General features: G+C 40.2%; 2 protein-coding genes across 2 annotated transcripts; one reads left to right on the plus strand and one right to left on the minus strand.

Annotated features, from left to right (window-relative positions):
- The first annotated feature begins 21,135 nt into the window (after positions 1-21,135).
- On the plus strand, positions 21,136-35,492 carry LOC146139888 (fibroblast growth factor 4-like). Its single transcript, XM_083392142.1, has 3 exons — positions 21,136-22,141; positions 32,497-32,603; positions 34,307-35,492. Exons 1-3 carry the CDS (start codon positions 21,412-21,414, stop codon positions 34,508-34,510), a joined length of 1,041 nt encoding a protein of 346 aa, XP_083248268.1. The 5' UTR covers positions 21,136-21,411; the 3' UTR covers positions 34,511-35,492.
- A 395-nt stretch (positions 35,493-35,887) lies between these two features.
- On the minus strand, positions 35,888-49,250 carry LOC146139889 (organic cation transporter protein-like). Its single transcript, XM_083392550.1, has 13 exons — positions 46,731-49,250; positions 46,232-46,344; positions 45,150-45,320; positions 44,713-44,816; positions 44,143-44,297; positions 43,054-43,246; positions 42,223-42,343; positions 41,823-41,911; positions 41,520-41,740; positions 41,353-41,461; positions 40,937-41,036; positions 39,394-39,557; positions 35,888-37,780 (listed from the first exon to the last, which is right to left on the minus strand). The coding sequence occupies exons 1-13, from the start codon at positions 46,879-46,881 to the stop codon at positions 37,720-37,722; spliced, it is 1,752 nt and encodes a 583-aa protein (XP_083248676.1). The 5' UTR covers positions 46,882-49,250; the 3' UTR covers positions 35,888-37,719.
- Between the last annotated feature and the right edge of the window lie 22,839 nt (positions 49,251-72,089).

The following is a 72,089-nucleotide window of genomic DNA, read 5'->3' on the forward strand; positions in this document are numbered from 1 at the left end:
GTGCTGTGTGGCTGCACACATGTTGCGTAGGAAACCGCCTTTAATCAAGACTCACCCCAGGCCGCCTTCTTTTCTCCCTTATCAGTTGCTTGGGGGGCCTGGGGTCGTGGCCCCTGATCAATTTGCAGATTAGCGTCACTTTGAAAAATGCCCCAGGCCCTAGTAAATTGCAGACACGAGTTGCAGATTTTTGGTGTTTTCTTAACGAGGCTGCAAAGCGATTTTTAGAGCAAAGCCTGAGCATTTTATTATTCTTTTTATCATTCTAGCTATATTTTTTATCATTCTAGAAGTATTTCCGCACATTAAGTATAATATTCCTCCTTAACCTTTTCCGCATTACTTGTTTTCATCGCTTAACGACAATATTCTAACTGAAAGCATGTACTAGAATCTAGATTGTGTTTGCATTACTACAATCCAAAACTTCCCATTGCTTCCATAACTCATTTCCTTCTCACCTTGACTTTCAGAAACAGAACCTCTCTGTGTTTACTGTTTTTTCGTGACGTCATATTACGTCACGCGAGACACAGGTTAAGTAATGGCAATCATCAGCTTTAGTAAACGCGAAGATTAAGCGTTAAAGTATTGCGTTACATCCAGCGTAAAAAGCCAAAACAACCAGTTATGGCTGCCGTTCGATTTTTTTCAACAGGCGTGAACGTTTATTTCAGGCAGCCTCCTTAGCTTCCTTAAGCCTGTTGGACCCCCTGCATACCGACACAACTTAACAGCCCCTGTTCTGACTTTATTTGTCCATCATTTAAACAAGTGATGACGTTCGAAGAGTAACCCGATGTTGTCTTGTAAACAGGCGGCGATTGATTATGGCCTTGTGCAATGCCAACCGCTGTTTACAAACGTGTCGCGGTAGATTTTGATTAAATGATTTATGGGAAAACTAAAAGGGCATTGGGATTTGTGATTCGCCAAGGGAGAATAGGTTTGAGGGGTAAAAGCATTCTCGTTAAATGCGTGACGTTTTAACCAATTTTACCAGTTCTTTGCTTATTTTACAAACAATAAAACTCAAAGTTCAAAAACCCGAGTAAAACCAGGGTCAGACATTTTTCAAAAGGAATATATGTTTCGCCTACACGCTGGCATCGTCAGTTCTTATAAGAAAATATCATATACATATCTAAGTAATAATAAAATTAATAAAAAAGTCAAAAACATATGAATTCAGTATAGATTAGGCAAATTTATTTTTATTTTGGGTAGTTTTTCAATATGTTTGATTATATTATCCTGGACCCCTGACTTTATTAGTAAATTTTTTGTAATAATCTAAGGAATTTTAGAACCTTTTTACACTTTTATACCTGACAACGCAAAGGGCGATTTTTATTGTTTTTCGTTTCATCTTGTTAAGGATTGGAATTTGTCACGACGTGTATTGTATAAAAAGTAAACAGAAACTTTGGAATTGTTCTTTCTGTGAATCAGACGATTTTCCGATTGAAAATATGAACAATTTGATTGAAGTTTGTCGAACTCACTTTATCTTTACCTCTGATAAAACGTCAGATTATTTCGCATTGTGTTTATCCGGGATCCACAACCAAGCACAATTTTGTTGCTTACGCAGCGAAATGTGACAAACAAGCAGACACGGGGCATTTCGGCGTGCTGGCCCCCCGAGCCAAATAGACACTGCAGCTTGCTTTCGACATAACAGTATTAGCCGTTAGGAAGTTGCATTTACCGACGAATTACAAACGACCCCATAATTGCGGGGGAGGATACATTCCGGGGGAGCAGTAATCCCACGTTTTACGTTCCCCGCGTCACCCCGTCAATAAATCGGACCCATTCCAGGCGGGGACCCATCACGTCCTGCGTCAAAACATGGGTAATTGTCGGAAGCGCGGGGGCGCAATTGGCGGGTTATGGGGCCCTGGGGATTGCCCCTGTCGTCTCCGGATTCGAAGCAGATTTCCGACTGCGCGCGTGCCGCGTCATCGCTGATGACGTATGACACCTTGGACGTAAGTCAGGCCTTCTTGTGCGCACGCGTTTATTTCTGGTCTGAAATAAACGATCATGATTCATACAGGAATTTGACAGGCTTGTTTGTTTCCGAGCGCTTTCTTCAAAGACAATGAGAGACCTTGTCTTGTTTTCTATATCCAAAATGAATTTCAAACATTTTTTCAACAAATACACCTCTCAATTACAGGGCTATTTTTCCACCTCTATAGCCAGAGTTGCCATGTAAGATATGTGCTTATTTTTTAGATATGTGTCTTAGAAATATATTAATGGACAATACAGCTAGGCCTTAGGTCCGTAAAGACGGACCAGTGACTTGCGGATCACACAGTGGCCTACTACAGCTCTCAGTTACCCACTTTTATTAACAAATAAATACAACCAATTTTTAAAAACGGAAGAAATTTTTCACAAAATATTTGTAATAAGGCACTCATGTAAAAACAACTGTTAACTTACAATCCTCATAGCATGGGACTTCTGACAAATTTGTTTAGGCACCAAGAAAGGACTGCCTGTATAGCTTTGTTCCATTTGTTGGCCTATTTTATTTGTGCTAATTCTATTTTCCGTAAGTGAAATTGAATTGTCCTAATAAACTCATGCATTACAAGAATAATACTATTTGTAGAGAAAATGCATCATCAAAATTAGCAATAATTTTAACTTGAAATTTAATGTATCACCCACGTATGTCTTTTCCATGGACTGAGGTCTCGTTCGTGGCACACGCAAAAAACTGGTTCGCCATGACTGACCTAGTTTGACATTGTACAATTATATTTTTATCTCAGAGCTAATTGTAGATTAAAGGTTTGATTACACTAGGCAGGTTTTGCGCCTGGCGTCAGCGTCAGCCAAATCATATATTTCGCGTTGGCTGCGTTAACTCATCCTAAAACGTTAAAGTTGAAATATTTTTAATTTCTGCGAAAAGTGGTTTTGACGCTTTGGATGCCAAAGTTTTCCGTTAAATCACAACACGTCTAGTGTGTCAATCTTTAGTTTTTTTTTCAGCGTTTCTTTTAAATCCCAATACCATAATCGGCAATGGAATAGGCACACATTCGCACAAACCTAGCACTGTATCACCACAGAGGCAGAAATAGCCGTTACAAACTGTCAATATCCCCCTCACTTCATGCGCCCCCAAAACCCCGTCGTGACGTCAACAGTCTCCCCTGCCCGCCGTTTATCGTCTGACAAGGGGGTGCATCTCGTTTATTAACGTCTAGTTGACGGGTGCGGCGTTTTTTGCAACACAGCCGTCCGTTTAGCGCACATCGCTTTTCACGCGGCACGGCTCACCGACGGCGAACATAACCTCTGTCCTCAAGCTGGCCCTAACCTACGTCACTGGCGGTTTGGCGTTCCCGTTTTGCCAGATGCACGCTGTCAGCCTTCCATCAGCCATAAATCGCGCGGTTTCGGGGCCAATTTGAGCCGCTAAAACAGCTCTTTGCTTGGCCGGGCGCAGCTCAATAGAGGCGCGAGCAACGCCCATCAATGAGAAATTCGTTTGTTGTTTTTTTGCGCCTGCATTTGAAGTACCTTTTTCCAGCCCTCGCGAAATTCACTCCTGAAGTATAACACAAGTCGGATTTTGCACAATTAGGTGAACATAGGTACACTGTCGTTCACGCTCTGGTATAGAAATTTTAATAACAGAGTGCACCTAAAAGAAAAGCATCATCGTTCAACTATAATTCAAACAGTTTTTATTAGTTTTTTTTTATCTAGTACCACAACACAACAAGATGTACAGCGCTTCTGGTCATACAAGGCATTACTCGATTTATAAGTAGTAGAATGCCTTTAGGGCTTGTATAATATGGAATTTAATAGTTGTTACTTTTTTCGGTGGTCTTTAGTCGCAACATGGTGCTGGAGTGCGTAACATCTGGACTTCGTCCTAAACCGGTCTACCAGTTTGCAACATGTTGCAGAAAAACGTCGGAACTGATTAGGCGAATCGGTTGCTCTTCCCTTCGCAACAACATATTTTTCACAGCGCTTTTCAAGCCTCGGCCAATTTTGTTGCCCTGCACAATATAGAAGCCAAAAGCACGTGACCTGTACACTCGCCAAAGATCACAAAACGGGAACCGTGCTCCGATAAGATCCGCTATTTGTTTTTAAGTGCTCGAGCCAAACAGTTTCGGACCTAACGTGCATATAACAGACGAAAACAAGAACAGAGTCTAAATTTGACTTTGCAAGCCGAGCAGAAAAAAAGATCGAGCGAAACGAGCTGGCGCCCAAACGTTCGTTGTTCTTAACTGCCGCACCCTAGATAATCTGACTTGACAGCGGCGACTGGTAAGGGGCAAAGCATGCGGACCACCGAAGCACCGCCAGGCTGCGCCTTGTTGTCGACTGGCCTTGTATGTTTGCCCAAAGACAAGGCGAAGCGAACTCGTTCAGGGACCGTGGGTCAAAGGGGGTAAGGGCTTCACGGCTTGCCTAATTTAAGCGCTGGGAAAACTAGCCTTGTGCTGATTTTCGGAGGAGTCATAAAACACGTCTGAAGTGGACTTGACAGGAGCACAGAATATCTCCGGCATGTTTACCTGTCGTCGTTGACCCGTTCATTTTTACGCTAATCGCTTCGAAATCCACTTATTTATCGATTTTAAAAAGTGAGCATTTTTAGCCGATGTTTGCCATAGTGTTTTCGTTTTTTCTTATCAAAGCAAAGCACCATTTTTTTAGCTGCGATGAAACACAATAAAAATTATACGATCAAAAGATTAATTTTTCTCTCATTTTTTGGTCAAACATTAGAATCAACCTTGGTATTATTATTTTGATCAATTTTCAATTATCTCAACCATCCTGTTGTCATAGAGATATAGAGTGTGCTCTGAAAACCCAAGACTAAATATAGATTGCAAGGTTCGTTTTGTGTATTTAAAGGCGCGAAAGTTTTCCTGGAGTAGACTGCAGACACGCCCCAGTAACTTAGCAGGCTAATGCATAATTAGCTAATTACATTACTTTCTAATTGGATTACGGGCGAACGGCGTTGCACGGTACACATTGAGCGCACTATATGCAAGAGTTTTTTTTATCTAATTTGCAAATAAAATGACAAGCTAACAAATTTCCTTTATGGTAAACATCATTTTAAGGGTGATCATTCTAAAATATCTTAATTTGTCGCAGCTTAAAATTTTTCAGAAGTCAAGTAGCGAAGCATCAAAAACATATTAGAATAATCGAAGTTAGTTTAAGTAAATGTAGTAAAAGTCGGTAAGTTCACGTTCATTAATGGGCAGTTTGGACTTTAATGCTAATTTAAGGTCAAGTTTTTAGTATATAGTTATTTTCCAAACACAGCGTACAGCTTTTATAAAATAATACGGAAATCAACTGTCAAAAAAACGCAGCAAACTAAATAAAGGTAGGCTAAGTAAATTAAGTTAATTAATTCGGTTTGAAACGTGCATCGCCTTCACAAATCTGTTGTGTGGAAAATAACAAAAGACGTGCAAACTTTTGTTCGTTTTGAACAGTGCTCGTCAAACTGTGAGCTGTATGGCCTAAATGTGGGCCGTTGTGTCTCTTTTAGTGGGCCGCGGACTAATTTCTAATATTTGACCTTTATCATATGTATAGGTGTTGGCCACGTAATAACCGTACATTTTTCACACTGTATTTCAATAATGGTGTGGTTAAGAGTTTTTATACGCTCATTTTTGCAAACATTCGTTCAAAAGTACAATGCTTGCTATGGCATGATGCACCGTTTGACCTGTAAACGCTACAAATTTCAGCTCATTCTTAGCGGACAACAGGATTTTTAAGATTAATTGTTTTATGGCGTAATTTTGTGACGTCTTACGAATCATTGTCATGTTCTCATCGTACATTTTTGTGTGGGCCTTCAATAGCTCGTGAAAAATAATTTGGTATGGGCCGCACCAAATAAAGTTTGCCGACTATACGGGTTTCGATTATTTTCCAATTTCTTTGTTTCAGGTTTACCCGCCCAAATGCAATTCCATGACAAACGCACCCAGTTACCCAATCGTCCGATTGCACAGCATCCGGGATTATAACCCAGATTTTGGCTCTACGTCGTTGTCCACTAAACGCGAATTTTCACCCTCACAATGCCGTGTAATGCGCTTTATGCAAGCGATCAATCGGTGCCGGCCCTGAAAGGGGAATTTATCTGAAAACGTATAAAAGTGAGGCACTGGCCATTGGCAAACATCAGTTTGTGCCAGTCGAATAATGGTAAGGAGGCTAATAGGTCGTTTATTTGATGAAGAGCTTTTAACTATTGAGGCACCTGTCGCTTTGAAATTGCTAGAGTAGTAGATGATTATGTATTTATTGTCGTGGTCGAAACAGAAATATCATACTATTGCAGTTAAATTGTTATCCAATTAATTTCGTAGTTTATAGAATATAAATATGTTAAGTTGTGTTTTGATTGTCAGATAGGCCAGTGTTTCTTAAACAGGTGAATGATTCACCCCAGGGTAAATACAATTTTTGCAGGGGTAAACCAACCAAAAGGGATGAATAAGGGTGAACTAAACTGTTTTTTAGTTTTTTTTTTATATATTGTATTAGTAAGTTGATTTGCACTGAGTGTATATGTACAAAAAATTGGTGACTGTGTTTTGTAGCTTTATATCTTCGGACTCGAGAATTGTAGATTTACAATGGTAAAACTTAGCTTGAGTTGATCTTAACAAAAATCGAAACAACCTAAGTCATTTTGTGCTGTTATATATCGACAAGATAGTTTTATCGTATCATGAGACTATAGGGTGAATGAAATCTGGAGATAGATGCTAGGGGTGACCAAAACTAAAAAAGTTTAAGAAGCACTTAGATAGGCTGTACAGTGGTGTCAGCAATGTAGCCTGCGTTTAGCTTTCATGGGTAGCCCTTATTAAAGTTTAGCATTTTTGTTATCAACTTCTTGAAGTTAAAAAAAACGTGGTTCTTCTCTAACCGTAACTTTATGTCACTACGCTGCACGAATATTTGTCATACCAGACTTAAATGCAAGTGTGGGTTTCTATCGGCCTTAGTCAACTAGAATGTGACCTTGGCGTTCACCACGAATTTTCAACCCGAAAGGATTTTACCAACGAGTTAATCCTTTAGATAGGGTAATTATAGGTATTCGTTGTTATGCTTTTTCGGTGGCACTAAACCCAAAGCCACGTTTACTTTTATTTTTATTTAACAATTTACTGTTACCACGCATTTTCAACCTGGGAGGTGTTAAGCAAAGAATCAACAATTTTGAGAGTGTAAACTAGTTATTCGTTTTATGCTCTTCGTTGGCCTTGAACCACGTTCGATACAGGAGCAGCCAACGCGGCCAAACGATTAACGCGAACCGGATTTATAAAGAAAACAAAGAGATATAAATTCGTGTGTAAGCCAAGTTTCTATACTAGACAAACCTTGGATTATTTTGGGATTTTTCTTGACGACTGGCGGAGAAGGGTTGTACATGAATCCTCGATATATATTTGTAAAAACGTTAGTAACATGAGGCAACATCTCGAAACGCTAAACGGCAATACTTTTACTGCTCAAAGTTACCACAAAACGTAAGATAAAAAACAATATAAGGTAATAAATGAATGAAACTGAAACGTGAACAAATGATGTGACAAGGATATCTCCCAGAAAATATAAACAAACTTAGAACTATATACATTCTAGAAATTTAATTTGCCAGTCCTTGTCGCTTTCCTGACTCTATAAAAATAAATGCTGTTTGGCTTTAAAAGTAATGATGGTATTATGCAGCAAATATAAATACTTAAAAATGGCTTGGCTTTTGCCTATATAGTCGGTAAAAAAGACCCAGACGGGACTGTATTCATCGAACTGCTTTCCCCACATATCTAATCCACCTTCAAAGGCAAATTGCCGTCGAAATGAATCACAAATTGTTGGGTCTCTTACTTAGCTTTGATAGCCCGGTCCCAGCGAGCTGGTTGTTTACCCAGAAATTAAGGCGCAAAGCAAAAATCCGAAGCAAAAAACTCAATGCGGGATCAAGTGGCGCTTCCGTGTGGAACGATCAAGCGCCTTAAAGAGCTCGGCAGCCAAACGACGGTAACGTAAACAGGCCGTTTACCGTCCCTTTGATGGGACCATGCCTCTGTGGCTCTGCGCGGATTAAAGGAAAGGCGCCGGGCGATCTAATGTTGTTGCCTTTTTGTTCGTTGTTTTCAAATAGGGGTTAGTGCGGGTCGCATCGAAAGTAGAGAGTCCCTTAGTTGAGGAAGAACCTTTTGTGGCGCACTGTCAGAGTTGTGTTAGGCCTTTATTCCGTTATATTGACGCGGGTGATTATTTTGCAGCTTTTGCATTTAAGAGAACCTTCGTTTGTGATTGACGTCATTTGCTTTGAAGTGCAGCTTAAGGAAAATACGTGTTGCTGTACAGATAGCCAAACTGCAAATAGCAGGAGGAACACCTGGTGCGCTTTCATTCGTCATCGTATAAAACTTTGTCGAAGTTGTCAGCTAGGATCTCGCATGTCAGTTATAGGCAGTTCATCCAACATGGTCGAGTTGCATTGATGGATGAGTATTAGGTGTGCGAAGTGGCGGTTGAGAAGCACACTTTGTTGGAAGACGAGCGGCGTTTTTTCGAGTGGAACAATTAGGCGCAGAGCTAAACATGTACATCTTGTTAGCCTACCGGTTTCTGACGTTCGAAATCTAGTAATATTATGCTGCGTGGAGGCCACATGCGAAGCGTTTATTTACGCTGGCTTACAGAGCGATTTGACCCGGGTCTGCTTATTTGCACATATAACTATCGGATTTGGCTCCTTGGTGTTCCCCGAAAGGGAGTGGCGGGAAAATTGACGCAGCGCACCCCTTCCCACTTCGAAACGAGCCTTCCACGGACGTAATAGGGTAGTATATCAACATTGTGTGCAGTTCGCAACGCTAAATGATTATACAGTTGTTAAGGTGGGGGTGGCAGTGTGTAGGGGGCTTTGCAATGATTAAAAGCGCACACCCTGGCCCGCGTCGATTCTTCTATCGGCGGGTGCAGGGGTGTGGTGGGTAATTGCAGTCGGCAACACGGTACAAACTGCTGCAGAAACAACGAGGTCTGACGCGTTTGCCTGGGAAAAGGTGAGGATAAGCTCCCGAAATCTAAAAATTACCAATCAACGCGAGGGGGTCTCCTTTTTAGGAAAGAACGCGTTAACGACTGCTTTTGGCACTGGAGTGCGTCATCAACTGAAATTTTAATTGACGTTTGAAAAACAAACTAATTTCTTTAGGGCTAACTTTAGACATTCCTGAAATACTATATTCGACAGTCAACCTGATTGTTGAGTTGTACATATATGCCTGCAAACAGCGCCTAGGACCCAGTTAAAAAACAATTGTGTATTTAACAAAGGTAACAAGAGGGAATTGAAATTGTAGTGAGTTAAGTTTGGTGAAACAAAGGGGAGTAGAAGTGAATGAGCATAGCTTTGTTGTGGTAATGTTTTATAACCTAATAATTTCTAATCGTATTTTAAGTAACCGTTTTTGCGCTTTTCGCATAAGCATTCAATCGCCGGCCTCGAGAAAAGTTGCTTACCTGTTGGCTTATCTTGCCACGTAAAACTCAAACTAACTGCTTCCTGTTTGCCTTTTTGCCGACGACCGTATTTGTTGACCCACAGTGTTCGGACTGTCGTCGGCACTGGTCACTGCAGTTCAATTCATTCCCCTTTGTCCACTGTGTGTCCAGCTGCGGGTGCATCCAGTTTTTAGTTTGTATTTCTGCTTGCCGGTAATGCATCGACCCGACGACATTTGGTTAGGTACGAGTTTACTCTGCCGTTCGCTACAGCAACGTTTTATTTATTTCCTTCGGTGTAAAAACACATTGTGCAAACATTTGAGATCCGCATCGGGCTATGAGATATTGCAGTACAAACGCTGTCGTCACAACAGCTATTTAGCGTTTGCGTTTTCCTATACTAGAGTCGTTATAATTTTTGTATATTTCTGTTTTAAATTGTCTTTGGATACACAATAGGTATATAAAACGTGTTTACCCTATTTTATACGACCTACGTGCGATTCGCAGACAACAATGCGGAACAATTAGAATTGGTATGTCATGCAGTACAATAAAATATTTCACAAAGCGTGTTCTACGTAGATTATCGTCCAAACAACATAACTCGCGCACTTTGGCGGTCCAAAGCAGTGGCTTGCAGTAGTGCAAACACCCCTTATTACGTCAATAAACTCGCCCCCAAAGGCCGCATAGAAGCGGCAACAATTGGAAAACATGTATGTCGGCATCGTCTGGCACGTTGCGCCTATTGGCCACTATTTGTTAAGCTAATATTAATCTTGCTTTAAAGTGTGCCTGTGTTCAAGACAAATGCGAATCGACAATTACTTGATCTTTGATCCCGTAAGTTGGTCCATTGGAGAAAGTCATTTACACTGGGCTACATTCGTAAACTGAGATTCCTTAATTTTCTCCTTAGTTCGGATGAACAAAGTGTACTATGGACCAGTGGTTCCCAACCGAGGTGCCGCGTCGCCCTGATCTGCAATTTTTAATGCCTGGTATTTGAGAATTTTTAGGGATCTGATTTTTGCTCAATCGGAAAGCTTTTTGATACAACTATCTGTGTACGATAAGTGACGATTGTATTAAATTACATTTTCCTACATATTTTAAGTTGATTGTGCTGTCCCAGTTCTATTTATTGGATATATCAGTAAATACTCAACGAAAATTCCAGTCGGCCGCAGAATATATATTTATTATTTTTGCGGGATGACGTATGCTATAAAAGTGAGAGAATCACTGCAAATGATTATTGAATAAAGCTAAGAAAGTATAAGGGTTGTTTGGCACCCTGTGATGTATATTGAGTTTTATTGTGTTTGTAATTTGCTTTAAATTCGTGACTTTTTAGCTTTTGCCGAGAACCAATTGACATAGGCTAAGAGCGCCGTTTAAGTGGCAATCGCGAGTGTTTAAAATACCTTTTCGTTGAGAGTTATATAAGCTCTACGAGCGCAAACGCAAAGTTCATCAGGTGGATTTTATAGATAGAATAAATATAATAGCCACAGCAAAAATTACAAGAAAAAATCGCCTTGTAAGTCACAGGCAACTTAGTGAAGAATAAATCTAAAACATAACTCAGGGAAAGCATGGAGTGGCAACCCTGTGATACAATAATGACCAACCCTTACAATACAGAACAATAATATACGGCTATTATGCGGTCAACCAATACATGGTAAAACTGAAATATCATAAATAGCTTGCTGCACATTAACGATTGCTAAAACAGTTATCCGACCAATTGTTTAAAGATTCCCAAATAAGATTTCCCAACGAATGTATCTACTGGAGGTGATGGTTGAGTGGAACTAATTTTGGTACCGTGTTTTAATTTTCATGTTCAAAATGCGCCGCAAGCTAAAAAGTTTGGTAACCATCTCTATAAATGTACGGCCGCAAGAATACCCGCTCTGAACTTAAGGGTAGAATAGGCGGCTACAGTGTTGTTATTTTGGGTGAAAATGGTCGATTCCTGCCAGGGAAATCCTGTCCATTTAGGGTACGCTGTTTACTGTAATAATTTTTCCTCGTTTTCGGTTAACCTAAGTTCATGGCAGGCTTCCAAAAATAATTAATTATCATTGTAAAATAGAAACAAAATTGCTGTGCGTTACTATCCGGCCCATAACCAGTGCTCTATAATTTCGTTACTGTATGATGTATGAACGAGTGATATTAAATTGTACATTGAATTTAGTTACTAATTCACTCAACGTGCGCCTCGTTACGAAACCCCAAAGTTGACTTTTACTTCAATGGCTTAAAATCTGTTTGGAATATTTTTCAAAAAAAGTAAATATGTTTTTTATGGGTTGGAATTTTCCTAAAAAATGTGTGTTTACAAAAACATATAGTTTCAATTCTAATTCCGGATTTATATTACGTTACTAGAAGCACAGACTTCGCATAAACTTACCACTCTTTTTATTCGAAATTGATTTATTCGATGCGTTACGTAAAGTGAAAACCCCAGGCAGGCACAACCGCAAACAGAATGAGTCCTTCTCCTGTGCGGCGCCTCAGATGCCCCGTATATACCGCCTATAAATAGTCCTTCTCGTCAGCAGCATCCCGCCTTGCTATATCCCAGATCTCCGCAAAGGGCCGGCGACGGTCATCGATCATAGTCGTCCAAACCCACGGGCCCGGCCCCGGTTTTGTGCGCGCTGTGTATTTAGCATTGTCGTGGATTAGGGGTCGTCCGCGCGCGATTTGCAAATGTTTCCGAGTCGACTTTGAGCGCTGCCCCGGGCGCGCGGCCACCTCGTTAGCACGTCCGATCTCGGTCGCTCATCGTTTTCTGACACCCACCTCAATGCAGTTGCCCTGTCACCGGGCGTGACTCTTTCTCTCTCTTTCGCACGTGAAGACCGAGTCAGTCAACTTTGGCCGACCGCCGCCGCCGCCGGACTAGCGTGCGTGGGAGACCGACCGACCTTTGTCCTCTTCTTTTTTCTTCTTTTTTTAGGCCTAAAAACGGATCTTTATGGTGGGCGGGATAACGCGCCGAACCTCGCCCGAAAAGCAAAACCGGTAAAACGTGAGGAAAATAAGATGGGAGAAAGGGCGCGTTCGCGGCATCAGCGCCGTTTGCTTTACTTTCATATAATATTTTGTAACACTCACAGGCGGATTTTTGATACACAATTTTAATATCAAGGTAAATCTTGAAACAATTTGAAAAAGCAAACGCAAAAACTGCCGCATATATACAAGCCAATGAACTAAATTGCGAAATGTTACGCATATTTTGTTCACTGCACTTCAGTTTGAAAAGTCTTACGCTATCATATTAGGCCAACGTTTTAAAGTTATCAAACTTATTCTGCTTTAAGTTGCTTGATATACAACATAGATAAAAACAATTATTAAAAAAGAATTACATCGCCTGTTTGACTTTTTTGACGCTCCTTGTAAACCTAAAATTTGCTTTTTCGTTGGCAAGAAAAATTAAAACATTTTAAAAACACATGTGTGACCCAGGATTTATCAATACAACATCAATTGGCAGAGGTTACAATGTACCCCAAAGTCGCTACTGTTTTATCAAGAAAATGTAATACAAATCAACTAAAAACTAAAGTTAGCACGAAGGATTTTGCATTTAACGCCCCCATACAATTTTAAACCCGCCCGAACTTTAATCGCCCAACAAGTATACTTGAGCGGCGATGAGATCTCACCCCAACCTGTTACGAGCTAAACTTGTCCGTTGGGAATACGCAGTTGTACTGATCGCATAACTCTGATGGAGTGCTGGTGTCTATAGCTTACAAACCCCTATTCTGTCGAACGTTGTTATGCAGTCGTACAAAGTTCGTGCGATTTTGCAACCTCTTTTCGCCTGAAATTGTTTGAAGAACAAAGGGGTCTACATGTGGGAGGAAGGTATGTTGTACGGCTTACGTAAATTGCCGCGACAAACCTGGTGGTAATTCTATAGTTATTATTAGATGTATATAATTCTCTTGAGAAGCGAACCACCGAACAACCGTCAATCAGCAAGGTCTAAACTTTTAATATTAAAAAACAAAATTATAGCTTTTATCGTCGACATTATGTGTTCTGTTGGAGGGCAAGATTTCTTGTGGAAACACAGACTAGGTATGTAACTCATTTCACTTTTTAATACTGAAATAGTTTATTAAACAACATGAAAATTCTTAGCGAAAGACATTCTTCTTTTCCTCTATCTTTGGAAATTTGCTTAATTTTCAAAATAGTTTCTCGACATTGTAAAATGTTGAAATAAAGATGTATGCAATGTTTATGAGGTCGACTTTCAACTTCGCAGAGTCAGTGCGTGATATCGCTTAATGTAAAGTTTCAAACTTATTTTTAAAAGTGACAAAAGTGTATTTGTTGTTTTACGCGTTGTTCATCAGTGCTAAAGTGAATGAGGTCCAGGATGTTGTCACTTCTATATTTGTAAACTTAACGCCATATTTGGTTTAAAATCATGGAAATAGACCCCTAACTTACAATGCAAACCATTGTGAACATTATGTCAATTACTCTTAAGTGACGCTGTACGAAAAAGGCCCCCAGTCAATATTGTATTACGTTTTGACCTTTTCTACTTTTTTCTCCAAAATACGGAAATATATTTCTCACGGCTTATGCCGCGTCAAGTGACGTCACAAAGCAGTGATCTTTTGTCGTGATGTTGCGCAATCGCGTCGGTAAACTCCAGAATGAAACGGCTGAATCAGAGCGTAGGAAAAAGGAGTTTGTGTCGTCCAACTGCGCTATATAAATGATTTTTTAACCCAAGGCTGGGCACATGTTGTCAACATATCGAAAACATGCGAGCGGCAAGGCTGTTTTAAAGTTGAGTCAGTTCTGTGCAACAGTACCGAGAGAAAGGGAAACGCGAAACAAAGTGGTGCTCCGTGTTCACTGCGAGGATGCGCAAAGTGCCGTATCACCACCAGAAATTTGCGCAATAAATTGGCTTCTCGCAAACTTGAAAAATTAGCTTTTTATTAGAAATTTTAAGATAAGTATATATACGTTGGAAAAGCCAAATACCAGTAAAGGCCCTGTGAATTTCATGTTTACAATATTTCGTATTTTTGAACTATTTTATACTAATTTAAAAAAATATTTCTTTTAAACTATTTTTTACTAATTTTTGATTTAAAGTTTTATAACTCGTTCATGACACTGCTGATTTGTTTATCCTCAAATATCTGTCGTCACATAAACAAAAAAACGCCTAGTTTGAAAACTTCACAGAAGAAACATTGGTATTGCTTTTGAACGAAACGATCCGAGTAACTTAACGCGTCAACGCCACCATTTCGTCACTGGTTATGCAACATCGTTTCGAAACAGGATGCTCGGTTTGTGCGTGGACCAATGTCTCCGCCTCTCTCCTGCACGACGCATGACGTACGCATGCCAGTTAGCATTAAGACAATAATGGCGAGCGCGCTTAACATAGTGGGGCCTCGGGAGAAGTCGCACTCGGTTCCGAACGGCCCTTGCTGCATCTAAATGTCGCTTCGCATCGAATCGTTGTCGCCAAATGCGGCAAGGTCGCGGTCGCTTGAAGCTCACGCCAGTTGGAACGCGGGCCTGAAAGACCGGGTACGGCTTGCTGTGAAGAACGCCGTCCCTGAATAGAATCTGATGTAAGGCTTGGCCTCCTGAAGTAGGCCGTGGGCCAAGGTGGACATTAATGCGGCCGCGCGCGCTCTTCTCATAAGCAAAACAAAGCCTCCGGCGTTTTGGCTGACGGGGGCCCCGGGAGGTTTTATTGGGGGCCAGAACGTGCTGCCGCCTAGCCGTCGACTAATCCCTTCTATACTTGGCGCCCTCTGGCGCAATCCCACGGGGAGCTACCAAGTCGCTGGTTTGATGTGCTCGAGCGCGCGCCGAAAAGCAATCTAATTTCCTGTGCGCCCATCGCTAGATCGCAGCGAGATCGACAGGCCCATAAAGCCTCTATCAAGCTTCAGGGGTGCAATTGTGGGAGCTGGAGCGACGCTCAGGGTTCCACAAGCAGTCGCGGCAACGGCGACGGTGCCTGCCAGAGGTCACCGCGACACCGCAAAGCGCGAAGAAGAGTTGCTGCCTTATTTGGAAGGTGTTACACTGATTTTAGAGAGGACCAATCGAAGTTTCGTCCTCTTTTTGGCGTTTAGATCGTTTTCTGGTGACTAAAAGAAAAAAGATCAGTGCGAGAACAGTCAGTTCAAGGGGTATGGTTTTCACATGTCATTTAGTAGAGAATCCAGTTAGGCCCCTTTGCAACAATGGATTTGATAGTCACGCTATTCTTGATGAATTAGTGTTTTGTGAAGCGTGCAGGTGTGTTATTTATAATGGATAGAAACGTTTAATTAAAACGGAGGCTGTAGGTTAGGCGTTCATCAGGTCTCGTACAGCAAGCATGCCAAACCGTTGGTGAGACGTGAATTAATTGCGTCTCGTTCGTTGTTGTCTCGCGCTGTATATGTTTACTTGTGCTACGGGACACAGGGGAATCACTGGCGCGCGCGACCCAACAGGCAGGCCACTGTTTTCGCGGCCGTTTAAACACTCTCAACTCTGCCAATGGGCAATTGTGTGCGCTGCAAGTCTATGTACTCAGCCCGGAACTGAAAAACAAACCGTAAAACACACCACCCGGGCCAACACGAGTAATGGATTCGGCCGAAAAACAACCAGCCGGTTTATAGCCCACTGCCGCTGCCGCTTCGACCAAGAGGTGAACGTTATCTTTCGCCGTCTGACGTAGGCGCGTGCTCTTTAAAACTGCGCCGATCGCCGTTTGAACGCCACATAAAAGCCGGATTCGCCGGCGTAAAGCCGCCTTGTGTAAAGCAACGGCATGGAGGCACGTCCACGTGTTTGTGCACCTAATGTATCTCGCGCTGCTGCAACCCACTCGAGCTTTATCGCGGCGTGGCATTGAAGCCGGCCTGAATGGAATGAATTGACTATAGGCGCTCCGGCTTCGCCACCGCCGGATGCCTTATCAAGCCCGGCACTCATCTATCAAGCTGTGTCCGTGTTTATGACGTCATTACGCGCGGTTATGGGCTGATCCGGTGACGTCATGCGGGCCTGAAAGCGGAAGGAGCTTTCTTTGCCTTCTGATCGGAAGGCGTCAAATATTAGCTTTGACTTTCCCGCCTTGTTCTGAACCCGCGCCCTTTTGCTGCCTATGTGTATTCAAAAGCGCCCTTCGTCTATGCTCGCGCCCAGCTAACAAACCTTTGGGATTGCGGTTTTTATCTTGAACCTTGCGTAAATTCGGGGCGTTGCCGCAATACGACAGGTGTGCGTATCCTGTACTGTAGACACACTGTTATTTTCGCGCCGTTTCGCCTATTAATTTCAATTGTAAAACGCCCTTGTTGATTAAACTTTACGATTGCGTATAGCTCCAAACTTGCCATCGCTTTGGAGTTGCTGCTCTCGCGTCTGCGTGAGGAACGTTTCCAGGGAAGGCTGTGGCGTTTTTGTACCGAATCGAACCGTCAAAAGACAAGTATAATAAAACTCTAACGTTTTTACTTGGTTAAAAGGTTTTCCAGTATGGTTAAAAGTAGATTGTAGCGAAAACTTACGAATGATCCACTGCCAATTGGTAAAAACATGCGCATTATACGTTCTACTTGTCTAGGCTATCATCGGTTTTGCTATTTCTCCTACGTGTTTAAATCGTACGACAATGTCAGGGGTGGATTATTATCAATGTAAGCCGTGATCTTAAGCTGAACTTTAAAGAGAGTAGTATTTGGTCGAAATTTGACAGGGAAAAATCTTACCTTCGATTAGCCGCTTAAAACTTCGTTTTTTGACAATTTTTGTTCACCGTAAGCATTCAGTTTTCAGCAGAATGAAGTTTCCGTTGATCTAAATCGGTGTTTCTAAACCAATGGGTCGCGACTCGCGACCCAAAGTCGGGTCGCCGTTTACATTGTTTGGGTCGCTGACTGAAGTAGTTCACAGGGTTAGCCTTATTGGAATTGTTTCTAAGAAAGTTGCTCCAAAAGTTTAGAAAATTGATCATGCAATATAAACAAGTTCCTAATATTAATCAAATTCGAAATTATTTTTGCTAATTTCCTGTGTCTCGATCGCTTATTATCAAAAGTTTGGTGAAGAGAAGAGGCCTTCGCTATTAAAGTTATACGCTTCGTATTTGGGTTGCCGCGTAAAAAGTTAAACACCGATCTAATGATTTTAAAAGTCGATATGGTTTGGACAACATTCAACATACGATTTAGCAAAACTGTAGGGCGTCGAATTTCCATTGAAATTAAAAATTTGGAGACAATCCTTGTCAAATTCGTAAATACTTCCACGATTTTTTCTGATACGGTTTCAGCCCACATCATATTCTATAATTTTCTGCTCCCAAAAGAAAAAAAATATTGCATACCACGCGAAATTCAAAAACAAAACTAAAATCAACATTATAACACTCAGATTTGAAAAGCAAACCTTTCACTCCGACGCCGTAAGCGTTTTAATACGGGGTTATTCACCTACTTCAACCGCACGTCGGCGCCCGTAAAAGCGCAACACGTTGTCAGTAAAATTTAACAGACTTGTGAAAAATTTACACCAAGCGGCATCGTGTGTAAAACACCCTTTAAGCCATCACGCAACCTACAGGCCAGCCGAACGTCCAACACTTGATCTTCGCCGACAACATTGCTCGGCTAATGTGTGTGTTTTCTTATCGGGCCGCGTCGTAAATTCTGCCGCAAACCGACCATTCATTTCCCGTAATCCGGCGCGAATTGAGTATATAAACCTGGCGCGCTCGAAGCAGCCAATTGGCATTTTGTTGGCGCGATGTGTCCCGCGGGCGATTTGCAGTAATTTAAGCGGAGACGATTTAACCAGCAAGTGCAAGGCCAGGCGAACTGTCCGACATATTGATTTTGCTGGACGCCAATCGGCGAGGAAAGCTTAGCGAGGCGTTTTCCTTGTTTTGGAGCGCTTGTTTGGATACGGAAACGTAGTATTGGCAACACTTAAAAGAGCGGAAAATTAAGAAAGGTGGTTTGTGCCTAAAGTGCAAAACGCCAGTCGTAAAAACTCTTTTAAAATCGAGGCATCCAAATATAGTTGTACAACGTACGCTATTGGCTCAAAGGCCGTGTTTTACCATTATTTATCACTCATAGAATTGTAACACCAGCCTCACGCAAGGATTGCATTTGCAGCCTCTAAAAGTCAATTTAAAGGAAATGTCTGAATTTCTGCAAGATTGTTAAAGTGTCTTGGTTGAACTTGAAAAAAAGCGAACTGCAACATTGATAAAGTGCCTTGGCTAACCTTAAAAAAACTTTTTCACCAGCAATCGCCTAAAAGTTACCTTGTCAAGCCTGCGAACTTTTGCTTGCGCGATTGGGTCAGCGTAACAAGTTGAAAGATTAACTTTTTGCGCAGCGAAACCGGCCAAAGTAGGGGGTTCTTCGGCGGCGCTTCATGGGCCGACGGTTTGCGCAATCCGCCGGGCTTTGCCCTATTTACAGGGCCCCGGTATTTACGCAATGCGAAGCATCCGCAACGAGAATAAAGCCAAGAAGAAACGGGAGCCGGGAATAGCCGCAGTGGCCTCTTGCCCGAACCCCCTGAAAAACTCGTCGCGTGCGACCGCCTAAATTCGACTTTTTCTTTTTGCTTACACGACCAGACGGGTACAGGGGTAGGGTCGCCCCTCCCACAACCCCCATCCGCCTACCCCCTTCCCCGATATCGAACAGGGTGCGCCATCGAGCGGAAAGATGGCGATAGATAAAACGAGACACAAGCGGAGGTTACAGCGGTTGAAGGAACGCCCTGCGTTTAGCACGGAATCGCAGAGTTTTTCATGCACGTTTGGCAATAATGCTTTGTTGACACGCAGCAGAGGCCTTTTTTCTCGTGTTTTTGCGCAGGGGAAAAGTAATTACCCTATATAGTTAACTAGATTCTTTGCCGCTGGGCCGTATTGGGAGAAGGGTAGATGATACTTGCTTGTGCAGAACAAATGCTGGGACCCGTCCAAATGCGGGTCTGTTTTGTTGTTGTGTTGTTCTGCCGATAAAAATTCTTGTCAGTGCATTTCGACTCGTTGCAGCGCATTGGACTTTGCTTTGCGAAGTACTTTTAGGGGGAACTATAGAATGACGATTTTTTTTCTTTGTGCGTTTATCAGTGTTACTTCGTTCATTTCTTTGTGGTCGCATGTACTACCAAAAACGTAATCATTGTTTTCAGTTAAATACTCTTTTTCGTTTTTGTCAAATGCTCTTTTCGTTTGAGGGCCAATTTTTAGCTGCAAACTAAAGAGATAAATATTTGAAAGCTGTCACGGTTTTATTTACTTTTCCAAAAAAAAAATTTGGGTGGGGTGGGGTGGGGGGGGGGATTTGCATGGCACGCGAATGCCCCACCAGGTTAAGATTGCAATCAGAAAATCTGTTAAAAACAAGGAGCCGAATCCATCAAAACAGAAAGTGCTTGACCAGCAGAACAGAGCGGCGACAATTGCCGAGTGCGTACAAGAAAAACCGCTCCGCGTTGGCTATTTAAGGGGCAAGGTTGGTCGAATAATATCGTGGGCCGCAGTGGGCGGGTCGCCAGGCCTTTGCGTGACTAGCTGGACCTAATCCGAGCCATCCATCAAAAACCGTTTGGTGTGTTTTATCCTTTTGCGAGCTCGCGCCCACGTGATGTGCGTGAGAGAGAAAGAGAGGCCGACTGACCAGCCACAGCCCTCGGCAGAAAAGAAGAGAGCAATTTTCCTTTCTCTCGCAGGTCTTAGAAGCGGGGGGGAGGCCTCGATTGGCCGCCCGGGGACGCCAAACAATCAGAAGGCCTGGGCTGCGCCGTTGGCGACAATTTGTGCTGACACGGAGGACGGGGTAACAGGGGGATCGGAACGCCGCTTGATTTTGACACATTCACCTGTGGGCAGTTTCGGGCTAGGGGATGATCTGGTGCATTTAGGGTCTTCAAAACAACTCGAGCTGCTTGCAATTGTTGCTACTAGTTTAGACTGCTTATACAATTGTTATTTAGTGTAGGCCAGTTGGTTATTTTACAGGTGGTGGTGGATTTTAGCTTTTGCGTTTTTGCAGTTACGTCAGCACGAGCGATTACGTATCGCTTATTTCGGTCGCGTGTGTTTCTGCTGTTGTAGCAGTGTTTGGTGCGGTTGACATCGCAGCGCCAAGGCGATCAGGTGTCACGCGGTCGATAAGATTTTGCGTTCTGATGCGACCGTTTTCTGACCGGGGCGATTGCGGCAAAGAGAAGCAGCGTTGAATGGAAAATCGAGGCGTTACGCAACTGCTGTGTCGGGCTAAAGTAAAATAAAATCGTCGGAAGCGCGTAATCTGTTATCCGCAGTGTAAATGTTCGCGCTATATCTGGACGTTTACACAGAACGGCGTGGCAGTCTTTCTTCCCGCCCGCAGTATTGTAATGACAGTTTATGTTGGTTCCGCGTGTCTGCGAATATGTATTGTCGGCCAGCGGTCGCTATTGTGTCTAAACGTAAACCCTTGAATCGCAGCGCCAAAGAAGTGTCCTCTAAGCCGTTCTTTTCTAACCTCTATTTTCCTTCTCGTGCAGCATTAAGTGCCCTCGCGTCCGCGCTTTGAAACCCGAACTTTCGACCACAAATTTCTGGATATATAAGCGCCAGTGCGAGAAGATCCGCCCACACACCGCCACAGCGACGAGCAACGACGAAACGCCCCGCCGGAATCGCAACGCCGAAATCCCGCCGAAGTACACAAATGAGGTCGAGCTCCTTCGTCGTCGGAAAATAACTATGTTCGCTTCCCCCAAGTTGCCAGCACCATGCTCACGATTTTCTCAACGTGCGTCACAAAGCTGCTGATCGCCCGCCCCGCCGCTGCTGCCAACCGTGACAACGTGACGTCAAACAGACGTCATCGACCGAACGTTCGCATCAACGCATTAAGTTGCGTACTCGCGCTCCTCTTGTTACTCGCCTGTTTTTCCGCCGCATCCTCAGCACCCGCATATTCCTCCACTAAAGGACTTCTAAGAAGAATGGAGGCCAGGAGCAGCGATGTTCTCCTGGAGGAAAGCCAAAGCAAACGCCTTCACCAAAAATACGATGAAGCAGAAGCGTCCCTGGCGACGCGATGCCGATCTTGCCACAGACTAAGGACTATTGGCTTGGACGTGGAGCACGTTCTCCTTAACGCAAAGGACATCACGACTTCGCCCAAAGGACATATGCTCCGTAGAACGCTGCGCCTTTGCAAATCCCTTACTTATCAACAGTACAGGTTCGCCTGCATTCGATCCGACTCCGGGCCGATTGTTCCCTCCAACACCTTAACCGCCGAACCTCAACACGACGACCGATTAGTGACGTCACAGTCAGTCAGTGACCTCGCTGTCGTGACGTCACCGCTGCGCAGCAAGCTCCTGAGCAGGCGAAGACGTTTTTTACCCGCCGGCGACCGAAGGAGACGCCGGCTGTTCAGCAAGACCGGCTTCTTACTTCAGATTCTCCCCAACGGAAAAATCCGAGGGACGCAAAGGAAAACACAACACAGTAAGTCGCTTCTATTTAATTTAATTATTTTTTATCTAAGATTGTTGGATAACTTTTTTAAGTGGTTCTTTTGGTGCGTAATTTATTTTCCAAACGGAAATGGTGCAATCAAATGGCTAGATCGCAATTTTTGTAAAAGTTACCCCCTCTTAGCCCGTTTAACCTCAAATGTTGTGCGCTAAATCGTGCGAGGCGCGAGTTTATGGACTTGCAACGAGCCGCGTCTAATTCACTCGCGCTAACATGCGAGTTTAAGTGCTTGTAGTCGAATTACCCAATAGTTGGTTTTGTGAGGGTGAAATTGCGATCATTCACGGGCATGTGAACCGTGGCCTTGTGGACAGAGTCGGGAAAATCATTAGCTTCCGTTCGCGGCCCTTGTTTCGATCAGAAAAACACAAAACTTGCTCCGCGGGCGCCTGAGCCTTTACTCGCCCGACATGGGTATCTTGTTACGTCGTTAAGGACGCTACTTCAGTTCGCTTGCCTGCCCTATGGCCAACGTGTAAAACTGCAAGTCGAGCGGCGCGCGAGGATACTTTCGCAAGGCCCGAGGGTTAGGCCAGTCCGGCTGACCCCTTGCTTAGGTGATCTGCGCGTCGAGTGTTTACTTAGCTTTGGGGATAATTGGGCAAACAGAGTTTCTCGCCTATTTTAAGGCTCTCACGCCCTGTAACACCCTTCAGATTCGCTCCAGCCCACGCTATAGGCCACCGTATAACAAGGGGCGGTCTTGAGGACAACTATAATGCTGATTTTGCGTGGTCATCCTGCGGGTTAGGAGATGTGTTGAAAGGAAGGCGCGATAGGCCCAGGTGGGGCGGGCAAATCAAAGTCTCGACAAAATGCAAGTAAGCACCCAGCGGTGCAATCGCAAGCAAAACAACAAGGCGTAACGTAGATGCTACGTGACCTCGACTGCGCACAACTGCGGCTTGCAAAACCCGATGACTGACGAAACGCAGTCGAACCGTTCTCAGGCCATTTTTTTTGTAAAAACACACAATTTTGTCGAGGCGAAAACGAGTTAAGCGCAAGTGTCTATAGATCCACCTAATGTTGATCCCGGTGTGCAATTTCTCTTTTTTAAATTAATGTATTCAACCGTTCTAAGGCCATTTTTTAGGTGAAAACACACAATTTTGTCGAGGCGAAACCCGGTTTTACAGTGCCTAGATCCACCCAACGTTGATCCGGGTGTGCAATTTCTCTTTTTTTAAATTAATGTTTTCGGGCACAACGCCAAGAAATCGCAAATTTCCACTGCCATGGGGGGCAATCATTTGCCGCCAGACACCGATGTTGGGCCGGATAAGGGCAAGAAGCCACTCGGCGAAGACACAACATAGGCATAACTCATAATTAGCAGCTATTTTTGCCACTGAACGTCGAACCCTGCTTTCTGCGCGCAGCGATTTGAGATAAATTTGGCGTGCCGCTTTCCACGGCCGAGCGGGTTCCCTTTGTCGGGCGTCTTAGGCGCTTATGGGATAAAGATTCGACAGCGTAACCCGCAAATATAGCTGCATTATATTTGGGTTAGGTTTCGGCTCCACGAGTTTCGTTTCTTTTTTTTGGAAGCTGCTACAGCGCGATGCGGTTTCGGCGAATTTTTTGCTGCGGGCTTGAAGGCCCCAATGTGGAGAAGGCGCGGTCGCTAAATTACGGCACAGCCCTGCCCTGGGAACCTCGACGGTCCTGGGTAATTGATAAAGCTGGAGGGCGTGGGCAAAGTAAAATTATGGGTATTTCTCGGGCAATTGCTGTTCGACGACCTATACGGTACCCACAAGCATGCGTCCCATTAGGCCGCACCTTCTCGATTAAGAGCAATAACAACCAGATTGCCCGCTTTATACTAAAGGTGGTGCAGCCGTATACAAAGTAGGATATGAGAATATTACACAACCATTTATCTCTAATTTTGTTTGAGGTAATCCAATCATTGCCGCGCAAACAAGATTTAAGCTTTATGTAAAAACACTCTTTCGCGCAAAGTTTACGTTTTCGTTGAAAGCTAAAGCGTCCTCTTTCCACACTTGACACAAGAAGAAGAAAAAACCTTTAATCCCTTCCAGGGCCCCACTTTTCCCAAATCCGGTTTAGTGAAGCGCATTTTATTCGAAGTGCCCAACTTGCATCGTGGACACAAAAAAAACGGCCGGGCCAAGAACAACAACAAAAACTCCCTCCCGCGCTGAAAATGCTCGCGCAAAGCTGGGCCGAGCGGGTCGCCGGGGGATGATCCCAACAGCTGATCCCTTAACGCAGAAGCAGCGGTTCATCTTCCCGGTCGCGTGTAGCGAGTTTCGTTGGGCATTAGTAGAGGGCCAATGGGCGACGGGACCTTTGAACCGGCGGGCGGGCGCGAACATGAAAAGCCGCCAACTCTCGCACGCTAAGTAATCGATATGAATTGCTGGCCCGGGCTCGCGCGGCGCCTGGCTTCGTGTAGGTGGGTGTCCGGGCCCCGGCAAATCTCTGTGGGAAAACGCCATCCACGCTCGTGTTGGTTTAGGATCGGCGAAATGCCCTGTTGATTTTCAATGGCGGAGCGGCTGTCTGATCTAGCGGACAGGTTTGACTGATGATCCCCATCACCCCCCCCCCCCCTCCCCTAACCTAGCTCAGCCCGCGCTGGGCTTAATCAGCGCGCCCAAAACAAGGCGGGCGGCGCTGCCTTTGCCCCCTGACTTTCGCACGCACGCACGATCGCCGACCAGCCAAGAGCGAGAAAGTTCAAAATAGTTTTTTTTTAATTTAGTATGAATCTAAGCGCGCAAAGGTGAATCGTTTAGTAAGGGGGGTCAAGCTATTTACTTCTATTTTTTCACAAACTTTGGCATTTTAGTAACACACTCTGATTACCATTCAGACTTCGGCTACAGATTTTATATAGAAATCAACTTACAAATATATTTATTCCGTTTAATGTTAACCCTCTCCCGCAAGACAACGGCGCTATATATAGCATCTCTGCTGTCTTAGCACTATTTATAGATATTTATCAAATGACCATAACACCAGCAGCCCACCAGCGAGGCGACTAAAACAACGCCGACGCGCTTCGCTGTCCACTGTTCAGTCATAATGGCCCTGGATCATTATTCACATAGAGCGCTAGAATTCCAGAGTCCCGCGGTAAACAACCCTACCAAATCCACAGCCGGTAGCGTGCCCAAAGTGCTGCTGCTTCTGCTGAGCGATTGAAGACGCTGTGGTCTCGCTGTCGCGATAGTTGACATAAGGCTCGCGGCTACGATAATCTTTTCGGCCGGCGGTGCGATGGGTGACAGTGGGCGAATGACTTCTGTGTCAACATGACGTGAGAAGGGACCGCGATGCGACCCCCTGCGGCGCGGCAAAGGCGGCGTCGATCCGCGCCTGGGCACACGCCCAAGTCTAAAAGCGAGCACGCATTTTTTGCCCCGCTATTGTTACCGAATGCCGACGCCTATCGTATGCAAAGCGGCTCCAAAAACCAAAATCGCCAAAGTTGAATCAGCGCGGATCGCGTTGCTTAAAATTAAAGGTCGTTTTTCACATAAAAAATGCTCTTCCGTGTTTTAGCCCAAAGGAGTTGATCATCGTTTAATCGACCCGCAATCAAGCTTGTGTGTTTAGTGGTAAAATGAAACTGCACAGTCAACATTGTTTCGCCCATCTTAAAAATTACAGAGTCTTCAAAAAACAACTACAGGATACAGAAACAATTAAGGACAACCGCTTTCAAAAAAATGTACTAATAGGAGCTAAGTAATGGCATTATATTGCATGCTCAAGTTCGGCATTTTGAACTTGATCACAGTCCAATGCGCGCAAGGTACGATTTTCGCTCTTCGCGTTTCGTTTTGTTCATAAATATCGTAGCGTAAAATCGGATTGGCAATACGCTCGATTGCATAATTGCGCTATTAACATGAATCCCTGATTGAAGTGAACCGGCAACTATGTGAGTTATCCTCGGTTGCGTGCGATTAAATTAGAACAAGATGGACTTTTCTTCTGGTTTCGGTCTGGAAAACCCCTAGACTCACAATAAAAGTTCAAAAGCCTAATAAAATCACTGTATATGGTAAATACAGGCTTGGGTTAAAAACAATAACTATAGAGATCCAGTCAAACTTTATTCAGGCGAACTCACCAAATATAAAAAAGATATCAACAAAACGACAAATACAATCTGTTAAATATAAAATATTTGTATAACATCACTATAGACAAACTTTCGTCCATCTAAGTTTCAATGTGAATTTTTTTTTAAATCCACTCTAAATAACTAAATCACTGAAAGCGAATGCAGACTGGGATGTGAATGAGCGTCGTCCAGAACCCGGCCAACACATCAGCACTGCAGGTGTGTCGGCATCGATTTGCCAAGAAAACTTGTTTTTCGTAAATAGACTTGCTGCCATGAGCCGCCTATGGTGAGGATGAGCAAATATTTGTCGTTCCGATCACGCTAGCGTCGCTGGAACGAAATTCGGACACGTCCAAAACGCCAAACCTTTACAATTTCTGTTTGTGATCTTATTTTGGCTTGTCCAATTTATACCACATGATAAAAAATGCATCACAAATCTTGCAACCTGTGATCAATTTAGGACGGGGTCAACTGCGTGGTTAAACTTATATTAACTATACGAATTTTTTTATTGGCGACTTAATTAAGATAATTCGATTGGACGGGTTAACAGTCAGTAAAAGGTGCATTAAGAGTAGACTGTTAGCAGTAGCCCAACCTTGAATGTTCTTCCGACATCTAGGCGTTGGGGCAACGGCAAATGTACACTGGCGGTGACGACCCAGTTTCTCGGCACCCTTGTATATTTGCGAAACATTGCGATAAACAGCTTAACGGAAGATAAATGGATTTGGAACTGGAGCGGCGGTTCGCCCAGCAATATTTTTGTTGGCGACCTTTTAGCCCCTTTTTCTCTCCCCCTTTGCCGCGTGGCGACCCAAAGAACCCCAGAGGCTCGAAAAGCCGCAATCTAATTAAGTGCTGGCGCTGCCGGGCTGTTTAAAAAAAGCTCGTTTTGGTGAAACACCACTCTACGTTCAAGCCAAACTTGGTTGCTCGCAATGGCTGGTTGCTTTTTAATTTGCGCGGAAATCATTTGGGGGAATTTACACGGCAAAATAGCATTAGGTCAGGCACGCTAATATTTCAGGCGAACATCACACAACACTATAAGCAAATAGATTGAGGAATAAGCAGATTTTAGCTTTTATGCTTTTATGTAATTTCTTGCTATTCGCGTCATTCGTGCTGAGCGCGTTTTATCTTTTGGTACTTTTCATCAAAATTGGAAAAAAATCTAAATTCACGCGGCCCCAACACAAAAGAAAAGCGAATTAGAGTGTTGTCGAGGGCGAAAGGGTAAAAATAGCCCTAAGTCGTTAACGGGAAATATAACTCTTGGGAGATAATGAGTCATTCAGAAGGCCGAGAGTCCCTGCTTGACCTTATTCCCGTATTGGGGATCGCGCAGCTCTGACGTCAATGGTGACGTTGCACCTGCTCCTTTAAGAAGCAACCTACCCTTCGAATATCGACTGCCGTTTCATAATTACGTGTCATAACTCGAAACCGCTTTTGCGTTTGCGGTTCTTGACTTTTGTCTTGAGAACGTTTGGCGCAAATAAAGGTTCGGGCGAATTCGCGCAAATCCAAACGTAAAGAAGAAAAGTGGCCACTGCCTACGTAAGCGAATGGGCGAGCCCCCAGAAGTGGCCCATGAATAATGATATGACAACCTTCAACGCATAAACGCGAGTTCAAATCGCACTCAAGTACCGACTTTGTGTTATACAAATCCCGCTGTACGAATTTTGAAGCAGGCGCTTTCTCTTAACTGTAAAAGAAATGCTCTGCTTTGTACAGGGCTATGTTTTGTATGTTCTGGTAATCTCTCTGCCCGAGAGCGATCTTTAAAGGCGAGTCTTGTGCTTTGTATGGTTCCAGGGTAGATTGCATGAAAGGTGCCATTGCAACAGCGCTTTGACTGTAGCGTTTCTATAGCAGCAAGCAGCTAAACCCGGGCAAATTAACATTCCTTTAAGGTGTTTCTGCTTGCCAGGCGCGGATTTGCAAGACAAAGGCAACTGATAGTATTCAAAGGCACCTTGTTACCGGTTACCACAACAGAGCTAAAAATAGCCGAAAATTAGCGTTTCTTTTCGCGCGATAATAAAACCGTTAGGCCTCGAACGGCGACACCGAATATGGAGTTGTTTCGCGGCCTTTGACAAAACAACACGGATGATCTATTAATGCCAGCTTAAGCCGCGTGCTCACAACAAAGGCGACTCGACTCACATGCAGGCCGCCCCCTGAAACTGAGCCGGCGCGGCGCCCAATCGGCCCAAACACAACACCACGCGGACCCGGATAGTTTGTGTCGCACACACGCCGCTCTCGTTCGCAGGTAAACGATGAACCGCGTGGGGAGCTGAGAATGTTTGCACAGCAAAGACGACTAGGCTCATCTGCGTGGTTTTTACTTTGACCCCGATGATTTCGGGTAAACTCGGCGGACAAAGGGTGCTGTTGCCGGTGAAAATATAACGCCGATGTCGGGGCCTGTTTTGGGTCATCAGGATTTTCTTTTCGCCCGCTGACTGACAGAAATGACAATTGCAGGCGATCCTGCCAAGCTGGGGATACTTTTGGCGCAATGTAACGCTCAGGCGCAGGGTTAGGGAACGCGGTGCCACAATAATTCCCACGAAATTCGCCTTTAAATATACGCGTCGGTCAGTTCGAGCGTCCAGCGCGCTCGCTGTTGTCCCGACGCTCAAGGGGTATACCTTTGTTTACGTCATAACAACTATTAAAGTGAGGCGTAACGTAATCGCCGAATCGCCGCCGCGGTAAGCCGAGAGGACGTAATCGCCGGAGCCCGTCGGTGAGACAAAGGCGCAAAGACAACACTACAAGCCGAACAGTGCTCGGCCTGGGCATAGCCGGGTATATCGGTTTCAGTTGTGAGCGACCGCTGACCAACCGAAAAACACAGCCAAGCATCCCTTCTCCCATTTCTGTTGGGCTGTTTTTGCTGGGTAGGCGACCGCTGGCGAATAGGTAAACACGCGCCCTGGCAAGCGCTTGCTTTAAACTAGGAGTAGGCGGGGGCGAGGGCCCGTGGCCCCGGGTATTATCCCTTACGGGCATCGGCGGCCCGGGCAGACGCACTACGGTTTCCGGCGGTGCCCCTGGGAAAGTGGTCCCTGTTTGTTTAACTCATCACGAGAGCGCGGCCTTGCTATCCTTAGCGCGATTAGTTGCTTGCTTGCGCGCACGCCACTGCTGGACAAGCCAGGGGTCGGGGGGAAATGTCAGACAAGGCGATCGCGTTAATAGCGAGCCTTCAAACGCGGCATGCACAGCAACGACAACACTCCGCAAAGCGGCCTAACCCGCGAGAGCTGCTGGACAATAGAAACTGCGGCCTGGAAGGCTGTTCCTGCTTGGCATACGCGCGCGTCTTATGCTCAGCTAATGGTGTCGGGACTGTCGCGAATACAGATTCTAAGCCAACGGTTTGACATTAGCCTCCAGCTGTTGCGCCCATTCGCCTTGCAAATGACACGCAAATTGAATTAAATGCCGACGAAAATTACCCGAAATGATTCACGAGCGACTTCTCTATACGTGTTGTTCGTTTGTTTTCAAGCCGCGAACAAGGGTTAACATTACAGGTGGAGTCTTATGTGGTGGTATATTGGTTTATAATTAAACATTGTTGTAATAAATTAGGAGAGTGTAGATTAGAACAACGGTTTCGCTCATTTGTTAGGTCGCCAATGGCAATGCAACCCAAACTAATACAAATCTCTACAATAAAAAAAATTGTTTTCGTAACTACCGGGAAACACTGATTCACCATCCAACGAAAAAACATATATCTTGAACGTTCGTAGCTGCCTAGGAAAACAATGAGAGCACGCGTAATAACAAACTAACACTGACATGAATCACTTTCGCAAACAAAAATATTGTGTTATGTTTTGCACGTTTTTATGAAGTGAGGTTAAAATTAATAGGTTTTAAGACAACTTAATTTTTCGCGTATATAGCCTCGGAATTAACATAAATCATAAGCTCCCCGAAAACTACCCTTGGCAACCGCACAGTAAAATGGTGGTTTAAATATTGCAACTCAGTCTCGCTTAGGAGAAACACCATCCCTCTACAATCTCCCAATACCATGGGTCCCGACGAAATGTCGCGTGGCAACATTAGCCGTTATTCCCCATTAGCGGTCGTCGCCCGCGGTCGCTGCTCGCGCGACCCTCGTTTCACTGTGACGTCACTAAGGGATTCGAGACACTTTCGAAATCCCAGGTGCGGGATCCCTGTCAATCGCGAGCGAGGCGTGAGTGAATTAAAATCGACGCGCCAAATTGAGGGGCAAAGTACAGGCTTCGACTGCGTTAACCACTGCGTTCAATAATAAAGCGGATTTTGAAAGGTAATTTGACCTTGTCATATGTCCCCAAGTTGCAGAATAGAACTTGATTTCTTGTCCGATGTCAGAAAATAACGTAACGAACCTCTATAACCGAGGCGTTAGGGGTGTTTTAAAAATCCATCAACAGAGTTCTAAATAAAAAAAAATGTTTTTTATGTTGTTTTTTTTATTGCAAATGCACACGAGAGTTAGGTTGTGTAGTATTTTTGGGGTTGCTTTTTACAAAGGTTTTCCATTGTAAATTACGCCGTCCCGGGACATGAAGAACGCTATTGTATGCCTTGACGTTTCGGCGATAAAAGGACGTTTCCAATTTCTCTTTAGCTTACATCGCAGCTCGAAAAAAGCGGATAACAAACTAAGCCTCACCGACACAAATTCCTACCGATTGTGGACGGAAAGATTCCAAACGAGAGAGTTAAAAACTTCACGCGAGGATCCCATCGATCTAGCGTCGCCGCGGTCGCACGCATAAGGGGGTCATCCGAATAGGGGCGACCCGTCAGCCATCGACGTCTTATCGCGAGTCGGCCTGTTTGCGATCTGCCAGCCCGGCACCTGCGACCTCGATCTTGGGCCTTGACGGATCGCTTTTAGCTGCTGTTGTCGGCTCTCCATTCCCCCCTCTTCCCTGCAACTGCGTTTTTAGGTGGCGGTCGCGGCCAGAGGGATTATCGCCGCGATTTTTGGTGCTGTGGCGCCTTTGGGGGTTCGTAATGCGCGGGGCAAACAGTGAAAAAGAGCAAGACCGGGTTTGAGCTTACCCGACTTGACATTTAAGTTTACCTCGTCTTGTATAGGAAAACAGCACTTTTTGCCTTGTTACGCCTTGCCAAAGCCTGGGAATAATTTATTTTTGAATTTAGTATAAATAAGGCAACCTAAAGACAAATGCAATCAACATGGTGAAGGCCATTTACACGTGGGTTAAAAACGTCACAATGAAAGTAGGAATGTTAACTAGGTTGGAAATTTTATCTTTGTTTACCTTTTTTTTTTTTTTCTGGCATCAGTTACACTTACTTCCCTATATATCGGTCCAACAGTCCATTCCTCACCGTCAGTCTCAATTCCCAGCTTGGCAAGTTAGGATGTCCGGTATGTTCAAGCGAGTGACTAGGAAACGCGGCAAGTAGACAGCCGGCTCGTCAAAATTGTTACAAACCCCGGGTTAAATCGCTATTGGAAGGGAACGAGAAGAGAATGTCTCTACAGATCCGCCGCTGCGGACACCCGTGCGAGGCTAAGCAGCAAACAATGCGATCTTATCGACGACTTCATACAAGAGCGCCGCGCGCCCGCGCTTTGCACGCAAGCCCTGCATTAACAGTGGAGCGGCAGCGAGGGTCGATGGGGCGCCTGGTCGGCCTGCCATAGGGCGCTGGCGGGCAAGTCCCATAATCCCCGCCACAGTTTTCGCCGCCCGTTTCGCACGCATACGCGCACGGCAAGAATGCGACCGACAGCGACGCTAGCCGTTTTGGTATATAGTTGCTTTTTGGGTTTATTTTTGCTTGCAAGGGGACAAACAGGAACTGTTTCCTGCTGGCCGAAATTCCGGATCGGTCAGCGCGGAGACTGCTGTCTGGCCCCGTAACTCTCACACGGCGGCCACATGGTTCTTGGTCAAAACTGAGACCAGTCAATTTTACCTTAGCCCTCTACGCAGCTTCCTCACACTCAACGTATTGAAATTATATCGGTTTCCATCGATAATATTGCTATACATAGGCTACAGTTCACCTGCAATACCCGAAAAGCGATTTACCTGCACCTATAGCTACTGTATAAGCAACCCCAAAAGATCTCATATTCTAATGTTTTTACATTGTACGTTCGTGGCTTCGTGCTTGCTAACGTCCTGTTTTTTTCTCGCAGCCATAATCGAGATCCAGTCGGTGGCGGCCGGGGGAGTGGTGCGCTTCGTCAGTCCTGCTACCGGAATGTTTCTCGCCATGTCCACCAAAGGGATCCTCTTTGGCTCGGTGAGTTGTGAGAGTTTTCCCGAAAAACTGCTTGTCGCCAAACGCTGTTCGCCTAATCGACGGGAATACAGAGGCACTGATTTTATGTGCCGAAATCCCCTTAACTTCCTTGATGCGACCACACTGGTCAAACACCTAACGGTTGTTAAATAGGACAATGGGGACGAGGGGAACTAATTCAAACAACTTAAGGGTATTTCACAGAATTCTCCACTTCATCTGCAAAAGTTCTAAACTGCTTTTGTATCACAGATGTGCACTATATATGCACATATGAATACAGGATGGGCCAAAAGTAGGATTACAGTTATTCCACAGCGTTGGCTTGGAAAAAGAGGTAGCATTGAATGACCACCACGGTCACCTGACCTGACACCAATGGTTTCTTTTTGGGGGGTGTTGAAAAGAACAAGAAGAACCCCAAAACAATAAATTTACTTTTAGACTTTTTCAAAAAAAAATTGTTTCAAAAGGGATTGCGTCACCTGGCGAAAACGTCCTCCGAAACTCAAGGCAATAAAAAGCGCGCGGCATTTGGCAGGACACGCGAATCGCTTTTGCAAAGTCACGCGACACGCGAAATATGCTGCCAGGGGGCGGAGGGCACCTAAACACGGCGCGGCGCAAGACCCTTTCTCCGACCGAAGATTACGCAAAAGTAACAGGATTAGCGTCGAAGGCCGCGGGCGAGCTTGCGCGCTAATGCGAGCTCAGAGGGGTCCGCGAAAAACATTACAGCTCGCGATTGTAGATTGATGTTTACAAGGCGGCCGCTGCACAGCCTAAGCTGCGTTTGATGTGTATCGCCCGCAAGTCCGACCGTAAATTGTTTACAAGGCGATTTCTCGGCGCGTAAACAGATCGCATCCTCGAGCCTGGGAGAAGGGGCAAAAATGGGTGGGAGGGGCCTTTCGGCGCCGCCCCGATTTTAGGGGTGTTGCAAGCACTCGATGTGCGTGTAAAGGGACCTGGGAGCCGCGGGGTAGCCAGTCAAAATTGTTTTCGAACATGCTGGCAAACAGACTCAGTAGCGCTTTGATCAATCACGGCCATTTTTCCGTTCTCGGCCACTCCCAGTAGTTTCACGGTGCGTTGGCAGCGAGATATGCTAATTGTTTTTCGTCCTGCGCGCCACTGAAGGTGGACCCCTTGGCCCCTCACAGGTCCCCTGGGCCTCTATTACAAAGGAGGGGTCGATGGCAAAAAAAGACAAACAGACTGATGTGTCGTCAACGGCTGATTACGACAGCTGGTGAAATACCGCGCTAAAACGTGCAGTTACTGTCTAAAATACGTGCGGGCCCTTGGGAATAGTTATCTGTTGTATTGTAACGCAACCTAATTGGCGTCTAAACGTTTATACACATGCGGTAATCTGTTAAAGAAACACCTCAAAGGTTTTTAATAAAAGGTATCCTTTTTACGCTTGAGCATTGATCCTAAACACGTCTTACCGCATAGACTATTTTGCATCGCTGAAATCGGTAGCAATAAATACGTTTTCACATGGCTTATACAATTTACTTACTACACACAAACTGTAAAAAAATAGTTTTTCATTAGTTAATGATTTTGAAAGATCCTATTGAAAACTTCTTGGATCGCAATTTGAGAACCACCACGCTATAAGGTGTATGTCGTTTACATAACTCAGCTGAACATCCTAAGCTTCCTATATTTAACAAGATGCTTTTACCTTACAGCACCAATACATCCCGGAGCAGTGCGATTTCGTGGAAGAGCCGCTCGATAATCACCAGTCGACCTACCACTCGTTGGCGCTGCCACGACGGAACCCGGGCGGCAAAAAGTGGTTCGTGGCCCTGGGCCGACACGGCCAACCTCGCAAGGGCAGTCGGACGGCCCAGTGGAGGGACTCTGCCCAGTTTCTGCCCCTCGACTTTTAAGCGGCGCCCTTCAGACGAGGGCCGAAAGGAAAATGAAAAGAAGACGAGACGCGGTCGCTGGTGGCGCTAGAGAGCGACACCAGCGTTGGCACGTGACGTGTGATGACGTGCCTCCTGAGCAACTACCCTCACTGACAAGTTCGGCCCTAAACGCCAAAGGTCCCCGTCGAAGAACCTTTCGAAACAGAGACGACTTAACGGACAGCAATCGCTGCCGCTGTTTTCGACCAGCGATTGCGATTCCCCTTATACGAAATTGCACATCTTTTTGCCCCCACACACTTATACAGTCTTCAATTTTTCAGCGCAAGTGTTTCTTCGTTCTTTTAAGTTTTCGCGCACTCTCTCGTATTACTGTTTTGTTTTTCGCCTTACTTCAAACCGCAACACCAGCTTTATTATTTTTTCGCGTTGATTCAAAATGTTTTTTCTTCTCTTATGCTTTTGTCATGTTTTGATTTGCTTTTTTTGACGTTCGGTGGACGAAAAATCCACCTGATAAGTTATACGGTTGACCGTGACGTCACGCACAGGATGACGCAATGGACTGCGGTCCAAGAAGTTGGCACAGATTTTACCTCGGCACTGCTAAAACCTGTAACGTATAACGAACCGCACATCTGCAGCGTGCTTTTTTCGTTTAACGCAAATGTAGAACGGAAAATGTTTCCCAACACCAATTTGACGTTTCCGAAGTAATATTCGGTACAAACCAATAAACGTATAATATAGCATTAACACGCGACTGCAGCTAGAGCATTAGAGACATTTTTGTTCGCTGGCACAGGTTACCTCTTACCACAAACGACTGCCATGTAATCACCGGTCAACGATTAACGCTTATACCTGCTGCGACTGGCGCAATGAGCAACTCATCTCGCGAGTACCAAGAAGACAATCTACCTATTTAACGCAACGATTTATAATTATTGCCGTGTGTCACCAATGTGTCATTGTTGTTGTTCTTCGTTGTGTTAAGTTGCAAAAGACGAGTTCCAGAATAAACTTCTGGCATTGAGAAAGTTGCGTATATTTTTGGTGCGGCTACAAAGGGTTTTAAGAGTTGAAAGACGATTAAGTCACTTCAGGACTTACTCCCATTGGGAGTGATAAAATTAGCTGAATTTTATTTGGGATATACTTTTAGTTTCAGTTGAGGCTTGTAGAAATCTCATCGGCTCTGTTTATTTAGGAAAAGCAATCGCTATTTACCAGTGTTATTATTCGACCAAATTGTTTATAAGGAAACGTCTGAAATGGTCGACCAGGCTTTCAGACCAGAAAAGTAGCAAAACTGGTTAACTTACGTGAACTAGCTGCGAAAGAGCAGAGTGAATATAGAAGAGCCCAAAATAATAATATAATTGGTTTATTTTTTTGTCTGTATATACAAGGACGTTTTTGTAAAGCTATATATCTAGACTTTATACAATTACTCCAATTTACAGTAACACTAACAAAATCATGACAATTAAACGTGAAAAATCGAAAATGGTTATATTGTGATGATTCCGGTTAAAATATAGTACTGACAAACGATTAAGGTATACTTTAATAATATACCGGGTAGGCTACCTTTGGAAAGGTTGTAACTAGGGCGATTATTTTTTGACCTAAAATATTGGAAATTTTGACCTAAAAAATTGAAATTTTGACAAATTTTGACCTAAAAATATATTTTTTTGACAAAATTTTGACCTATAAGAAATAAATGTATTTAAACAAAATATTGCTTTTTGAAGTACTACATTAGTGCCCTAAAGTCAACCACACGTTTTACTGTTTTACTAACTACAGATTTCAACAAAATTCAGTTATTTTTTCAGGTTTATGCATACTCTTGGAATGACTAGTTCATATTTTGTTATTTCAAAAAAAGTATTGAAGTACCAAAGAAAAACAAGACGCTGGTTATTTTAGAAAAATGTTGTGTAAATAGTTGAAATACAAGGTATGAAAGGTAAAAATGACAAAATACTGTTCAATATTTGTCCAAATCAGAGATACACACTTACGTAAAGCAAAAACTAAGTTGGAGCCCAACCTAATGCGATAAACTAGGTCTGGGTGGTTAATTCTACCGGCTCGCGCGTATTCCGTATATTGCTATAGTGAAGATATAATACCATTATAATGTCGTTGCATATCATTTAAATCTATTTTTTGTGATCAAACGTAAACTAAACGACAATCTTAAAAATATGAATATATATTTTTTTTTTAATTTTGTAAACTATCTAGGTGCATATCTTAAGGATTTTGACTTGAAAGATTTTGACAAATTTTGACCAAACGTGTAAATTTTGACAAAATTTTGACTTTTTTCACAAGTCAAAAAATAATCGCCCTAGTTATAACCAATATATGTTGGCCTAACCAGGTTTGTATAACAAGCAAGGCCAGGCTAGGAAAGACAATTAGCCTTCGGTGAGTTTCGAACTCTAACTGATCTCACAGTACATACCAGTGGTTCTTAACCGGGGTTCCGCGGCACCCTGGTTGCCATTTCTAATGCCCAAGGGTGCCGAGAAATATTTGATAAATTTTAAGAATCTGATTTTTGCTCAAGTCTTACAAATTTTGGTGTAAAATTAGAGTGGAATAAATCCATTTATAACTCCCTACGTTGTGTAGAGTTGATGTGTGTTGTTTTAGTTTTGTTTATTGTGACAGTCTAGTGATTTTACCCACCGAAAAATCTTGTAGGGGTGCCATAGGCAATAAAAGGTTGAGAACCACTGGTATATATAGCTATATACGCGGATTTGATGGTTCTGTTGCTTGATGCTAACTGTTGATCTCCAAACACAAAATTGCATGTACGAACAGGAAGCAGCGCGCTATGTTGCTGTGGTCGTTTTAGACATGCGCTCTTTTGACCCTGTGTAACTCAGTTGGCAGAAAGACGGGCTCGGTATGGCCGAGTGTTAGAAACTCACCTCAGGCCAGATGTTTTTCTAGCCCTGCCTTGCTTGCAATAGAATCCTGATTAAGCCACTGATTTCGGTAATAAAGTTTGTTTTTCAGTAATAACGCAACTAATTTCGATAACAACGTTTCAGGCGGCACCCGAAATAAAATGAAAAGGTATATATGACTTGTGATTGCACAAAAATATGTGTTAAGCATTTCTTGACTTTTCCGCAAGAGACTCTATTTAAATTATCCGTGGTTTCCACATAAAGACACGACATAGGCATGGAAGATTTTCACGCCGAGCTGATTGTCATAAGCGGAATTTCTTTGGTAATATCCGAATCTCTGCTTTCTCTGAAAAAAACAACAAGTATTTTATATCTCGCTCTTTAGCCAAATATATACAACACGTCTTTTATAATTTATAAGACATTTGTTTAATACAATTTCTTGTTCGATATTTTGAGGCTGAAACCAATATTAGTTAAATCGGTGAACGGTTTACCCGAGGGCGAAAACCATTTTTGCAGTGGTAAACCAACAGATAGGTGTAAATAAGGGGTGAGTGATTTAAGTTGCTATTTACCGCATTGCTAGGCTAGCACATCATATCTATCACCATTCGCAAAATGGTCCCTTCAGCATTCATTTTAACTCTTATTACACTTCAAGCCATACAAGAACTATTTTTAACACTAGAATTACCGCGCGGTGAACACACTTAGAATTACCGCGAGCGGTCAAAATGACCGTTTGTATAATAAAGAAAAAAAAGTCATAATAATTTAGATTTATTTCATTCTATAAGTTCCCTTTACTATTGAGCGACCTTAACCTTTGTAAGCGTTAGATTAATACGCTGTAGGCTCCATTATAATATCATGTTCTGAAATATACTTTAGAAGCCATATCTACTAATTGATGCATTGTTGGCTTTCAACCTGCTTTTTAGCTGCGTAAGGAGAATTTGTTTTTGTATGTTTTCTTTACAACTAACATGAATATTGAAATTGTTTTTAATTGGGTTAAAAATATCAAACATGCATTTTTATTATGCTGCTTGTAACATGGACCACAAATAGCTATCCAAGGTATACAAGAACCAAAAAATTAGCAGCGCTTAGCGCAATCTACACATTCAAGTTTCACACAAGTTATACACAATCCGGAATCTAATCTACAGCATCCACAACACATTTTTGCATTTTATTTTGTCGACAGTCCACATTAGTTTGGAAATACTTTCGCTTTCTGCTTCCGTCAACCATCGAATTTGGATAAGAATTTTTGAGTCAAAATTATGAACTAACATGTGACTAACTGATACCAGCTACTGCAGCAATTGTTGCATGGTTGTTTAAAAATAATAGCGACACAAATAGCTATCGTTTAAGGCGATATAATTCGTGGAGGAATTAGAATTTTCTTTACGGTCAAAATGACCGTTGGCGGTAATTTAAGGTAAATCGATTCTTATCTCATACTGTGGTTATTCTAACAAACTAAAAATTTACATACCAAAAGGTGACCTAGACTGAGGAAAAGTCAGGGAGTTTCAATATTCTAACAGTTACCTAAGCGGAGATATAAACGATTGAAAATCAAAAACGGTCAAAATGACCGCACCGGTAATTCTAGTGTTAACTCATAGAAATAGAAAGGCATATTAAATCGTACACACCGTTTTACAGTTGACTAAAGCGTTAGTCATCATTTGAACACTCAAATTTTGTTGATAGACAAATGAACCTAAGGTTGTATGGAAAGATATCTCTAATGTTTACGGCCTCTTTAAAAAATAACTGAGCAAGACATACTGATTTATTATTTAGAGATAATCAGGATTTAGTATACTGTCTAAATTTAAAGTCTAAACAGTAAGCAAACGCTTCGCAAAATGTGCTTTGCAACGGTTACGGAACTGTTATCTTATCCTGGAAAGATGACTCGCGACATTTAACTCTTACCCGTTCCGCGCAAGACAGCACAGTTTTCCGATCCAGGTATGACGAAGGTGCTCCCCGAGAAACTCTTCCGACTCTTTAAAGGAAGAGAGAAGTGGGCGACCATTGGTTTCCGGGAAGCAGGAGGCAAGGAGAGCGGCAAAAGCCGCCGCAACACCGAAGATGGTCTGAATAAACCAAGCATGTTAGTTGCTCATTCTAATTAATACACATCGCATATAGTTTAGACAAATAATCTGACGCATGGACGGTAAATTTTTCCACAGGACGCCCTGTCACCTGTAGCATTTAATATGCAATATTACCAGATATTGCCTAATTTAACGTCACTATACACGTGACCGTTGTTCACTGACGCGTGACCAAAACGCCTAACTGTGCGCTTTCAACGTTTCGCGGGCATTCTGTTTTATACGTCTTACTGATTAGCGGCTTGAATCACCGCTTCGTTACATCATTGTGTGTCTGAGGCTTTGTGAATATACCCAACATGCAATTATCTACTGAGTGAAGTGATTTTGTCTAAAGAGTTCAAGAAGTTAAGGACATGTATTTTAGCGGCCTGCTTCTTTGGATTCGGATACATAAGGACACGTAAGAGACTTAGGCAGCCGTCGGCTCTCGTCTTCAGAGCCAGCGCCTTATTACCCCTAACTATACAGACCCCGATACGCTACAACCCTCCTTTGATTTTCAACTTATATCTTGTATCGGATTGTTCATTATAGATAAGTATATTATAAGCCCAAACACAATATGCCTTCGCAAAGGCTTACCAAAATCTTTCAGCATTGGTTGCCGTTATCGTTGGCCAGTAGGACTCCAGAAGGACTTGATCTCAGAATACACACTGTGTATATGTACGTTTTAATTAGCGCAAAATGAACAATTAGACCAGTGGTTCTCAACCGGGGGTCCACAAAAACTTATAAATCTACCTTATTAATTTAATTAACGCTAGGAAATAACTAACGCTTGGCAACATGCCTAATCAGTAATCACAATCTTGGTAAGTGATAAAATCACATTGTAACACGTTGTAAATCGGATCGAGTGTGACAGAACACTTTTATCGTAATGAAACACAATAAATTGTAAAATGGAAGGCAGAATTAACAGTTATTATATACTGGATTTTGGTTTATGCAATCATTCTCAAAGATGACATGCGTCTAGCTTTGTCAAAAACACAACCACACATTTTAGACTTGATTCGGCGATGCAGCAGCAGAAATCACTTGTCATAAAATGAATTGGTGTCGTGTGCTACTTTACTCAACATAACGTGCACTATAGGCAGACATACTAAATTACTAAAAAGAACTAAACGCAGATATTACACCAGAAATATGTGAGGGATCCGCTACCACTTGAAAGCATCAAAAAGGGGCCACCGGAACAAAAAGGTTGAGAACCACTGAATTAGACCGAGAAAATCCAACCCAAGACATGGCTTCTATATGAACCACAAATAACTGGAAACAATGTTTTACTTATAGATTAAAACATTGAGCTTTGTAGTGTGTTTTGTAGCCTGTAGATATACCTGGGTAAGCCAGGGCAATTCGTACTGCAACTGCAATGTATAAGGAGTGATGATACTTCCGATTCTTGCTGCCATTGACGCTACTCCCATTGCTGTTCCCCTAAAAATGTATATGTGGAATATAAATTACGTTACGGGCTGTAAAGATCATATCCCCGTGATTAACGAGTTTTTTAAAATGAAAAACTAAAATGATGGCAAATTTGGGTGTATTCAAATACAAAAAAATACTACGTAGTTAAAATTCACGTTTTGTAGCTGAGGAGAATCAGTAATGTTTATTACTGTTCGCTCATTGCAATACTTTTATATCAAGTAAACGTTTTAATCTGTATACGTCTTACATATAAAACTACATTAACTTGCCGCCGACTTTCTGCAATGTTTCTGTTGAAATTCTTTACTATGTTATTTACCTTCCGGGAGTTGGAAACAACTCCACCGTTTGTTGGTAAACCGCCGCAAAAGTAGCACTTGAACTGAATCGACCAACCATCGCGGTTACAATTCCGGCCTTTTGAAATGCTGAAAAGCGGAAAAGTTTTAAAATTCACACAAAAAAACACCGACTTAAATAGCCTACCATCATTTCCACTGCTCAACTGTATGCACACGGTAGAAAGAAGACAGGAAACGGAAGAGACCGCCAACGTCCCCACTGTAGTCCTTCGTCTGCCCAATATCAACAACATGGGAATGGTCATCAAACAAGCAGTCAACTCCATCACGCCACCTAACGCGTGGTTGAGGTAAACGCTACCGGAAAGTGCTCCGCTGTTTAATGCCAGGCCGTAGTACACTAAGCTGCAAAATGATAAAAACAACTCGTTGTGACAACGTGCATAATTCCTCTTAAGTGGCAAAAGACAATGTCCGCATAGCCTACCTGGTAACACACCATACGAAGCAGTTACACAAGAGCATCAATCTCAAATAAGGGAGGCGAAGAAGCTCCTTTGAGGATGATTGAGTTTCCTGGGATACATAAACAGGTCATAACTTAGCAATTTTCCAAACACAGCTCAAAATCACACAACATATATCTTTGGAAATAGAAACCAATTTTATTAAAACATATGCTTTTTGTTCTTGATTTGTTTACTTTCGGCAACAATATCCTGGTAGTTACAAAAAATAAAGCTTTTTTCACAAATAGGTATTCCTTTTCTTTATGGTTCCCCTAAAAAAATTGGGTTTTGTCTTTACCAAAATAAACCGCTCAAATGCAGGCCTCATTGGTCGTGCGACTGTGTGTTCTATTATAATATACCCAAACTTAAGGATACCTGAGCAACGTTTTGCTGGGCTTCTTGGAACAGTGTTTCAGGCAACTCCCCTTTGTTTCTGCGAGCCATCACCTCACAGATCTTGTGAGCTTCCTTGGACCTACCTTTCGAAATTAGCCACCTGAGCGAACGGATTATTATGAGTAGATTATGGGCACAAACAACGCATTTTAGTAGCACTCGACTAATTTTGTATTTGTCAAACATGATTATCCAGTATAGCCTTTTTAAATAGGAAAATTTTATTCGTCCATAATATAGCTTGGTGAAAACAGATTTATTTTTGCTACTGGTTTTCATCACGAGAATAATAACGACTATAGGGATACTCTCCTAAATCGGTCCTGAACCCACACCAGGCGCCAAATAGTTTAGTGTCGGTACTTATCCGATACAAGCGTTGAATCCCTATCATCCGAAATTCCTTTTTAGTGCATTTTATCCAAGATTTGCGATTAAACTTAATATTTGATTTTAACTCTGACAAAGAAAACTATTACCTTTTTACTAGTGATGCAAACTTGGCCTGATAACCTAATAAAATTGCGGTTATCAATGTCGTTATTTTTCACAGTAACGTCGTACTTTTAGTCCAAAATTTTAGATAACGGTATTGAAAAAAAAAATACAACCACGAAAAGTTAAATTTTATTAAAAAAGTTATACTAATGGTCTAATAAATTGTTTCCTTGTTAAATTAATTTCAATTTATCTTTTTTAATTAGATTATTTACAAAAGTTGAAAACAAAACAAATCTTTTTCAGGTATTCTTAAGAAAATTACAAAAAAGTTTTATCTTGCATAGCTTAACAAGCTGAAACAGGTTTTACCTCGGAGATTTCGGCAATATGCAGAAGACAATAAAGATAACAGGAATGCTCCATAATGAGAAAACGATTTCCAAATCTCTCCAGTGGCGCCACTTATAGGCCAGTCCTGACATAACCACACATCCGAAACCAAATGCCACATTGTAAAGGCAGCCTAGAGTCGGCCGTAGAAACTTCTTGCTGATTTCTGTAACTGTTGAAGCAAATTACATTTTTACGTTACTTTTGAATGACACTGTAGTTCCTTTTCTTTTAATAATAAAACAATTGGACAGAAAATCAATTTGGCAATTCGGCGATTGGATAAAAAAAAAGTCTTTAGGAATTAGTCAGAATATCAAAGCCCATACAGAAGAAAGTATCGTTTTGAACGCTTCGAATACCCCTTTAGCCGTTATTAAACCAACTTATACTCTATGGGCTTTTGATATTCCTATACTACGCCTATAACTACAACCTCAAACCATTATGTTCCAATCTTTAAGAATTACTTGTTAAAACAGTTTTATTTTGAGGATGTAGATGTCATTTATGTGAAATTCTTAAATATATTTGGCCACATTTTTTCTATTGTTTTTTTGTATGCCTTTCAATATTCGGCATACATTATAAACTACAGAAACCGGCGAACTCGTGCTGGATATAAATTTTGTGCCATATTTTAACTTGATTTCTTCTAAACAAGGTAAACACAACATAACAAAATATACAGCATACATGTTGACATTATCGTTCTTCAATGAATGACGTCAAAATTGTAATTAATGTCTATAGGACATGTTTATAACCGTGTCTTATCTTCAATGAGCCAACATGTCGCCCATATAAAATGCCACCCCTTTTAACGCGTTCAACTTAAAAGCTGTAGTTAGCTCACCGCTGCGTTGGCCAAAAGCTTGGTTCCTAATTTTACATCAGTTTAAAGATCTCGGACTGGTATCTAAATAGAACGTTAAAATTTCAGGTACTTCCTCAAATGAAACTGAGTAGCGAGGTAACTTCAGCGCAATAACGGTTATAAAACGATTAAGTTCTCGTCAAAGCGTATTTTTAATCCTAAAAGCCTAACCGGGCGACGTTCGTACTTACTGTAAACGAAGGAAGCGACAGACAACGGCATGTAACTGAAGGCAAGCAGAAACCTGAGGGCCAGGAAAACGTAAACGTTCGGCGAAAAGGCCAAGGATAGACTGAAGACGAACCACAGGATTGAAAAGCCCTGGCAGACACGCACGCGTCCATATCTGCATAAACGGTACAACTTTCTTTAAAATGTTTCTCTGTAATTTTGTCGACTTAGCTGAAATGTCGCCGACCTGTCTACAGGTCCTTAAAATTGTGAAAGTCAAACCTAATCAACCCTTTAAGTTATAGCGCTAATTAACATGCACAAAGAAGGGACTAAAATCACGCCGTTATCTTGATTTCAATATGGCATACAAATACAATGTTTCAAGTAATTTTAGGCTATGATGATTAAGGATATCTGAAATGTCTGCTAAGATGTATGCTGTTTGTTCTATAGACAAGATGTAATAAACCACGCATAGAATCAGTTTCGTATAAGGCGTAGAGTACCATAACTTGTTTTGCTGGGCAACCAAAGATATTAATGGTATATAAGCCTTCATGTGAGTTTGTTAGAGAAACCGTTTTGACCTGTCACTGAGCATTCCACCAACTATGGCTCCAAAGAAAAGGCCGAGATAATAGATTGACGATGTTGTGGTCATCAATATTAGCTTGTCGCAAACCAATTCCCACTGAAAACAATAGGGTATATTTAAGCAACTCTGCGCAACTCTGTTTCGTTACATTCGAAAGAGCTTTATTAATGTTTTATTCAACAATTTGAATATATTTATAAAATAAACGTAAGACATTATCCTATTCAATATCTTTAATTCTAGTTGTTTTTGTGCAATTTGCGCTAAAACGATATAAGTAAAGGAATTGTAATAGTAAACGTTTAAAAAAATTAAACTTCGCAAAAAACATGCTTTACGAATCACAGATGTATTCTATAAAATTTCTGAATAATAATAAACGAAAGTTTTTAAAAATCATTGCAGAAACACCGCAGTAAATTACTATACCTCCGTTGTTATGGTTTCCTCAAACGTGCTATTGTCGAAGTAGAAGCCGTCCTGGCATGACATCACCTTGGGCACTTTTGTTTCGTTGGCAATCTTTGTCACACAGGCTTCGGTGATGTTACTTCCGCAAGAAGTTAGGTCGTATTCGAACCTCTTGCAGCGATCGTAACCCTGGTATTAATGGTTGGCTCGATTTAAGTAACATCGCAGTTATCTTATCTTATCCCCTGATCATGTATTGTAAAAAGAGTGTTAATGTTTGCGTTAAATGGTGTAACACAATCAAACTAGGTAAGTTGTTAAGTTTAACGGGAAGATTTTGACTTGGTACTGGTATGCTCTCAGGCTGTATATCTAGCATTTTATCATTTGTTTTCGTATTCGCAAAGTATGGTCACCATATTGCTTCATTATATGGCTTTGTAAGTATTGTGGCACTAAAATTAACATTTGTTTAACGCAATGATTCTAAACCGGGGTGCTATTTTCTAATGCCCCAGGGATACCTCCCAAAACTTATTGTGTAAGATTAGAGTGGAATGAATCCAATTAAAACGCTGTGTATAGTTGATGTGTGTTGTTCTAGTTTTGTTCATTGTGACATTCTAGTGATTTACCAAGACGGAAAAAATTTGCAGGTGTGCCGCAATCTATTTATTTCTGAGGGTTGTCAAACGCCATAAAAGGAGAACCACTGGGTTAACGTAAACGTGGGTGATTTTTTTTTTCCAAACTACGGAATCATGTCATAGATAGTAATGTATAATTATAATAAACATTTAATGGACTCTAGGTTGTCAGCACTCCGGTGAAACTGCACGTTGGATGAGAAAAGAGTTTATCTCGAAGTAAAATCCATAATACGCATTTTTGGCTGTTGATTAGTATGCACAACCGAGATCTACTTTGTTTTAGGGCAATGCGAGTTACATGTTATCCTGTGTTTCGCTGAGAATGTTGTACTTTATTAAATTTCTTTAGCTATTCGTATGTTTTACTGTCAACCATTTCTTGATTTACACAGCGAGAGACAGCAGTTCCGCAATTTTGTCATTCGTTGTTTATATATTCAGTATTTTTACCTTAGTATACTTATTGTACGGAATGAAGGTCTTCGTGATAAAATCTTGGGACAAAGCACTTCCAGAAACGTTGTCAATGGCGTCTATCATGCAACGAGACGGCGGAAGACCGGCTGAAAATTAACCACAATTTTGTTTGATGATGCAATAGGTTGCTTTGTCAGTTTATACACCAAGTCCGCCAATGGCAAAGCTTTGACAAAAAAACAATTTAAAAAATTGTAATAGGTTATGAAAATTAGAAATCACTGTTCCATGACTAATGCCCAATCAACATAAAGTGCTAAACTGAAATATATTTCCAAGAAACCAGAGAGGCCAGTTGTACGATTTCCTAAAAATCTAAAGGAGATTTTTAAACCCATTGGAAAATTAATTTATCGTAAACTTCCAATTTTTTTACTATAGATTTCGACGAACAATAAACATACTCCACAATACTCATTCAAATTAGTAGGCCTATATAACACGAAATGAGAAACAATAAACTAGTTGGTACCTAGAAAAACAGATCCGGTGTGCAAGAACGGACTCACAATGGTACGAAATAGAGTCAAGGCGAGTAGTAAATTTTGGTACCTTCCCGTCCCCGATACCGCTTCCATCAGTTTTTCATAGGAAGAGCTCTTGGCGAAATTGTTTTTGTCCATTTTTCAAACTTAGTGTTTGTCGCGCAGTGAATCTTTAATCAAACCCAACTTTACTCTCTGTTAAAAAAATAAAACCATGTTATTGTGTAGGGAGGTAGGGAAAGACGCACGCCTATTCTATTTGTCTTTATTTTTATTTTTTTATAAACCAGATCCTCTCCAAGTATTATCCATATTAGTTGGCGGCTTTGAATTAATTGCATTTCCCTAAAAGCAGCTAAATTCTAAAACAAAATATAATTTAAAGTCCCTTATAATTCATAGAACTTTTACCCCGAATCCATACCTCACCCCAACCTCGTAACTTTGTGATTTTATATCCATAGATGACGAAACCCCCATATGAAATCTCGAGAATATGCTGGAGTAAACATTAGTAAGTGTCATTGGATAGTTAAACATTTTTGTTAGTTTAAAATATCGGCTCATTGAATGAAACGCACTTTTATTTGCAGAATCTTGTGTTAACATCAAATTAGAAACACTTCGTTTTTATATTTGCAATTAAAGTTTTACGAAAATTCAATATTTTATGCGTTTCACGTAAATGCATTACATTGCTTTATTATGTGTGAAAAATAAGTCGTTACAAGTGAAACAACGATCTTGATACAATCGATACAATTGTTATCTACTGACAAAATAAATCACCAGTTATCATACAATAACCTAAATACAATAACCGATTTTGCTACTCCTTCGTTTCCGCAAAAAGAAGTATGTCTTTCATGCTTCTATTCCAACTTATCCCGTCTATTCTGACTATCTAAGCACGGATATATCTTTCTTTCTGTTCTCACAGTCTATCTGCTCCACAATTTGAACCACCTTGCTTGGCTGACATCTCATGAGTTCAGGCTGAAAGAGGACATGTCTTGAACCTTCAAATAATGATGAATTTTCCTTGATGTAGAACCTGTATAGATACCCACAAACTGCACAATAAGCCTCACGATTCCCTCTCAGTTTATGATTAGAAATCCAAAATCTGCAGATTCTAAATGAAGTCTTGAGCCACCAAGAATGTGACACTAGGGCTATCTGAAAGGAAGCATGTCTATCAGGCATGGCCCATATCTTGATAGCACTACCAATCTGGTAACCATAGTAGGCAGATTTGGACAACTAGATTTATTTTAGTTTTTTTAAATTAGATTAGAATTAGAATTACCGAATACCTTATATGTGAAGTTCCAACTAGATTGTACAATAGAATCACATTTAATTATTTACAACTAATTTAACTTAATCTTAATTTATTCTTATAAGAACGTGAATGGGTAATTATGCGCATGTGCTAGTTTTTATGCCTTTCTATGCTTTTTAGACTGTAAGAATACACACAAGTCGTCCCAACTAAAAAAATATGATTGAGACTAAAAATGCAAGTAGTATTTTTGGTAAAATCTGAATTAGATTAGAATTAGAATTAGAATTAGCCGCGTTTTGCTCTAATTCAATGAATTAGAAAACTAAAATGATATAGAAGTCTTATAGTAGGCTATAAATTAATGGTCAGTACTCAAATCGTGATTCAGAGCGTGTTCAATCTTAACGAGCGGAAGGACACGTTTGAACTTGATTTATTTTCTTCAGTGACACAATCCAGTATATTGAGTGACACAAATCTAGAATATTGCGAAGAACGAGCCATGTTTTGTCTGAAAAAGTATTGCCATCCATCTTATGAATCACATGGATGAGTGACAACTCATTGCTGTGAAGGTCACAAACAATCCAGACAAGCTTCCCTACAATTTTCCGCTAAATCGGTTGAATGACTTATATTTCCATCCGGTGTTCGTGTTGGTACTGCCTCCACAATGGCTTTTGAAGCCTGATCTATTTACGCACTCTGAATATGTTTGCAATGTTATCTGTCGTGCATCTATGCTTCACGGTGCCATATTTTTTCTGGGGATAATTGCCACAAATACTCCGTTTTAGCTCACTGCTCACTGCAGCTATTTAATGTTTGTGTTTTACTATAACAGGGTAAAACTTTTTTGACTGTCCAACTTTTATCAGCACCTTATTGTCAACCCTTATCCCATCAAAAAACAAACAGGTAATTCACCCTTTCTCTTGCATATTGTCAAAATCATCTTTAGAACTAGATTATCGACAAGTTTCTCTTGAGCTTTCTTTATTTTATTATGATCTATACCCAGATAAACATCATCAAGTGTTAAACTACCGTCAATCCAAGCAGCTGTTGCTATATCTGCTTTGTGTGGTATTTTCTAGGTAAGGGACAAATATATCATTCTCTTGATCAACATTTAAATTAGACATTAGAAAGTCATTAAACTTCGAATCACCTTGACCCCAATAATTAGTCTTCTTTCTCTCTCCTGTACTTTCTCACCTGTTTTCCTCATTAAGGTTTCTCATCATCTCTCTTTCGATGGCAGCCTTCTCTCTCTTGTTCTCTGAAATATCCTTGCTAGAGACCCTTGCTTAAAGGTGCTTCTATACTGCCATTCTCCTCTCTCTGAGCTTTGACAAATCCCAGTTCAATTAGGGAATCTTTAGTTCACGCGTGCCAATACAATATATTTGGCCTCTGATTCACTGTCACGATCAGATTCTTACTCAGGAAAATAGGCCTACTAGTGAGCACTTTTCTGCAAGCAATAAAGTCGAATAACTGGTTCAGTTGTTTGTCAAAACTATCCTCATAAGTGCAAGGTTTTCTCTCCCAAGAGATATATCGCTTGCCTTTCTCAACTGGCTATCTGTCCCTCAATAACCTTCTTTTGATTTGTATGTCTGGAGCCTTGAACTGAGCGTCGGCCCATGTGTATTGTGCCAAAACATGTTTGATCATATGACTGGCAATGTCTCTATTTGTGTAAGTTCTACGGTGGTACATTTGTTTACGGGCCTTCCATCCTACGACACACCCTACTAACCTACCAATAGACACAAGCCTAAAAGGGATTTTCCATACTATCGCCAACCCTATGTTCTTTCCAGCTACTCATAAATAAGCATGTCTGATTCCAAAAAAGCAATACCATAGATTTAATGTCAGGTTTGGACACCGACTATAAAAGCTCAAGTTAATATCAACAAAAAATTTAATCTGAGCGGCAACCGATTCTAATCTCAAAACTATAAAATATCTGTAGCATTTGCGCAATAGCCCTATAAAATAAAAATATATCGAATGCTGTTTCGCATTCCTATAGTTTAGCATTGTTGCGGGAACACACAATACAAAAGACCTAAAAAGCATCAATACCTAAAGCAGAAATATCTAACGACATAATAAAGGCAAATACACAGTAATATCTACGACAGAATAATAACTTAATCGTACCAATAAGATATCGACCCCTTCGGAATAAGTCGTAAACTCCTCAGAATAGGGCCTAAATGGCCAAGATAACACCTTAAACTGTAATGAAAGGGAACGGGGCGATCAGGGCCACGGGTCTGCCATTGGCCGTTTTGGTTTCTACGTTGGAACGCCCTATTGTGCATTGCGCCTTTAGGGTGCCGCTGTTTTGGCACCGAATTTGTTGGCCGTGTTGGTGCTATTGATGGGTAATGGGTTAGGGTTGAAATTATTAGTGGAGTTAGTGGTGTACTTAGGTGTGGGGTTTGAAGTTGGGAAAGTGTTGTAGGGCCCTGATAGTGGCCATCAAATCTTATTTCGACGGGTTTAGGACTTATTACGATTTAGACCAGGGTGGTCCAAACCCAGGCCCGCGACATCATTGTTCGTGGCGCGTGAAGCAATGTTTAATTATTGCATGCGCACCGTTGAGAGTTGAATCAAAGAACTCTAACTGAGCAACGAACAGTAAGCATACTGCAATTGTTTCGGTATGATTTCATTTTTTCGGTTATGCCATTAAATGTAGCAGTTTTCTATTTGTGTTTTGTTTTCCGTCTTTTTAATATGAACATAACATAAAAAGTACAACCCTATATAAATTACTATTTCTTTGTACTTTGAAGTAAATAAACGATAAGATATATCGCGCTGCTAGAAAATATTGTTTTACAGGTTTTCACTGTGAAATTAGGCTAACGCCCTGACCCTTTCCAAGATGCAATTTCAGCTAAATTTATCTGGTTAAAACCTTTTTGCGCGATAACGTCTTTGTAATATGTTTGCACGGTTTCCGAAAACATTCAACGCTTATAAAATGCTGTCATCTAAATTCAAAGTTATGTGAAATACGCAAATTGTTGCGCTTCGCACGCACCATTTCCCCAAGTCTCATCACACTCGATTTCATTTGCGCACAAGTTCGACTAAAGTAGCAAGTTTCTGGAGCTTGTATGTATTTGACGATGCTTTGTGACGTGATTTTAACCATTTCATGCCCCGACCAAACGAAAATCGTTGATTCGCTCCTGGTACGCATGTAACCTACTTTATGTGGCCCGCAAAGAACATGTAAGAAATATTGTGGCCCGCGATGCTGTCAACCTTGGACCACCCTGATTTAGACGGTATTACGACTATATTAGGCGTTAGTCCTATTGTGGTCTTATTCCGAATTGTGTCTTATTACGACGTTGATGTTGTTGTTATTTCGGTCTTGTGGTTGGAGTCCATTTTTACAACGTAGTGTTTTGCCGACCTGCGGATCATGCGACATTAATTAATATAGTTGGATGATGTGGGCAATACGAACCACGAACTATGAGTTGGCCATATGAACTTTTAAAAATATTACAGTAAACTACAAACTTTCTGTTCCTCAGTAGCACAAGAAATAAATTGAAACTGATTCAAGGCGAAGTTCAAGAAAAATATACAACCATATACTCTTGCGTAAATAAGGTATTGCATGACTTAAACTAATATTACGAAATATCCTAGAAGTAAACATTGTTGTTTTTTAATCTAACTATCGACACTTACGCTTTTACGCTTTTAACGGAAATTAGCGGCGGGATATGGTAGCAGTTAAGTGACTACCAACCAAGAACGGCAATTAAAACACTACTTTTAAAACATAAATAAATAATCTTTTAAAAAACATTTTTAAGGTGCACATTTAAGAAGCAAGTACCGGTACTATCCGAAATATCTGCCTCTAGTTCAATATCTCGTTAAACGTTAAATGGCACGCCAAAAGTTTCAGAGGAAATTATATTACACATATCTTTGTTTCGAGAAACAGTCCACTTAAAAAGAACTATCCAATAAATTCGTTAGTTTGTCTGGTTACTACTTAATGATCCCGACATCCGAAATTTAATAAAAACACCACTATTAGAACAACAGTAAGCGGCCTTTTGTTATGTTTTCTGTACGCTATAAGTCTATTATAATGCAACCGCCATTTCTTCACCACGAAAAAGTGCTTTGACTTTAATTAAATGCAAAAACACATCGGAGATTCATGCAACAAAATTTGTCAAAAAGCAAAAGCATAGAAAACAATATCTTGCAATATACAACCATTTTTATTTTCACTCCAACGAAGTTAAACTAAGAGTTATCTGTATTGCAGCCCTGCCACAGCAAAAGAAAACAAAAAGTTTGCCGCAATTAGTACGGCTATCCGGCGACCGCAATTTCCGCAGACTGTATGTTGAAACGTTTAACAGAAACTTGCAATTAATTAGGTTGCAAAGTTTTGTGAAAGTTTACGTCAAACCATAGAACACACTTAGCCTCATTGTTGGACCTATTTTGCATCAAAAATAAATCAGGGATAGAGGCCTACATGAAATACTAGAAAGAGAGTCGGCTTTATTAAGTCATACGATAAAGTTTAATGCAATCAAAAATACTTTTGTAGCTGCCTTTGCTGGACTATAATGTCCGACAGTAGATTGGCCAAAAAAAAATAAGTTAAAAAGATGAAAAAATATATCTATCATCCATAATACAAGGATAAGTTAATTTCCATAATGCCTTATAGTCAACCGACAAAACAAAAGCTGAAAAGAATTATGTAGTCCTACCTGATTTTACCGCCATAACAGTGACATTTAGTTGTTATTAAGTGGAAATCTGCGGAAGTTACGCTTACAGTGTGGTTTTCAAACAGAGGTCGGCAACGGCCAATATACATCAGGCCCGCGACCTTTTCGCGCTTTACTCGTACCTTATTTGACTTTGAGTTGTAGGCTATATGCGTTTTAAGTGAAACGCGCCGTGCAAATACATATAGTCTATAAGTACAAATTATTTTATTTATTGCGTGGAACCCTATAAAATAGAAGTTTCTTCAATCAAATTGAACTATGATTTTTTTAAAGGTCTGCAATAAGTCCGCCCCTAAGACTACTGGTAATTGCAATAAAAAACTTAAAGCCTTACAGAGTTTGATGTGCAAAGGTTGCTGAACCCTGTGTTAGAGCCTTAATCGTAGTAATAAAACTTTTTTTTCAATTAATATTACGGCAATGTTCTTTTCAAGTTGTGTTCAAAAATCTTATAAATAATCCCGACCTATATATATGTAAAGACAAAATGCTTCTATTCGCCTTAATGTCGAAAGTTAGTATTTGTTTTGTGTGATGCCTGGAATAGGATGCTCTTGTATTAATCTTTTCCCAAGCTTTTCCTGTTTACTGAAACGTGACAAGCTAATTCATTAATTTGGTGCAACAAAACATTTTTTTTCTTCGCAAAACCAAATGTGCTGTACTTGCTGAACGCGTAAGTGTATTTCTACTTAATTTTTTACCCTGGTTAACAGAATTTTTTTACGGAGGTGTGGTAGATTGATTCTAAAAGTGTTTTAGGTGCTGATTCTGAAACTACTCTTAGTTTTCTTTTAGGACATTTGCACTTTTTCTTTCAATGTTTTGCTGCATAATTAAAATCGACACATTGCGCTCGGTAACACTACCCAACAATAATGTGATTCACGCACACTTGCTGTTTTCCATGTTATATTGAGAAAAACTGCTATGTTTGCTTATTCAGTGTTTTCCTAACGCAGCAAAAGTTAAATTGTGTGTCCCAAATTGGATTTGCTGCACCATAAATGTAGCAATGAGACATAACTGAAATAAAACATGGATCTACCGTAGATGGACCTTTTTGCTAGAAGCAGAACATTAAATAATTAGAATATAAGTGGTAGGATTTATGAAACCACGCTGCTTTATGTGCTTGTAAAACAAACATCCTTAATTTTCAAATTAGTTTAGTTGCCTACTAATTTGCCGAATTTTCTGACTACCATCTAATGATCATTACATCCGTATTTACATCCGTACAAAACGCATTAACTATATCTTTTATAGGCTACCTACATCGAGTTAAATAACATGGTACTAACTGCTCACTTGAACTAACGACATAAACGGCTAAAGGGGTCAAATCACTGTAGTTAATTGTTTCGATTTTCACTACAGTTACATCAAACACAAAAATAAAAAATATTAGGCAAACTACTTTTCGTTTATCTTTCGAAAGCAGTGAACAAAACAATTTACCCAAAATACCCTTTCTATACAGTTATGCATCGACTGCGATTTCTCTCCATAGCTCGGGAAAGTGTCCACAAAAATCGATCATATCTGAGGTCAGTAACAATACATTCTAGCACACCGATTACAATTCATTCTATCAGCAAATGTGACTAAAGCTTGTCAAAATAACTCAAACAAAATGTTTTTTCTCGTTAATATATTATATAGTTTTTTCATATAAATATTACCATGAAGTTAAAGCAATCTGTCGTTTAAAATACACGTTATATATTCATGGAGCGATGCACGTATTTCCTGTGCTAAAAACACAAGTTTGCAACTAATGAATAAACTTGTAAAATTGTGAATGGTTCAACCGTGAGAACTGCCTTTTTCTGTCCTTCACACCAGCGCAAGGAAGCACTCCTTAAAACAAAACACGTTTTGCGGGCTCAAGGTTTAACTGACGGACAAAAGCATACAACAGGTTCATCAATTACGTGTGTCACAAAAGTAGCTGTTGGAAATTAGATTTTACAGGGGAGCATTTTGTGAAAGGCCCGGTCGAAAAGAGGATGTCGGACTCATATAAACTGATTGTTTTCAAGGACGAAAAGGACACAGCACGTCATTATTTGACGCCCCAAAGCAAGTTCCGAATCCTGCTGTTCTCGCTAACAATTGTGCGCAATTTGCAATTAAAATTGAATTAATACTGAAAGAAAAGGGCAACAAAGGGTTCGCGCGAAGCCTACATATAACTCAGCACAAATCTAAATTAAGGAAACGTGACGATTGAGCACTCGCACAGTACTCGGTATGGTAGGATTTATCAAGATCATCTTGATAAAACAATAAGTTGCTTGGGGGCCTTTTGGCGCGTAAGCCTGCACAGAATGCATCGTGTTAAAAGTTCGCTCATGGAACAAAAATTAATACCAGGCTTTTATCTTATCTTGTTCATCCGCATACAGATTTGCACAAAACACGTAAAACTGCTTTACTAAATTTGGTGAAAAAACTTTAATAGGGGCGTTATAAAACATTTCAATAGCATGGGTATATTATTAAATTTGCTCAACACTTTAGGACCGAATACATACTCTCAAAACACAAAAAATTACTTAAGTTAATTTATGCAAACTTTTATTTTAGAGACTACAATACTACGTGCAAAAATCTCTTTAAACTTATAAAAATTGCACATAGTTAAAATTCGCAAAACAAATAATTTAGGTGGCATTTTTAGATCTTCTCCTGGTAAAGCAAGCTAAACAAAATGAATACATTTGTTGCTTTTTATCTCCTTACAAACGTTTATAGTGACTATTCTCGTTCAAAATGTGCTACGAAGTCGACTCACATGTGTCTTCATGTTTGCGCAAAATAAACATAACGCGAAAAAATGTTGTGTGAAAAACGATCCGCCGGCTGGATACGGCCCACTGCCCGCATTTTACACAAGACTGGAATAAATTATTATTCTCAATCGGTTAACTAGGACTCGGCTAGAGCATACGTCTACTGCGGTAAACACTTCTTTTATGAGAATAAGGATTTATTTTTGCAAAATACCATTTTTATTTAGCTATCTTTATATTATAGGATAGAGTAGTGGTCGGCAAACTGTGGACCGCGGCCCAAATGTGGATAGAACACCGCTTTGGCGTATAGCGTTTCTGGTGTAAGGCTCTGGAACTTAGGGCGAGGACCAAAGCTGCATAGGTCTCTTACATGCTCCTTGCATGTATGTGACTCTAAAGCAGCAGGCCGATAAAAATACCTGTCCTCATAAATTCTTGAACTCTAGAAAGATTCGCTGCACTCAGTTGATACTGCTCCTTAACAGTTAAATCTCGGTAAAAAAAGATAACGTAACTAGGTGATTGAAGCCGCTAGTATTAAGCCGAAAAAAAAAGAATGGCGTCAAGTAAAATTAATGAAGAATTATATTGGTCACACGCCAGTGAACACCTGTCTCAAGCATTACACTACGCAGCGCAGTCGGGTAACATTGGCGAAATCGGTTGCGCTATACGGCATTAAACTACTTTACCCGGTTATGTTATATTGCTGTGTTAGTGCTTCAAACAACAAAACCAAATGAAAGATCCATAATATTTATCACTTTTTTCCATGTTTTAAAAACTTGTTGTGGTCTGCAGGAAAACAGTAAAAAATAACTTTAATCCATTTTACTGACTTTTAACCATTACCGGTATACGAGGTTCGTTAAACACTTCAAAATTCGGCTTGCCCTGCTGAAATCAAAAGTCGGCTTGCCCTGCTAAAAAATGTTTCCACTAATTGTTTGTAGTATATTAACAAGTTCTTATAAAATTTGCAACACTTGTTCTTAGTTTTACAACCTCCTTGAGCCTTTTTGCTTTAACTTCTTAAATGTCTATCTTGCTAATTGCCATTTCGCAAAACCTATAGTACGTTCTAAAGTTCACACTACACTTTTAGTGATATTAAGCGTTTGTTGCAGGTTAGATACTGACTTTAACTAGCTCTAACGGCATCCACTATTAACTGATCTGTTGCCACGTATGCCAAATCTGATTACCAAACATGTCACAGTATTTCCGTTTGGGTTAATTTACTGCATCCTCTCCACAGAATTGAATCATTGAATTCCATGGAACACTGAAACAACAAGTTGCCAACTTTGTTTTATCGTGTGGTATGTGCAGCAGTTTTTGAAAATCTGACCAAATGCCGACTATTCTGTTCGAATAGCATGATTGGTTGTGACGACATCACGCCTGCCTATGTGTGTTATTTCAAACTGTCATCATATTGCTTAGAGGCGCTTTGTCAAGAACCTTAACCGAACCCGAACCTGTAAATAAAAGCGGTTCGCTCCTGCATGACGTCACAATTCTATTTTACAGAGTCAGTTACGCCATATTCGAAATTTTATGAAAAAATGTGAATATTGAATGAAAAAATCGTTGATTTTTTATTTTTTAGATATTTCAATAATGAGTTGCTGTTTTTTTATTACATCACGTAACTTAGATTAAATGACTTACAATTCAAAGATTATTCTCTACATTTAGCAACTCACATTTTGAGATTTAACGCAAATTATATTGTATCTGAACCGGAACTTTATGAACCGGTTTTGAAATAGCGATGGTCGAACCGGAGCTGAACCGGAACTTTTAAATTCCTCCGAACCGAAACCGGAACTGAACCGGATTCCGAAAAAATTCTTGAACCCGAACCGAACCTGAACCGGAAAAGTCAAACGGTTCGACTCCCTGATTCTAAGTAACTAATTGTTGGAACTTGTGTTTGGCGAAACTTAGAGAATTACGCATACTGTGAAAAACTGAATGTTGATTGAATAGACCTGCATCGCAAAAATAATTGGTGAGTTTAATTTAATCTGCGAATTTGTTTATGTTCGTTATTTAGCAGTTGGATTTCTTGCTTAGAAACCGTGCTTCGGCCCGTCATCGTGCCACATGAAAGTACTTCGCTGCTACTTGAGTATGCTGTATGAATTTGGCGTTGTTGCATAAGGTTTGGAGACTGTCATCATTGTACGTTAGGGCAAGGTGCGTGTTTCAACGTGACAATGACAAACCCCTTTGTGAGACTCAGCCTGCAGGAGTTTACACAGACTGCAGTACTCTCTTCGGCCACCATACCATATCAATATATCATTTTGTAGCTATGTCTATGCAGGGCTTGATGTTGTAATCAAAGTTTAATGCGACAGTTCTTGAACAGGAAAAAATAATAATAGGAGGATAATTTAAGCCCATGATCAAATGAAATATCATGATTTTTTTTTTGTTGTTAATGCACATCTGTATCAGAACCAGCCTGCCAATATACTTCATCCGGCCCGCCACCTCTTTGACAAATTAGACACGAGTCCATTTTAAATACGTTTTGACTATTTTATGTAAATGCGAAAAATTTTTGCGCTTCGCGCTAATGATCTTTATGCATCCAGATCCAGTGTGTTTACGTTTTGATGCTCTTTTTGAACTAGATCAGCGCTTCTTTACTGTTGCGCCGTGGAAAGCTGCCAAATGCGTCGCGGAAAAACGGAAAACGTATTCGAACATAATCGACAAATATTTTTTAACCAATTTTTTTAAATGTAACAAAAACAAGAAATTAAAAGAAATTTTACGTTTTATTTCCTTCAGTTTATGAGACCAATTTCGGGTGTAAATAAGCATTTTTTAATTTTTAGCCCACAAGGAATATTCATGACGTCATTATGAATATTCATGAAGTCATCATTATGACGTGATAGACACGAGATTTTTCTGGGATAATTTGTTGGGGGTTTCTTGAGACCCTAATAGTGTTTAATCACGAAAAAAATTGGTTTTAGATTTCGGCGTTTTGTTAACTGATGGCTTCACTAGTCTATTGTGGGCAGCAAACGAACTGCGTTTTGTGGCTGCGAATAGGACTGGTATTCAACGAATACATGTTTTCTTTACAAAACTGCAATGGTACTACTTTAAATAGTATGTTGTTAAAAAATGATCAATTTTATTTACGTAGCCTACCTATCTTACTTGTTATATTCGCGTGTCAATCCATGTTTGTTGAAAGTTTTGAAGTAATAATCTGAACAAGGGCCTGCTTTACTCAACAAATTTATAACTGTATTTGTTAAACGGCTATAGCTGCAATTTACCACTATTACGACGTAATAATTGCAAGGTTATTTTTATAATCCTAAGTCACCGGTTCTCGAACTTGTCTTTCGAAGCAGTCTCCTTGCAATTTGGCGACGATGAACGGTCTAAAAAGTGATACGATGTCAAACCAAACAGATAAATAATTAATATTACAATTTTAGCATTGATCTTTGCAATACTTGGACAAGATTTCAAAATCCACTTTCTAAACTACTTTAGGCGAGGTTCATTTTTTACATTGCAGTGGTGGAAACGTTTTCAGTTGTGGAATTAATCAAATGTTTGCCATCTCAATTTTATTACGACAGAGTCGAACGCTTATCTATTTTGCCTCACGTTAAGCAAAGTCATTTTGCAATGTCTCAGTCAAGTCATTCGCAAAACAATTTATTACCAGGTTGTTTTAAATCATAAGCAAGTAAAGTACGGGCCATTGACTGAAGTCATTTTAACGCGGTTACTTGTAGCCTACTATGCATGCAAAGTAAAAAGGATACAAAATTTGATTTATTAGCATACAGTAAAATATAGTAATTAATAATTGTACTCACTTTGAATGGCAGAACTTCACTTCAAACGTAGATCGACGTTTAAACAGATACGAAAAACCCTGTCAGATAGCAAACAGATTAAAAAAGTTAAGAGAGAGCTAACAGACCGGACTACCTTCCAAACCTCAACTTATGAAACACGAACAGGAGTGGTTAATTAGAGAAAGGGCTTGAGGATTTTTACATAAATGAGAATAAGAGCTAGCGAGAAAAAAGTTTAACACGTAGAACAAGCATTTGTCGGCTGTTAGCTCAGGAAACTGCAGCGTGAAACAATATCCGCAAGATTTTGGAAATGAAACAGACGTGTTGGTTACAGGAAGTATCAGACGCTCAATCCAACAGACGCGATAAACGACTGTACGTTATTTTGAAGTCTACTGCAGTGACTTAAACTGTTTGTGGCGATTTTTTTTTTAATTTTTTTTAAATCTTTTATATGTAGTAACAAAAGGCGTCCGGGTAACGTTCGTCTACTTATTCTTTTGCTTTATCCCCTGTCTTTAAAAAATGTCCGAATGAATGCTTCTATCCAGTTCTTTAGGTTGTATTCGATGTGAAGTTAGTTTCTTTCCACTGATGTTCCTTGATTTTTTTCCTTGATTTTTTTTCGAAGATCACTCCGATAAAAATGTAGATGAAGGGCTCCATGACGTGAAGTCCAATAGAGTAGAAGGCCCACATTCTGGATATCCACAAGATATCTTTTTTAAAAAGAAAACCTGTGCATCTATACGTTCAGTACTTTCATATTTTATGAGTGTTGCACCTTCGATGAACTGATGGGTAGAGCTATTGTAATCTGCCGATTTGTGACAAGACCAACATAAATTCTAAGCATGCAAACAAAATAAAACAATTAAAAAGATACGAAATAGAACGTTATTCCAGCTTCAAATGAGCAAAAGAAATAGGTAACTCAATAACTGTTGTGAGCTGACAAGTAAGGAAAGTAAGGACTGAATACATCCCGGAACCTGAATAGTAATTGAATAGGACATCTTCGTCTAATATAACGCAAAGGCTCGTCTTTAAAAGATGTTTCCCCAATTTCGAGATGTGGAAGTTTCTAACATCTGTTATAACAGGACTACTACTGGGAGATTCTGGAAGGGTTGCAAGTTCTGAAATATCTAAAACATAAGAAAAATTAATCCTGTCTATATGGAGACACTGTTACTGCGTAGGAAGCACTTAGGATGCTTTTCGAGAATCCTAAAAGTAGGCTACCGTCAAAATAACAATATAAACTGCCTCTATATAAACTGTTGCTACCAGGCATGGTTAAACTTACCAGAGGAGCTGTTTTTGATTTATATTATTAAAATTACCAGAGGAGCTGTTTTTGATTTATATTATTAAAATTACCAGAGGAGCTGTTTTTGATTTATATTATTAAAATTACCAGAGGAGCTGTTTTTGATTTATATTATTAAAATTACCAGAGGAGCTGTTTTTGATTTATATTATTAAAATTACCAGAGGAGCTGTTTTTGATTTATATTATTAAAATTACCAGAGGAGCTGTTTTTGATTTATATTATTAAAATTACCAGAGGAGCTGTTTTTGATTTATATAAACTGCCTTTGTTGGCGACGACCCCCACAAAAGAATGAGTACAGGAAGATGTTGGAGTTACACCTTCGTATTTTTTTTTACGAGGAATAAAACATTGTAGCGACATTTTGTCAGTTGCTGCGACTTCTCATGTCGAGGCACTTTTGCAACGTCAGTTTCGAAAAATTCGCCAGGCAAACCAAAAAAGGTTGATCCATATAATAATTCAGCAACACCACAATCAATATCTGATTTGTATCAGGGCTGAGGAATAGAAGTCGGGATTTGGCACTTGACGAAGTCGGTTTATTTTGCTGGAGTCGGACTTGGGACTCGAGGAAGTCTAAAAGTCCGTTTGTACTATGGCTGCGTTGAGCCTATTGTTTACAAAGGTCACATGATGAATCAGCTGTTTTTTTTTGTTTCCTTCCGTTAATTAGTAGCCATGGTACATTAAACTAACTGGCATAGAAAATAATGTTGAATTTTCCTGCAATTTAAAATAGATAAATTGACTACATTGTTTGTATGCAGCCACATTTTACAACAAAAAAGTGTTTTTCAAAGTGCAAATTTCATTACGCAGATATAGAGATACATTTCAACCTTTATATTTAATTTATCTAGGTACATTGTTTATGTCAAACTTATTATGTGAATTACAAAATGAATATTCCAGCAAAACTGCATAAAGTCACTCTGTGATTAATTTTGTTGTCGCACCATTCTAAGCAAAATGACTTTCACGCTTTAAAGGCAGTCAAGCAAATCGTAAGAACTGCTCCGAAGCATAACTTTTATCTAACTGCGCGGGGCAAGTAAAGCGTTACGCTTTGCTCAGCTCACACCAGCGTGTGCAGCACCAGCTTTGAAATCTGTAAGCGCTTGCGATTTTAAACACTTAATTATAAAATTGGGCATATCTTTCAAAATGAATTCCAAATCCGATTTCGATTTAAACATTCCAAACTGGTAATGCCAGATTTGTTTGTTCAAAATTAGTACGTTTCACATTTTTTTGCAGGTTACAACTAGCAAAAGGTGTTCGCTGTGGGTTTTCAATTCTTTTTAGTGGCAGTTTTAAAGGCATAAATTCTAATAATTTGTTAAAGTTGTTTGGCAAAAACCAACAATGGTTAAAATGTTGTTATTCAAAAAATGATGATTTATAGTTTTTTTTTTTTTATAGACATTAGCAACGTTTTAGAAGTGTTAGAACTCTTTCAAAATTAGTTTAGGTCAAGTGTGGGGAAAATTATGCTTTACAAGACTGACATGCTTTACCTCTATGGAACCCCCCTGTTCATGTAGGCTACTAAGTTTTATATAGTGTATTAAGAGTCCTTTCAGTTTGGATGCGTTGACCTAGTTACCATACGACGCTCCTCGATTGCTGCTAAACTATTACATGCGTGTTACTTTAAGCACGCAACCATGCACTTTTATGTTTAAGTTTGGGCAAGCTTGTATCGTTGGCGGTTTAGGCAAACATTGGCCCTGGGTTTTGGCGTTTAATATAATTTATCGCTGATCATCAATTTGATTCTAGTAGTGCCGAGCAATTGCAAAATATCAACCTTTGTAAACTTAAGATCCAAGATCTCCCCCCCCCCCCCCAAAAAAAAAAAAATAAATAAATTAATTAATTAATATTTTACTCTTAATCATTTTTTTTTGTAGCATTTATAAGCAGTACCACAAAAGTCGATCACAGGAATGCCACACCTTCAATTGCCATGCATTGTTACGTCATAAACGATGTAGTTAATAAACGTTTGTTATACAATAATGTATAGTTTTACTACTTCATTCAGCTTTTGTTCTTTGACTGTGTATTGCGTTGACACTCAGTCAGTTGCTGCTGAAAACGGTTTGCTAGCATTATTGTTTGGGATCGTTACGGCAGTTAATACAATGGCAAAAGCCAAAGAAAAAATTCCAACTTTTTGGCCCCCAAAAAAATTTTCGGCTGGCTACGCCACTGCTAAAATCGCACAAAGCTCCGTTGCAGCATATTTTTATGACTTTTTACATATACTAAAAGTACGTGTGAAGATTTAATTCGATGAAAAAGTGCATTCCTAATTAAACTCGACACATGCTTAAATTATCTGAGAAAAAAATGTACACCATTTATTTGCTTACTTTGCTTTTTATTTGATATTTCAGACACATCAAGTTAAACGTCACGTCATTCCGATTTGGAAGTCAGCACTCCCGTCAATAAAACGAGAATAAATAATTTAATTTTACAGTTGAGATATTTTTAATGGTTCTGGTCCAAGTCTTCAATATTATCGGAACAACCTTTAGTCCGGCATAGAATGAAACCAAATATTTTGATCATGTTTCAGCTACTGCAGTGGTTGGAACACGTACCCCTAGGCCAGTATAATCTCAGGTGTGCACTGTGCAGCTGAAAATTTTGAGGTGTGCAGATGTGCAGGTTTGCGGTAAGGTAGTCGGATTACAACTGCGGAATCAGCGGCAGACCACAACAGCAGCGGGATACGGTCGCGCTGAAGAATGGGCCACTTGTCGTGCCGACAACGCGCCGTTACAGTAACCAGAGAAGAGACGTTGTTCTTGTTGCGTATCTCATTGCAATCATTGCAAATGTAGTTTTTTTGGGCGATCCCGCGGTTTTGAACGGCAAGTTAGTGCTTGGAAGTGTTTGGGATCTTTAACCTGCAAGTATCTTGCGTTTATATCTTGGAAACCTATTTAAAATCGAAGATGTATCGCGCTACATTTTCTTTGCAATAAAGCGGCTAAAAATATATTGGGACCCAATTTCGCTTTAAACCTAAATGATTTAAATGGCGAACACTCACGTGTTTTAGTTCTCTCAGTTTAAACATTATTATCGTATTTTGTGTTTATTTTTGACCTAAACTTCCAAGGGTCTTAAACAGCCAGTATCTGCTGTGTGTTTAGATTAGAATCTCAACTGTGAAAATAAAGACTGAAATAAATAAATTTGAAAGATTTATCGTTTACAAATAAAGTTAGCTTGTATAGGTGAACGATTGTACATACGTGTCCTAAAAAAATGTTCGGCTTGTATTTTTCATATTGCAGGTATTTAAAAAATTAGGCCTACCGTTGCAAACAGGAGTGATTATTTCTAAAATAAGATAAAATTATAAAATAAAGTTGTACCGTGATGACCATATATATATAGTATCCAGTTGAGTTGCTGATCGTTTTGATTTGAACGGATAATTTGAAAGTGTGTTTCGGGATAAAATCATATAGTAATCATATTAGCGCATCTTATAGTGTCTGTATAAATGACTATTGTTGCTCTTATGTGCAATTAAGGTATGTTATTTATTAACGTAAATATGCCAAAAGTGCCCGACTATATGTTACGCTTTTCCGCCATTTTCTCTTCTGTGCGAACCTCCTAGCAATTTCGGCTTTGAAAAGAGGAAGTATAGCGATACACACAAGTAAATGGTCGTTAGACGGATGAGGGCTTTCTCATTATGATTTGTAGCCTGGTGCTTTTTCATTTTTTTATTTAATAATAAAATAAATTAGCTTCGGGATAAACGTGCGGCTATAAGAGAGCAAACAGAGCAAGAAAAAGATAACGATAAAAATTACGAGACCTTCATTGTGACTTTTATTCTTTATTCTGTTTTAAAATATAACAGCTAGAAATGATGTCTATATATTTAAGTATTTTTTGTCTATCACGCTTTTGGCATTGAAAAAACAGCACTGGCGACAAATTGTTGATAGCCTATATGCATATACGCCCTAATTTAAAGCATAAGACCTGCATTTCAATTCTGATAATGAAATCAAAGGTTTAAACTTTAAAGATTTTGCTGCTCCCCAATTTCCTAATTATCAAGTGAATTTGGCCTGCGGCGTGCATAACCTTTGCAAGTCGGCCACTGGCGAAATTGATTTCAGATAATCCATGCAGCCTTTAAAATTGATTTATCTTTCAGTTTATTGTGTCAAAGTTTATCCTTTTCTATACAACCACAAAGGTAGAAATATGACGAACTGCATTTATCGCACAGGCAGGACGTGTTTGCACAAACGCTTTGTATATTTCTGCCTTTTGGGGTCAAATGCGGCCTGTGGATTAAATCAGACAAGTTGTTGGTTCGGCAACGAAGAGGAAATTTGTTTGTTTGTTAGTTTTCTTTAGTTTTTTTTTATCTCATTTTTAACATATCGCCAATTTTAATTTTTTTGTAAAAAACGCATTGAAAACAATCCACGCATCATTTTTTTATACACATAACAGGTCAACACAATAGAACTTCTATCATGGGATTTTCAACCAATTATTACCCCCTTCTAAAACCCTTGGTGACGGAATTTTACAGCTTAAAATGTTGTTTTTGTTCGGTTCGTCACTAACTGAACCAAGGTTTTTTGGAAAGAAGGTCAATTAAGAATACAGGAATTGCATTTTGAATGACATGCATAAACCATCAACATGTAAACCTAAGTAGATCATCAACACCTCCCGGAAAATAATGCAATTTTCATTTTCTAAACAGTTAGCACACAGTCACTAAATGCCAGCCAAGCGCGTAATTTCACCTTTTTAGAATGTACATCGATTTTACTAATATTGTGGCCCATCAAGATTTCTTTCATTTTGCTTAGCTTAGTAGTGAAAACTTTTTGTATAGAAATGCCAAAAATACAACTTTACTTTCCTATTCCTTAAACAAACAAAACATTCTAATTGTGGCGTAACGTTTGTGATTTTAGCTTGCGTAGTACACCGAAAAGCCATCACGAACTCGCCGAACCTGTCGATCAATGATGCAAGCAGGGCAGATCAGGAAAACAAGTAGCCTGCATTGCGATTCGAACTTACGACCTGCGGTTGCAGCAACTATTATGCCGGGGCGTCGCTCTACCAAATGAGCTATACAGGCTCATAGAGGAGTGGGTCGAGAAACAACCATAGACCAATACTTGCTGCATGCTGTTAGTACAAGCAACTTCACATTGAAGGGGATCAACAATACCTTATCAATCAATAAAAGACACACACACTGATATGTTTAATACAACTGTAATCTAGCCCCTCGGAAGTTGCTTTTTGAACTATTAAGGCTTCCGTAGTATTATAGTAGCCTACACCGGAAAGCCATCGCAGACTCGCCGAATCTGTCGATCAATGATGCAAGCAGGGCAGACCAGAAAAACAACTAGCCTGCAGTGAGGTTCAAACTCACGATCTCCGATGACAGTAGTTTATTATTACATGTATAAGTCTTAAAACATTTCTTATGAGAGCACAATGCTTAAACTTTTTAACGCGGAAAACTTTAGAATTTTAGAGTTGAGGTCATAAAAAACCTGATGACAAATATGAAAAGAATGAAATGAAATCTAAATAAATTTAAGAATAATGCACTAAAGCGTTGTTTTTGAAATTATTCTCTTTTCATAAAAAATTAATTCGATTTCTTAAATAATACCTTCATGGACATGACCCCTGTATCACTTTTGCCATTTATTCACTTTATATGCCTGTGTGGAATATATATTAAAGCAGGTGTTACCCGTTTGTCAGTATGCTTTATAAGAACCTACATGTCTGTGTAACCCAGTGATTCTTAAACCAGGCAACACTTTTGCTTTCAAAAATATATCAGGCCCCACTAGACCTACTACATTTTATGAGATTATGTAATCGCACCACTTTTTGCTACGAAAAGGGATGTTCAAAGTAAAATCCTAAGGTATCCAAGAATGATAGGTTTGGAATCTAGAATAACCAGAATATGGAAATGGAATTCAAGCACATTTTATTTATTTACCTTTTTTTCGAGTGAATTATTAAAAAAACACCCTTTCTAGTTTTCTAATTTAAATTAAAGAAAAACGAGGCTAATTCTAATTCTAATTTAATTTGAAAATTGAATGAGTGCTTTAATTCTAGTTCTAATTTAATTCGGATTTTACCAAATGTGCTACTTTGTCCAACGGCATTTTTAGTCTATCAGTCAAAACAAAGAATTTGAATTAAAACCTTTTGGTCGAAAATAATTTTAGGTGATTTTTTCAGTCTAAAGAGCATAAGGTATGGCTAAAAGCATATAATTTACCCATACAATTTCCTCAAATATATTTGCCATTCACTTATTAGAATGTTTTGCAACTTAAACTAAATTGATGGCGAATAATTGAATGTAATTCTAGTTAAAATTCGTTTTTTTTTATATTCGGTAATTCTAATTCTAATCTATTTTGAAAAAAAAACTAAATTGATCTAATTCTAATTTCAATCTCATTTTAAAAGTTAAAATAAAATTTAGTTGTCCAAGTCTGCTACATTGTAATCAAAAATAAATTACAAATAATTAACATTCTTCACAACTGCCGTTTAAAACAGTTATTTAAATTGTGATGCAAAACTCCATAAAAAAACATAATAGAAACACCAGGTTGCTGAACAAACTTGGTTGGCAAGACAACTGACATTTTCCTCCTATATTTAGTGAGTGCGCAACATAATGAACTCCTAACAAAATCAGACTTTTTTATAATACATTGTTGGGTTGTGGTTTTCTCTTAGGTTAATTAGGCGGTCAAACATTGTGCTACAAAGAATACAAAGTTATTACTGCTAGTTAATGTACTGGTATTACTTGGAACACTGTGTTGAGTAACCTTGTTGAATATTGGCCCAAAGCTGACCTTGATTAACCCCGTACTGCTCTTTGCGCTTTTTTCAAATGTTACTCAATTCAATCTTACTTTTGCTGAAGGGTACGGGCATATAGGGAAATTGCTAAACTCTGGTCTGATATTCTGCTTTCAACCTCACTAGACACGACTAAAAAGTGAAATTAATAAAATTCGGGTAAATAAGTACAATTAAATCTCACTGTCTTAACACCCCCTACCGTAATGACTCACATCACGGTGTGTCGCGTAAATTTCTTTTTCAGCTTCCTGTAATAAACTGAGCCAAACCCAGGCTTCCAAGTTGTGGACAAATCTGTACCTGGAAAACATAACAGTGGGTAAAACTTATTGCTTTAAATTATATCGTTTCGTCGAAATACTTGTTTGGGAGAGGGGAGGGGGGTGCTAACCAAACTTAGTTGGTTTTAATAATTTTCAAGTGAAAGGCACGACTGAACAAACCTGGCATATACCTAAATCTATACTTGTGAAAACACATAACAGTTGGTAGAACTCACTGCTTCAAAATATATCTTTTCGATGAATTTCTTGTTTTAAAATTGCCCATCGCCAACTAAATCATAATACAGAGCCACTATAAAGGATAAAAGTACAATCCTAAATCAGGGCCGGATTAACCAATAGGCTAATAAGGTTAGGCCCTCAAAAAATTCGGCCCTCATTTTTTTAAGGTTAACTTTTTGTAAGGCTGATAGTGATACAGTACAGTTTTTGCTTAAAAACTAATGACTGAGTCGAGTCAATATCTGCCTTGTGTGTGAGTAGGTAAATAAATCGTTTCATTTATGCTGCGAACGACTTAAAAACTATTTACGTTCTGTGCTATCACTTGTAAGGGGAATATACAATAAAACCTAAAAAGCAACAATACATAAAGAAAAAACATTTATAAACCCATAGAATAAAGACCAATGGCATAAAGCATAAATTAAATAGGCAGCTTACTTCCCAGTACAGAATGAGATCAAAATCTTCTGAATAAGACCTAAATCTGTCAAAATACGCCCTAAATTTATCGTAATATTGCCCTAAATGGACAAAATAGCCCCTGAAACTGAAGAGAGATGGTATCGGTCGATCGGGCGCTATGCTAGGTCTGACATGGGCCGTTTTGGTGTCGACGTTCGGACGCCCTAGTTTGACCGGCGCCATTTGGGAGCCGCTGTTTTTGCACTGGATTTTTGGCCCTGTTTGGGGTTATTAGTGGATATTGGGTGCTAGCTGGGTCGTTTGCAAAACCCGACTACACAATGTCTTTATTTATAAAATTTGCTTGTTAACTTAAATTTGTGATTTTATTTATGACCTTTCTTGTAACGTATTGTGACTCATTTTTCTGACACGTTCTTTGATTTACTCGCAACTAGGGATGTTCAAAGTAGAATATTGTATCTTTTATTACGTTTTTCGCGAAGTTTTACGCCTAATCGTACGTTTACGAGTGACAAGATTGGGAGATAAAGGTCTGTCCATTACTGTGTTGCTTTATATGTAGCCATGTGGTGCGGCGTCAGCGTTTTTTCGGAAAGCGAATTACTTGACGATAATCTTCGCCCAATCTTTAAGTTTCCGTCAAATGCTGTTGGGCAAGCAACTAACTTGTAATGCCAGGTGCAGAGATTTCCCAATTTCCCTAAAGAGTTTGCAAAAGAACACTTCATCGTGAAACGCGCAAGGGTATGCTGCGGGTTTACTCAAAGTCAACTTTTAGGCCAATATTCAGCTAGGTCATTTTTACCGTTGCAGACAAACCGAAAACGTATGTAACAAAATATTAATGATATAAATTTTAAAATTTTTTTTTCGGCAATGTAATAAAAAACAGCAAGAAGTTTAAAAGAAATGCCGGTACCAAAAAAATCGCGCTTGCTTCGCTCGCCGGGTGCGCCCGGACTTAAAAAGGTTAACAAACGCTGAATAGATTAACTATTAAGGTTATTGCCTTTCCTCAAAGTAGTTTTATCACATTTTTTATAAGTAGTATGGATGACGAGGTGTGGACTCGAATTTTAATTTGCGTCAACACTTTACTTCCTCCGTAAACGTAATTAAACACATCTTTAGGTGCAAAAGATCCGAGACCCGCCTGATTCACAGTTGTTCTAACATTTTTAAAACACAATTCTTAATTAACATTTTGTGCGGCCCGCGGAGGACTTTCTAAGTTTGGTTTTGGCCCGCGACTAGAAATAGGTTGTGCCCCTGAGCTAGCTTATGCACAGCGTATTTACCAAACAATAGTAACGCATTATTAAAATAAAAACTAGGAATAATCTCGGCGAAAGTAGTGACAAAACATTAGTCAAAAAAAAAATACCTCGGCGGAGTCAAGCATAAGCTTTGCAATGACTAACTAAGTTAGTTCAATCTTAAAACGACTGATTTGTTAAATAATTAGAAAGTAGCTGCAGTGATTTCAACTTTTCTCTTCTTATATTTTGAGTTAAATGCTGTTGTATGTTGAAGGGTAGATTAAACTTCACGTTGCGACCTCAAAGCCCTTTTTTACGAGGTATAAATAAAAAACCTGCAGATGCAAAAACGTCAAAAGTGACCCACTGGCCCCACAGCTCCCCTACAATGAGTCTATGACACTTAATTGCATTTATTACATGTTTTTATATTATGTTTGTGTTATTTTTCAGTAGCCTAAATAATTTCAATTTTTCATGTATGTATTTTTACTACTTTTTGCAGCCTCGTTTGCAAATTTAGGCCCTTCCCTGGTAACTAGCCTTAGGCCCACAGTACCCTTAATCCGGCCCTGCCCTAAATATAAATAGCGATGCTATCTGCAGCAGAAATTCTGTCTTAATATGAGTAGGCCTATCTAATGCTTCGCAAGTGGTGCGTATAGTGTAGCCTTGTGCTTTCCATAATAACTTTCTAATAGCATGGTTGCCAGACAATGTTGTTAAAATAAATCAAAGACATTTCAAAAAAAAATTATAAGTTTTTAATAATCAAAAATTGAATCATAGGATATATTATAATATAATTCTAAATAAAACAGTATGAAAGCCATGGTCAACACAATTAAAAATAGTATTTTAATTATTTTTTAACGGAACTTTCTAAACACACACCTTGACTTTTCTCAACATAAATCAATTAACAGACATTTTAAAGACAAAAATACTTTGTGAAAACCAAAGTAGTCATGAGAACTAACTTTAGAAACAAGAAGTTATTTTCTACAGATACTTAGATATAGGCAATATATAAATATAAAATTGTAAGCAGGTGAGTGGTCCACTGCTCTTGGACAATGCAATACATATATATATATATATATATATATATATATAAGTATTTGATGAGACTTTACTGCAAAGCATGATCCCTTAATTAGGATATATTTCACATGTACTGAAAATAAGTCCTTCCGTTACTTATGTATTTTGTCCAACGTTTAGGCTACCTGGCCTAGAGCAGTGGTCTACAACCTGTAGGTCGCGACCCCAAGTGGGGCCGCCAAAATTTGTGTGGGGTCGCCATAACTTACTATATTTCCGCTGTTTTGTACGATTTTTGTATTTCGTTTTCTTTACAATGACGTCCCACTTAATAAACGTGGCTGAGTGCATCTTCTACATAAAATTGCTGTCTTTAGCTCTAAGAGCTGATAAATATCAGGGAGTCGAACCGGAACCGAACCTGAACTTTATGAACCGTTTTTTATAAGATTTTAAGGAGCCGAACCGGAACTAAACCGAATATATTGAAAGTACCTGAACCTTAACCGAACCCAAACCTGTAAATATAAGCGGTTCACTCCAGCATGACGTCACAACTTCTATTTTACGGAGTCAAGTTACGCCATGTTTTGAAATTTTATTAAAAAATATATTAATATTGAATAAATAAAACGTTGATTTTTTTCATTTTTAGGTTTTTTTAATAATGAGTTGCCGTTTTTTTCATACGTCACGTAACTTAGATTAAATGACTTACAATTTAAAGATTATTCTCTACATTTATCGACCCACATTTTTTTTATCGACACACACCATCGGTCTGGCATCGGCTGTTTTGGTGACTACGTTTGGACGCCTTAGTCTGGCCGGCGCCGTCAGGACGCCGCTGTTTTTTGTTGGTCCTGTTTGGGGTTATTAGTGGGTAGTGGGTGGAGTTATAAAATGGGTTAGTGTTGAAATTATTAGGGGAGTTAGTGATGTACTTAGGGTTGGGGTTTGGGCTACTTAAAGTGTTGTTTGGCCTGATTCTGACCTTTTAGGTCTTATTCCGACGGATTTAGGACTTATTCCGATTTAGATAGTACCAATACAATTAGGTCCTATATTTTTGCCTTATTCCGAATTG

This window comes from Ascidiella aspersa, chromosome 6 (genome assembly GCF_963924565.1).
Source record: "Ascidiella aspersa chromosome 6, kaAscAspe10.2, whole genome shotgun sequence".
NCBI classification, from domain to species: domain Eukaryota; kingdom Metazoa; phylum Chordata; class Ascidiacea; order Phlebobranchia; family Ascidiidae; genus Ascidiella; species Ascidiella aspersa.

Bases quoted from the DNA above. Each gene is read 5' to 3' on its own strand.
- LOC146139888 (XM_083392142.1), top strand. From the start codon at position 21,412: ATGCTCACGATTTTCTCAACGTGCGTCACAAAGCTGCTGATCGCCCGC. The intron at 22,142-32,496 runs GTAAGTCGCTTC...TTTTTCTCGCAG, and splicing joins GCAAAGGAAAACACAACACA to CCATAATCGAGATCCAGTCG. The intron at 32,604-34,306 runs GTGAGTTGTGAG...TTTACCTTACAG, and splicing joins AAGGGATCCTCTTTGGCTCG to CACCAATACATCCCGGAGCA.
- LOC146139889 (XM_083392550.1), bottom strand. From the start codon at position 46,881: ATGGACAAAAACAATTTCGCCAAGAGCTCTTCCTATGAAAAACTGATG. The intron at 41,741-41,822 runs GTAGGCTATGCG...ATCATTTTGCAG, and splicing joins TTCGTATGGTGTGTTACCAG to CTTAGTGTACTACGGCCTGG. The intron at 37,781-39,393 runs GTAAGAGTTAAA...TGTTTTTTTCAG, and splicing joins TGCTGTCTTGCGCGGAACGG to AGAAAGCAGAGATTCGGATA.